We start from the raw sequence: 72,089 nt of genomic DNA on the forward strand, positions 1-72,089 counted from the left end.
TAAACTGCTGATGTTCACAATAGTCTGTCGAGGGGTCTAGGAAGAGCAAAGATTTTGGCCATTAGCACTCAAAGCATTGCAGGGAGCGTGTTTGTTTTTTACTTGAACCCATTACCCTTTTCTTGCTTTGAGCATTCTTAGCTACCGCACAAGCATGGGGGAGAGGCCGCCTCCGCCTGCAAGGCCTAATACCCGATATAAAGCCTCTGTGCGCACACCCATCTCAAAACCAACAGCTATCGATAAAATGTTATGGCAGGCGATTTGGGCTTTCTCTAATGAGATAGAACGCACAGAGCGCCGGTTCTCCTTGACACCAATAATTCCATGCTCTCCCATGGTTTTGGAAACAGGAGTTTCTGACTTGCCCCAGATAGTAAATCTGTCGAATGCTCCTGATCTAATGCCAGTTTTGGAAAGGGTATCTCCTGTAACTGTTGATAAACCTGACACGGGGGGGGACAACTAGGAAAGGAGGTCAAAGGAAACAAAAAGTACACAAGGGGGGGAAGCAAGTGAACTCTTCCTCTCCCTCAGACTGAGGGCAATATACCTGGTGGAAGTAGTCCACTAGCATTGGAGCCCTCCTTATGGGCAACAGATATGGCAAGAGAAATTAAAACCCATATGGAAACCTATATTTATAGTGAGCTAGAAGTTCGTAAGAAACATTTAGAGAAGCTCACATTGCTGGTTGATTCATGGGGGAGCAAAATAGACATCCTTTCTAATACTTTGGTCAATTCCAAAATTCCAGAACAAGCTCCTACCCATCATAGCAACCGAGCGACCATATCTGCCCACACTGCCCTCATAGAGTCTAATGCTGTAACGGGGCCTCTCTCCCTAGTTAATCAATCCACAGACCCGGGTGGGTCACAACCTGGGGCACCAAAAGAGGGGGTTGATGGCCAAGGCCTTTTGACAATGTGTACAACTTTGGGCCCACACGTGGAACGTAATCTTCCCAGTAACAGTAGAGGAGATTATGGAAACAATGGCCATTTCAATAGAGCCACACTTAAATCCAATTTGCAATGTATAGACCTACCTCCGGCCTCGACTCCCTATACTGTTATTTTAACTGGAGACCCGGAGCTAGAAACAGATAGAGGGGAGTCATATCCTGAATTAAAAAACAAAGTCATTTTCTGGTTAAATAAACATAAACCATTGCCCTCTTCAATCCAGAGCGAAATTCTCTTTACTAGGCGTGTTAGTTGGTTGGGACAGAGGAAGAAAGATATCCAGGGAGATTGCGTTTTGATTAATTTCAGGGACACCAGGGCGGTCCAACATATTCTAAATTGGGACTATGTAAGGTAGACGGATGTATGAAGTTACAACACATATTTTCACAACGCATACCATCACAACGCAATTTTTACAACGCAAGATCCATTACAATGCATGCCATTAGAACGCATGCCATTACAACGCAGATGCTATTACATCGCATGCCATTACAAAGTAAGTATAGGTAAGTATATCATTTTATTAATAATAATTTAATTTTAATTTAATTACATTAACTTTATTAAAATAATTCAAGCGATGAAGACTCTGTTTGGTCAATCCCTGAGTGTAATATATACCCAACAACGGGGCGGTCCCCCCTTGTTCCTCAGTTCACTTCACTTACACTCACTTATTCTCTTAGGGCCTGTGATAGTCGATTCCCTTCAGATAGCCCGGGAAACCCAACTTTTATTAAAATAGGACAAGCCTCTACAATTAGTTATATTTTGGTTGATGTTGGTTTTGGTTGATGTTGAGAATTAGTCCAAAGTCAGGGATTTCACTGTCCAACCACGATGTGAAAGTGATCATAACCCATTAATACTTGAGATGTCCTTCCCCCAACTTGGGAAAGACCAGGGCCAGCCAATGCAACCCCCCCCCCCAAATTTAATTGTATGAGAAGGTGGCAGAAGAGTTCACTGGGGCACATTAGCTGCATCAGATGAAAAAATGGGCTCCTTGTACACTGAGATCATCCCTTTTTTAGAGTTTGTTTTCTGTGCGACTGAAAATTAACAAGGCCAAGAATCTATGCAGTTGATAAAAAACAACCACTGGGATGTGTTTTTAAAGCTGGCAGCCTTTTTTTATAAACATGAAAATAATAATAAGCTTGACCCCAAACCGAAACACCCATGATTTAATAAGGCGTGCAGGGAAGCTAAAAGCGCACTGGTACACGGAGGTAAGAATAAGGATGTCCTAGGTACCAGAGCTAATTCACCACAAAACAATTCTGATTCTATTCAACAGAAAAGAGGATATTTAATTTCATAAGTGATGCATTCATTAAATGCTTTTATAATTCAAAGCATTAACCCCTTGCATGCTGATGACGGCCCCCATCCGTCATGCACTACGGCGCTCGTGTGCTGATGATGGCTGGGGGCCGTCATAAACCCGCCCACTCGTGATTTTGCCGCACAGGCGCGGAATAGCGGCAGCATGCAAGGGGTTAATATTACTCCATGTATCGACTTAGATATATTCATAGTGCATGTAATATTTACAGTGGTCACATTGTGATAGAGAAGAGGAAGGTATTTGGGTAAAGGGGGTGAGTAGATGAGCGAGGGACAGGGTAAAGGTATAGGTACATAGGCACAGTTGCATTCATATACATTAAAACCTTTACAGCCTAGTGTTGGTCCACAGTTCCCCTATATTCATAACACATAGGTACATATTAATCGGCTTATTCTATTACTATGGGTTTGAGGGTGTTTGTTAGTCTACATTTCGACCCCTGTTGGAAAGAGAGTGGTTTGTTCCTCAATGTGGGGTCTTCTTCAGGACAGGGTTGTGTAGGGAGCACCTGGAAATAACAGAAATGATTCAGTGCATGAAGTACAATGTAGTGAAAAAGTCAAGTAGGTAACCGTGTAGGAACCTACTTGTGGTAGGATGAAACAATGAATGAACGATCATAGTGAGCATTCACTAGCTCCTTGGCATCTGTAGTGGGATAAAAGGTCTCAGTGTTACAATGAGGTGGAGACAATCAGGGAACCTCATGTACTCTGTGTGTGGTTCAAAGACTCACTTTCATGAACAACAGTCATCCAGGGTAGTGAATCTCCCGATGTACATTGCAATTAGTCAACAGGACAGGGTCTGTGGAGAAGAGACAGGGGGTGTGGATCAGGGACAAAGTGCATCGGATTAAGGATAAATTATGGCTCAATGGGGGTGAGTCGGCACCTTCTACACGGCGCCATTTTGTGAGGTGGAGCGGGCGCCACTGAACGTTGAGAGTCTCCTCAATTTGCCGCCGGTCAGGGCGGCCCTATACTCAGTGCCTGATCTGCTAGTCTGAGCTGCATAGACACTCCTTAGTATCTTGCTGCCGGGATCGGTTGCAGCCTGTGGGGGCCTGGTGCAGAGGAGGCCCTGTGTTGGGGATGTTCGGTGACTGGGTGCCATACTGTGCAGCACTGGGAGCAGTGCCTGCGGCACGGTGAGTAGTGACTCGGAATATCGTCTCAACTCCCCTCCGACTCAACGTTTGGACATCGTGACTTTGAGACACTCTGGCTGAGCGCAGCTAGCGGAGGTACAACACTGAGGTTTCGCCATGGGCCGACCGGATAGAACGCAGCCTAAACTGACTTTTGATTCAAGTAAGAAACCCAAACCCCAAGACACCCCAGCCCGAGAGGAGGGCGCAGGAATCAAGAATGCGACGGGGGGGGGAACGTCTGAGCCGGATCTACGTAACATCTTACTAGCTATGGAGAAGAACTTGCAGGGCGGCATTGCATCTCTGGGGACCAAGATGGACGCCCTTACGTACCGCATGGACCGCATGGCAGAACGGCTCGATAAGCATGCCGAACTCCTGGACATGTCGGAGAGGTGTATTAGTGAAGTTGAGGAAGCACAGACATCCCTGGACACAGAGCACAAACAGCTAGGCAAGGTGATCCACCTTCTACAGGATAAGGCCAAGGATTTGGAGGCGAGGTCCCGTAGATGTAATGTACGCATTACAGGCCTTCCAGAAAGCACTCAAACTGGCAACATGGAGCTATTTGTGGAAGCCCTCTTAAAGAAACAGTTGGGGGAGACTACTTTCTCCGGGATGTTTGTTGTAGAGAGGGCACATCGCACGCTGGGCCCGAGGCCTAAGCCGGGAGCTTCCCCTCGTCCCATTGTGGCCTAGCTTCTGAATTACTGGGACCGTGGCATCGCTCTGAAGCTAGCCAGAGAGAAACAACCACTGCAATATGAGGGGAACACACTTTCCCTGTTCCCGGACTTCACAGCCAGAGTGCAAGAGGCACGTCACCAATTTGTCCCTATGAAGCATCATTTGAGAGAACTTGGGGTTGACTATGCAATGCTCTACCCTGCTAAGCTTTGGGTCAACAGACAGTGGAGGTCTACGATGTTTACGGACCCTAAAGCGTTACAGAAAGCCATGAAAGACTGGCAAAGGGACCGACACCGCCCTGCGAACGACGATCTATCCGAGGGGGCCTCGGGAGGGCCCATGGAGGAACAGGAATGACTCTGTGACATGCTATTGGTTATACTGCTGAATCACTGTGGAACTAATGTGAATTGAAATTCCACGTGTGGCGTCGGATAGTGCCACATTGCAGCTGGACTGCAGCTATGCTGTACTGATGTATCGTTGTGGATTACTGAGCTGTCGCAGGGTAACAGTGAGTCTGAAATGAGGTGGGGGCGGGGTGATTCTCTCCTTTGGGGGTACAGTTGTGATGTTGTTATGTTCCTGCTGTGGCCCCTATTGCACCAAATATCAGTTGCGTGTGACTCCGCTGTTGATAGGAAAAGGGGCACTGGTACTGTGTAAAATATACGAATGATGGCCCTCTATGACGTCTGTCTCGGAGAGGCACTAACAGTTTGCGATGACAGCTATGGCAAGCTGGGAGTATTCCCACTGGACATCGGGTACACATTGAACCTTACAGAGGGGTCCAATTGCTGTCTAATACTATATTGCCTGGACGGGGGTCGGGACGGGGCGGTGAGGTTTAATACCAAATCTTAACATAGACAACTTGTGGGCAGGCTACCTATGCCCCTGTGTGTGGAACACCTCCCCCGCCTTGCCATCTTGGCAAGGGGCTCTTTTTTTTTACTGTGTTTGAATTCTTGACTGCATTTGCTTTCGATGTGGGGATGCGGGTAGTAGGGTGGGAGACAGGGGGGGCTTAGCAGTTATCTTAGGGTGGGGGGAGGCGGGGAACTAGGGCGTGGCCATGTTGGGGCTGGGCAAGCGTGGGTTGGGGGATGGGCACAATTGCATGATTCTTTCTTGTTGTTGTTTATGCAAACGGCAGAATGCATTATTGTTACAGATGCGCTAGGGAACTTTGTTGGCAAGGACGTTGGCAGTTGTGCGTGTTGCTTATTGACATATGGGGATACACTTGCTGACACACACTCACAGTACCCCTGCAATGGCTCAACATTTACACGGCAGTGATGTATCCCAGTCATGCTCTACATCCCCTCACCTGACACAACAGACGCGGGACAATGACACTATAACTCTGATGACCTGGAACGTTAGGGGACTAAGTGACCAGAGGAAAGTCAGACGTGTACTCCAATACCTCTCAAGATACGCAATTGACATTGCCTTGTTACAGGAGACCCATCTGCGACCGGACAGTCCGACACTACGCTATAGAGGACTTCATAATCGTGTGCACGCTGCCGGCTTTACCTCGAGCGCCAGGGGAGTACTGATGTGGGTGAACCCGAGGTCCCCTCTGAAACTCACGCCGATTGAAACGGATGCTGAGGGACGTTATGTGATCACGAAGTGCACTGAGAAAGGTATGACATTCCACGTGATCAACGTATATGGCCCTAACTTTGACTGCCCCTCGTTCTATGTGACACTTGATAGTAAAATTAGAGATTTGGGAGAGGGACATGTCCTGTGGGGAGGCGACTTTAACTTGACACTACAGCCAGCTCTAGATCGGTCGGACGGTCCTAGCAGACGACCTTCGGCTTCATCTCAAAACCTGGATGCTGAGATGACCCGATTGGGATTACAGGATGTTTGGAGAACTAAACACCCAACACAAGGGGGGTACAAACACTACTCTTCACAATATGACATACACACGCGCATTGATTATTGGCTCCGTCCTCTCCTCGCATCTCCTCTCCTGGGTACAAGCGTGTGTGACCCTGCCACGCACTTACTCAGACCATTCCCCGGTGCTGATTACCCTTCGCGCCCTAACGCGTCGCCCCCCCCTTTTTCTTGGTGCCTGCCACCATACGTGCTGCTCGATGACGCTTTTCGCGAAGAACTGGCGACCGCCATTGAAGACTTTTTTAGCAGGAATGAGGGTACGGTGGAGTCCTTCCTTACCGTGTGGGAGTCCTTTAAGGCATATATTCGTGGTGTCATTATTTCTAAACATGCTGGAGTCCTCAAATCCATTTGGGATCTCCTGTCACTACTTGAGAATAGACTGAAGAGTATAGAGGCGCGTCTTGTGCGTGATCCAAATGTGGACCTGACACAGGAGCTAGCGCAAACAATCCGAGAATACCACGACGAGGCGGACGCTGAGGTTAAGCATCTTGGGAAGTATGCCATTGCCAGGTCGTATGGGAAGGGTGAGCGCCCAGGCGCAGTGTTGGCCAGGATGGCTAAACAACTCAGGCAAGCTGCGGCTATGCCTGCTTTGAGGTCTCCACACACTGGAAAAGAAATGACTGACGCTCAGGTTGCCGCCTATTTTCGCGAATATTATGCTGCTCTCTATGCCTCTAGAGGGCCGGTGTCCGAGGAACGTATCGTAGATTATCTCACGTATATTCAATTACCTTGGCTCACTAACACACACGGTGAGTTTCTTGTGCGGCCATTCGAGAGGGAGGAGATTGTCTGGGTGTTGTCATCTATGAGGTCAGGCAGTGCTCCAGGTGGTGACGGTTTCCCTGCCCATTTTATAAAACGTTTTCCGACCTGATGATCCCTAAGTTATTGAAGCTCGTTGAGCCGGTGGCGGAGAGTGGTGAGATGCCCCCAATGATGCGTGAAGCAATTATCATAGCTCTACTGAAGCCGGGTAAGCCTCCGGAGGACTGTGCCTCCTACCGTCTGCTGTCTCTTATTAATGTAGATGCGAAGATCTTCGCAAAAATTATTGCTAATCGCAGCAGCCCACTGATCCCGACAATTGTAGCCCCCCAACAGGCAGGCTTTGTCTCCAACTGCACTTTGACCTATAATTTGCGTACGATGTTTGCAGCATTCCAACACATCAGACAGGAAGTACCAGCTGTAGTGGTCTTTCTTAATATGGAAAAGGCGTTCGATTCTGTCGAATGGCCCTTCCTACGTGCGGTGTTGCAACGTATGGGTGTCGGGGATCTTTTTATACAACTGCTGAACACGCTTTGTGCATCCCCAACAGCACGCGTCCGTATAGGAGCGCTCACGACTGAACCCTTCCCTATAGGACGCAGAACTAGACAGGGCTGCCCCCTCTCCCCCCTCCTCTATGCCCTTGTCGCAGAGCCCCTTGCCTGCGCACTGCGGGAGTATCACGATCATCGTGATATCCGTTTCCCTGGGTACAATTTGATAGTGTCCACATACGCGGATGACACCTTGCTTTAGGTACGGGATCCGGAAGCCAATCTCTCGAGAGTGCTAAGAGAAGTGGTCCTGTTTAGCTCCCTTTCCGGTATCCATGTAAACTGGGGCAAAACCGTAATGTTCCCGCTCGCCACGGGTAGGGTCGACTCGGACTACCCTATACAATGGACCACTAACTTGATCCGATACCTGTGCATACGGCTTCACACGGATGCGGAGGTGGTCCTCATGGAAAATTATGGGTGGCTATCTCCAAACTGGAGGATGATGTGAAAAAATCGATTGGACTTCCCCTCTCCCTCATGGGTCGCATATCGTTGTTAAAAATGGTCGTACTCCCTCGTTTCTTATTTCTGTTTAGTAATATTCTGATGGTATTATCTAGCGTGTTTTTTAAACAATTGCATTCTCTGGTACTGCGACTGGTTTGGGCTGGTAAGCAGCCCAGAGTGGCATGCGATATCCTCATACGTCCTTATGAGGGCGGGGGCCTACAGGCTCCGGATCTGGAATTATACTATCGTGCTGCCCAGGGCGCCCAAGCGTATGGTTGGATGCATGGCCCGGTTACCGCCCGCACATACGTATTGAAAAGATAGTTGCCGACCTGACACCATTGCACTCTTGGCCCATCCCCCGATCGAAGAACGGGCCTCTTAGATTCGCTAAATGCTGATACACACGCCTGCCACCATCTTATGGACGCACAGGCCTGCTCGCTATTGTATGCCCGGGGGGGCAAGACTAGAATGGTGTTCGTGGCTTGGCCCATGCAAGGACCAGGGAGTCCTGTTGGCGCTTGCTAAGTTGAATTTTAAATACAATGGGAGATCTATTCCTTAATGGCACTGCTCGCCTGTGGGAGGAGGTAGACATAGGTGACGGACCGGGTGCTCCACCCCTCGCTCGCTTCCAGTTCCACAGGGTGAGACTCGCTCTCAGGGATTTGCTAGGCGAGGACATGGCAGAGCCCCCAACGGTATCAGCGTACGACTATGTAGTTACGGCTAAATTCCCTGCTCGTCTAATCTCGCGATTTTATCATGACACACTAGCGGAGAAAACAACGCATTATGCTAAACCTAGATTAGCGTGGCAGACAGACTTAGAGCTTGATCTTCCCGAGGAAAAGTGGAGATATTGTTGCGCCAACATCAGGAGGGTATCCCTTAACGGCCGGCACCGGTTATTGCATTTTAAATTCCTCAATAGGGTGTACTATTCCCCTGAGCGTCTGTACAGATACGATCTGCGCGAGTCTCCTAACTGTGAAAGGTGTTCGGCGCAATCTGCAGATTTTTTACACCTTGCCTGGCTCTTCCCTAAGATCGCGGATTTCTGGCACGCGGTATTCACGGAGGTGAAAAGGGTCACTGACTTATCGCTATCCCCCTCCCCGCTGCTTGCGCTGCTGAGATATTCCAAGAACATAGCACCTGATTTTCACAGGCTGGTGGATAGGGCTTTCCTTGTGGCCAAGCGCTGCGTAGCGCTCACCTGGATGAGAGGGCCAACCCCGACACTATCCAGATGGTCTCGTGATATGCTATACTGTTGCACACAGACGGGATTATACAGCGAGCTATTACCCCCCGTAATCGGCCAAAGAACTACTGGGCACTGTACCTGGAGAGGAGGTCTGTGGCAGACGACAGAGGCTCTGGGGACACACAGTCAAACTTGGAGACGGCACATGCACAACAGCATACCGGAGTAGATACATAGATTCATGTACATCTTGGATTGTCATTGATGATGAGTATGTATGTTTTGGGTCAAACATTTTTCTGCAATAATCATCATTCGTTGTTGTGCCTATATGTAGGTTGCGGATTGTATCTTCTGGACTGATGATTTCTATTCATGAAGCTGGATGGATGGATGGAAGTGGGCAGTGGTACGGGAGGAGTGCACACTGATTACGCTTATGTTGTCCTCTCTACGGAGACATGACGTGTTGGGGATTGCAGCGTCTGCTGGAAAGCAGATCTTGATGTTGATGCGAGTAATGCGCACATGCCAAAATGTTTTAGTGCTCTTATGCAGATATGGATGTCAGCGACTTTGCCATTTGATTGTAACTCTTTGATATGCCAATAAACAAAATAAAAATAAAAAAAACTTTGGGGCCACTGCCCATCTCACACCTCATTGGTGACTGAGAATACAGTTATTAGGCAACTGTTGTGTCTTCCAAAAAGTACGCCTTTAACTCCACTCATGATGGATTTGGGTTTCGGCCCCATTTCAGACCTAATTGCCTCTCATCCTTTCCTTTTCTGGCGTCGCATTTGGAGCATGCCAGAGTTAATCAATTATAGGGAGGAATTGCGGGATGTTATGTGCAAACTGGGGGCCATTAACCTACCATGGCTGTCCTATGTTAGTAGTGTCTGTTTTTCATTGGGGTGTGGTAACTTGTGGTTAAATCTGGAGGAGACCTGTTCCAGTACTTCCAAAAAGACTCTAGTTCTAGCTCTGAAGGAATTCAAATTTGCACAATTGATTAGAAGTACGATCTCTTACTCCTTGACATCAAGGTTTCTGGATATCAAGCAGCAGTACAAACTGGAATTGACCTTGGACAGTATTCAACCATTCATGGCAAAAAAATTGTTTCTACAATTTAGGCATGGTACACTTCCGTTACGTGCATTCACCAACAAATGGAAGGGTGCAGCCAAACTAGATTGTCCTGGCTGCTCCGCTTCAGAAGAAACAGAACTCCATGTAATGCTTTTCTGTCCTGCTTACCATAGGTCTAGATCGAAGTGGGTTCTCCAATTATGCAGAAATTTGGGGCTCAAAAACCATATCGAGGTTTTCAGGCTACTCAAATACGAAACACTCCCATTATTTGTAGTCGCTACCTCGATATTCCTCTTTGCAATGTGGTGCATACGTCGAGGAATCCTATAGGGGAAAGAGATGGGAAACAGTTAATGCTGCCCTCTATATGATATTTCTACTACCCTTTGCTGCTATATAGTGTCATCTAGAGAATTTGATGACAATAATTGATGTTTATTTTTTTGTGTAGGAATGTCATGTTTTTTTATTTATTTTTTTATTAAGAAGTTTAATCAAGTCTGAAATTGTATTGATACTGGTTTTTAATAGTTTTACAATCTTCAAGTAAGAGACCCGAGTTCTACTGACAATTTGCACTCCATTATCTTGGGGGTCGGGTAGTCATTTAATGACTGCTAAAGTTGTGGTAAATATGTAACTTACCTTTGTCTATGAAGGAATGGCTGTTTTGAATAACTACCCCTAATCGCCCTTTCAAGTGTGATATTCTATTTTATTTTATTGATTGTAAAATGTATTGTGCTTTTATGGCTGTATAGCCGAAATAAAGTATTTTTTGACTGACTGACTGACAGTAAATAGTATATTTTCTAGAAAGACAGCCAGCAACAAAATAACATTGGTATTTACAGGACAAGTTATACAGTAAGACACACAATAATAGATTAAGAGAAACAGTATGTAGTTATACGCATGTGCACACACAAATACCTAAAATGATACATTTCCTATATCTCTAATACCTATGTTTAAGAAAGGAAGATGGATAGACGGTTATGTGAGTGTACTGTAAGAAAGAGAGGAAAGAATAAAAGAACAGTATTTTTTGCATAAGTATTTACAAACTATAGAGTAGAACTACAGGGAAGCTTTGGACACAGAGCTGCGTTCACTAATACAATAACACACTCACTTGTGCATACAGTTACACACACTGGGAGGCATTGAGGCATACAGTTACACACTCATGGACACATTGATACACTCAGTGGCTCTGACATAGATAGTTATTTATTTAGACACTCAAAGACCCTGGGAGAGATTAATAAATACACAGAGGCAACCATGTACACAGTAATACACTCAGTGACTTGTTTATACACTAACTTATACACATAACTGCACACTCTGGGACATTGTAATACATACCCTGATACAGCAATGTATTCACTGATACACTCACACTGTCTCTTATACACACAGTTAGATACCCTGGGTATTTTGATATATACACTAGGACACCCATGTGCACCCTGATGCACTCCCTGACTTACTTATGTACTCAATGATACATATACCCAGACACTTTTGTAGACACTAATACATACACTGATACACTCAGAAACACGGTTATGCATTGAGTGACATAGTGACACGCTCACTTATACACACACTCAGACAACTTGAGAGAGCGATAGATGCAGTGAAACACTGACACACTCACTTATATAGACAGTGAGGTACTCTTTGACACACTGATACATACAATGAGACATTTGTGGATACAATGATGCAGTTACTGACTTAGTCACATACTCGTTGGTAAATACAGTGAGACATTCTGGGACAGAGTAATACATACAGTGACACACCCAAGGGCGCAATAATGCAGTCACTGAATCACTGACATACTCAGTTATACTTTGTGTATCTATAATACATATATCTAAAAGAGTTAAATGGATACAGAGTTATTTATATCTTTGTACTGTGGGAAGCAGAGTAAAAAATAAAAGGAAAGTATGCCATGTATAATTGATTATAAACCCTAGACTAAGGAATAACTTGTTAGTCACTAAATTAGTAGTAACATTATTTGTTGTAGATGTTAATGTATTGTTTTCTTTTTTACAGACATCTGATTTTATTTGAGAAGGAAGATTTACAATGCTTGAAAAAAGAAAAAGACGAAAAAAACAGAGAAAACACCAGTAATATGAACTGCAAACTCAGAGAGACAAACAAAGTAAGGGAGAGAATATCCAGAGGAGAAAAAGTTAACCTGGTAAGAGTACTAAGGAGTTTTTTTAAAACAATATGTTGTAGAACAGATTGTATTTCTACCTTGCAGACACAGGGAAGTGGAAAAGATATTATATTGATGCAACAATGATGCAGAGCTGACAGCTCAAAAATAGAAACTGAAATTATAAACTTCAATGCAGGACACATTTCAATTTATGGAAGAACGTACACAACACTGGCTATTATCTTTCATGAAGGACTTCGTAAAACTTCAGGACACTATACTCTTTATTTAAAAAAAAATCCTGGTGGATAGAATGCAACGGCAGCAAGCTCACTTTTAAACTAAAGCTTTCAAATGTATATCTCTTCTTTCTTCAACCAAAGTTCTAATGAAGAATAGCATTTAAAGAGTGGTATACAGTGATTGTTATTTAGGGATGATCATTGTGCAATATATAATTCGGCCTAGCAGGGGTGATATCTTTAAAATTGAGTCAGAAATTTGAAGACACGTTACATCTATTTCGAATAATAGACTATTTCAGTATCATATAATTTTTTGGGGTGAAAAATGTGTTTATATTAGTTGAGTACCTTTAGCTAGAATAATTTATTATGTGTTTGTCATGAGTGCGATGCATGGTACAACTTATTTGCAGTGAAATACGGTGCAGTTCTATTTTCTTCGACAATTTATATGATAGTTTTCCCCATTAAACAATGATTATTTATACAGTACACTGTGCACAATATACAAGTATAAAAGGTGAGAACAGTAGAACACAGAAAATTATATGTTTAAACAAATATATGTTTTTACAATGTTACAGTTGTGTACTGCTTTTATATTAACATAAATATTTTATTTCCAGAAATTTGAACTTTACTCAAACTTTTAAATATGTCATAGTAACAAGTAATTCTGCTTTCTCTCTTTTACAACAGATCAATTGATTCAATCGATAGAGTAACAGACACACTGGGACTCACTGATTTATACAGTAATATGCCTTTGGAAAAACTAATGCATTTACTCTCATCCTCACCCATTCACTTATACACACACTGACACACTCTGGGACTCCCTAATACATACACTAACACACCCATAGACACACTGATGCATTAACTGACAAACTCACTCACTCAGTGATACACGCTCTGACACACCCTAGGTTTTTACTAATATACACATCAACACACCAATGCATACACGAATGCATTCTCTGTCAAAATCACGGTCTAACTCATACTCACACTGCACTGAGACACTTTAGGACTAACTGATACATACACTGACATAACCATGGACTAACCACTCCATTCACTAACACATTCAAACAGTTGCTCATACACACCCTAACACACTCAAGGTCTAACTGATACATACACTGACACACTCATGGATTCACTAATGCATTCACTACCACACTCTCACACTTACCACACCCTGAGACAACATAGGACTCCCTAATACATACAATGACACACCCATGAACATACTAATGTATTAACTTATATACTCAATGACTCAGTCATACATATACCAACACACCCTAGGTATCACTAATAAATACACTGACTCATTCATGGACACACTGATGCATTAACTGACATTCACTCACTCAGTCATACACACAGTGACACACTCAACATCTCACTAATGCATAGACTGACACACCCATTGACACACTCATGTATTAACTGACATACTTACTCACTCAGTCCTACACATTCTTACATGACCTAAGTCTCACTAATACATACACTTCCCCACTCATGGACTCACTGATGCATTCTCTGACAAAATACCTAACTGATATACACACTGACATACCCATGGATTCATTAATGCATTCACTAACACACTCACACACTCTCTTCTACACACCCTGAGTCAACTAAAACTCCCTAATACATACACTAACACATCCATCAAAACACTAATACATTAATTAACATACTCACACACTCACTCATACACACTCTCACACATCCTAGGACAAACTGATACATGTACTGATACACCCATGGAGTCACTTATGCATTCAGTAACACACTCACACTCTTACTTCTACACACCCTGAGACCACTTGGCCTCTCTAATACATACACTGACACATACACTCACTGCGATAGTCACCCACTCATTCATTCACACATTGCGACACTGTGGAACTCACTCACACATACACTGACACATCCATGAACACACTGATACATTCACTGAGATACTCACGCACTCACTTACTCACACACTGATATACATTGACACTCTCTCATACATACACTAACACAACCTGGCTCACACTATTATATACAGTTACACACTCACATATGCACTATATTTGCAAGAAATGAATAAAAACAGAAACAGCTGTTTTTGCATGTTGTATGGTTCTAATTAGAACCTTTTTTATACTGTTCTTTATATTTTGTCAAATTATTAAACTAAAATACTGAAAAGAACATGGTACAAATCTCTAGTAAAAGAACTATAAAGAAAACAAACATGTTTTCAATCTTAAAGATTACACCCAAAAATTCGGGATGATGTGATAGTGCAAACAGTGGGTGGTCATATGACCAAAAGTAGGACAGTGAGCTTGCACTGTGGTTGTAACTCCATGTGCAGTTAATGTTGATGTCGAACCTTGAGCAGTAGCTTTCTTTTCATGCATCATTTGGTGGTATGCCTTCTCGTGAATTGTCTTCAAATGCTTTCACCTGGAAGATGTGCCATGATTGTATTTCTTTGATATTCCACATGATAGCTCCTAGCCGCAGATAGTACATGTTACTATATTTTCACACACATTCTTCTCAGCTGAAGGGATAGTGTAAAATCTCCAAACATCACTCTGCTTTTTAAATACTTCATCCTCCTCCAGAACAACAGAATCTTCCCCCCTCTGCACATGGTGTTGTTGCAGCCATTGGAACTGATTTCCAAATAATATAATGGAAGAACTCTAGAAACAGCAGTTACCAATCTGAATTTTCTTCTGCTGTAATCTTCTAATACAAATGATGTCTACTGGGTGAGGATTCACTCACAATAAAGTGTGGTCTCTAATTCACCAATGAAAGGAATACGTCTCACCATGTACAAGTGCTGCAATGCGGTGCAGATCGGCAGATTCAAGGTGCAATAAAGCAGCAATTCGAGTGAGTATGCATAAAAATAAATATGTTATGGTACGTTGTACACATCTAATATATATCTACCCCATATTGACTACATCAGAAATAGTGTTGTGTGTAGGAAGAATTTAATTTTTATAATTTTTGGGTGAATCCACAGTGCTGGCATTGTGGTTTAATTGTAAACACATGATTGGAGTACAGAATCTTGAAGTTGTGGCTGGCCAGCATGTCTTTAGGGAACCGCGAAAGTACTAAGAAGCTAAAAATAAAATAGAAAAGAGACCATCATATTTTCAATAACAAAAGAAATTACCAATTCTTTTGATTTGAAAAAACAGTTTAGAAATGTATTATAAGATATAAACGAGGTGAGCATGAGACATCCAGGTCCATTCATAACTCCTTACACGTTTTGGGCTACACACCCTTGATCACAGAAAATCTATGGAGTAATTCAACAAACATCGCAGTAACCATTTTATATTTCCAAATACACTCGCCCTCAGTGGGCGTTCTGCAAGTGCAAGGCATCATGGTATATATATACTACTGTAAACATTAGTCACAAGTGAGGTTTCTCATTACTCCAAAGCTCTAAAATGCCAGAAAAAACCACAGTGGGTGGATGAAAATGTCCCACTTCTCACAGCTCCACACATATCTGTCCTCCATCAGACCCCATTGTCCATAATTGGTGACTCTGAATCGGCATCACCATAGGTCTGCTACTCCTGCAGCGGTGCTTCCTCACGCTGGAACGGCCGTAAATATGAGAAGAAAAGGTTGCTCCCGGATCAACACACCAGTGGGTTTATATCCTTTAATGGAGGTTGTGGAGAGGTGAGCATGTGATATCCAGGTCCATTCATAACTCCTTATGCGTTTCTGGCTACACGCCGTTGATCACAGGAAAATTATGGAGTAATTCAACAAACATCGCAGTAACCATTTTATACTTCCAACTACACCAGCCCTCAGTGGGCGTTCCGCAAATGCACGGCATCATGGCATATATAGTACTGTAAACATCAGTCTCAAGTGAGATTTCTCATTATTCCAAAGTTCTAAAACGTCAGTAAAAACCACAGTGGGTTGATGAAAATGTCCCACTTCTCACAGCTCCACACATACCTGTCCTCCATCAGACCCCACCGTCCATAACTAGTGACTCCGCATCTGCGTCAGCATAGGTCCAATACTCCTGTGGTGGTGCTTCCCCACGGCTGGACCCTCCATAATATGGGAAGAAAAGGTTACCCCCTGATCGGAAAAGCACAAACCAGTGGGTTTATCATCCTTTAATGGAGGTTGTGGCGAGGTGAGTATGAGACATCCAGGTCCATTCATAACTCCTTACGCGTTTTGGGCTACACTCCCTTGATCACAGGAAATCTATTGAGTAATTTAACAAACATCGCAGTCACCTTTTTATATTTCCAAATACACCCGCCCTCAGTGGGCGTTCCGCAAGAGCAAGGCATCATGGTGTATATATAGTATTGTAAACAACATAAATGTTGATATATATATATATATACGACCAAGGTTCCCCCTCTAAGAAGAACGACACAGGCTGCCTTTGGATGCTTCAATTCGATTTATTTAGGGCACAGAATCGGCAGCTCCCCACCGACGCGTTTCGCCACTAAGGCTTGGTCACGGTTGACAACCGTGACCAAGCCTTAGTGGCGAAACGCGTCGGTGGGGAGCTGCCGATTCTGTGCCCTAAATAAATCGAATTGAAGCATCCAAAGGCAGCCTGTGTCGTTCTTCTTAGAGGGGGAACCTTGGTCGTGTACAATAGGGTGTCCGGCACCCACACAGGCTCGCCGTAATCAGAGACGAGGAATAGCCGGGAGCGGTGTTGGAATATATATATATATATATATATATATATATATATATATATATATATCCGCACTGCACTTTTCACTACGACTGTCTCCAATTACCGACTCCACACAGGAAAGAACAGGAAGACCCAAAATGCAGGTGAGTTTCTTTTATTCAACAGCACACCACGGCAGCATAACGTTTCGGCCTGCACAGAGGCCTTGGTCACATTCCGTTAAAGCCCCTGAAGAGAAGCAAATGGAGCTTCGAAACGTGTCGGGCAGATCCATTACAGAGCGGCATCTACAAGCGGATTCCAGTCCTCAACTACACATAAATTAAGTTGCTGCTCGTGTGCTACTCAAGAGGTGGACAATCTGGAGTGACAATTTACACGCTGCAGTCCAGCCGCGGAGTATGCACCACCCCGTTACCCTTGGGGGTCACGGAAGTGAAACAGCAGCCGTACATGGGATCGAGGACGGGCCAACTTGTGGGGTCCATACAGGACTTGATTGTGTGCTTTCCGCCCCACACTTCCCATAATGCACAGTCTCATCGGAGCCTCCCATCGGCGGGTGTGTCATATGGAAATTGGAGAAGGGTGTCAGCTGGAGCAATTCGAAAGGGCACACCACGATCCTCTGTCATCCGGCCTATTAGCCCTTGCACAGCTCCTCACCCACTCTCCATGTGTAACCTGATCCGACGCGTTTCTGGGCCATCTGCCCCTTAATCACAAGAGGCGTCAGAGCTCACCTTTGTAATCAATGCAGTTTTATTGATTTACTCCGCCCTAAGTGGGTGAGGCTAATTGTTCGTCAGACATATATATATACACACACAAAAGAAATCAAACAAGAAACAAAGTAGTTTACATTTATTAAAAGATAATAAATAATATTATTTATTTTTACAAATAAGCCATAAACGATGCAAGTATTAAAAAAATACAGTTGTAAGAATAATACCTTTAAAAACATCAAATTATTCTTGGAAAAACTGCTACTGCACTAGTACATAAAAGGTTTTAAAAAATCACAGAATATTGTAAATAATGTGAAAATTTAAAATAAAAACATTGAAATTCACTAGAAAAACAAAGGTTACAGGGATGTTAAAGTTAGGAAATAGAACTTAAAAACCTTAGACATTCACTGAAAAAAACAAAGGTTACAGTAACATTATAGGTAGGCTCACATTTCACTTGTACGAAACCAGAGCAATTAAGCAGTTGTAGTTAGCTGAGCTGAATATAAATTATGCCTCCACAATGCACTGATTATGAGCTTACATATTACATCACTAATGATATGGTCATTGACATCACTGTGGACATCTCCAAATGACATCACTGATGACATCATCTAGTGATTGTGACTCTTCACAAATAGTTTATTGGTGTTAAATATATATTCTAAGGCACTCCAAAAGTTAAATTAGTATAGTTTGTGTGTATTGAGTGATTAACAGTGTGCCTATGTGTATCTGTTTGTGAGTGTGTGTCTGAGTGGCTGCCTGTGTGTGTGTAGGTTTGTGAGTGACTGGATGGGTGAATAACTTGGTATGTAAGTGGCTGAGTGAGTAGGTATGTGAATGGCTCAATGAGTGAGTGAGTAGCTGTGTGAGTGGCAGTATGGATGGGTGAGTGGCTGTTTGAGTACCTGTATGGGTGTGTTAGTGGCTCTATGAGTGGGTGAGTGGCTGCGTAGATGACTGTATGAGTTAGTGAGTGTGTGTGTGACAGGCTGCATGGGTGAGTGAATATATGTGTGAGTAGCTATATCAGAGAGTGAGTGACTTTATCAGTGGTTGTATTGGTGAGTGAGTGGCTGTATGAGTGAGTGAGTGGGTGGGTTCGTGAGTGATTGCATAGGTTAGTGAGTGGCTGTGTGAATGTCTGTATATGAAAGGTTGTATAGGGATGCGCTTGAGGGTGTGAGTGCCTCTGTAGATTATTTTGTCAGTGATATCATCAGTGATGTCATTTGAGATGTTATCATTGATGTCAATTGAGATGTCATCAGTGATGTCTCTGACCATGTCATTAGGAGTGTAATATGTGAGGTCATAAGCAGTGCATTGTGGGAGCGCAAGTTATAGCGAGCTCAGTTAGCTAAAACCTCTGAATTTCTTTGGCTTTGTATGAGTGACATACAATAACAATAACAATAACATCCCTGTAACCTTTGTTTTTTCAGTGAATTTCTACGTTTTTTTAATTGTATTTCCTAACTATAACATCCCTGTATCCTTTGTTTTTTTTCAGTGAACTTATAAATATATGTATATATTACAAACATACATACACACTACACACATATATACTTACCTTTACTATACTTTCAAATCGTGGCAAAGGCATGCATGGTAAAAATTTGCATGGTAAATAATGCATGGTAAAGGCATTGCTTGGTAATGCCTTACTTGTAAAAGCTGTTTATAAATGTATATATTTACATATATGTATATATATTACCTACTGGCGGTCGCCAGTAGGTAGTTATAGTTAGGATCTACTTTCCATAGGAAATCCTCAACATTCTATTGGGAATAACTTTGGCGCCGGTGGACGAATCTTCGTGAATTTCTCAAAGTAGGTGGCCCGCTCCGCTCCTTCCCTGAAAATGTGGGGGGGATTCATCAAGCGGGGGCTGAGATAAAAGGGGGCTCCCAAAATGTGTTTTCTCCATGTTAATTTCCATAGGGCGGTCGAACTCACTTTTAGCCCGAACGGCTGAATGGATTTCCACCAAACTTGGCAAAATTGTAGGGACTGGTAGCCCAATGTGCCTTTGCTATGTCGCAAGATATATGCTCCAGTGGTTTTTACTAAAATTAGCTTTGAAAAAATATATATTGGGCTACATTGGGCTATATATATGTTAGAGCCCAAATGTAGCCCAAAGTAGTCCAATGTAGCCCAAAGATGGCCACCAGAGACAAAAACAAACAAATGTAGCCCAAATATCAGCCAGATGTAGCCCAACTATAGCCCAATGACAGAATGTCCCAGAGTGTTCTAAAGAACAACTAGAGCGCTAACAGTCTTACTTATGACAAAAGTATGGCACACCTGAAGTCATCATGATTGGAATAAAGTGTTAACACTTAAAACATTTAATTTGCAAAGGAACAAAATGATGGGGTTCATTTTGCCATAGAAATTATGATTAGTGCTGAAGAAAGAAAAATTAGGGCACATTTTGAGTGACTTCTCAAATCCTCTTATTTCTCATTAAAAAAATTCTGACAGTCATCTATTATACTTTATTTTCATTTCTTCTTCTTCTCTATTACAATGTATTTGCTACTGTTATTAGATATATTTACAGCTCTGTTTTTCAATTGTACTATTATTTATTTATATCCTAATAGATTTAGGCTTCCACACTTAGACTGATGACATTGTCTTCTTTCACATTATGTACATATAGCTTTCTTATCCTCTTATTTTGTTTTATATTGTATAGTATAGATATTGTCTGATTTGTCACGATCCATGGCCTCCTGACTTTCAATGCGATGTTTTTACTGATGGTGCTCTTCAGTTAATGAATGTCTGAATAACTTTATTTCATAATATATCATATGTAATATGTGACGTCATCAGCAATACATTGCAGGCGCACAAGTTACAGTGAGTCCAACTAACTATAACGTGGGAATTTCAATGGTTTTATGTCAGTAAAATTTCGAGCTAACTATAACTGGTGTGAAACCTATGGTTTTTTCAGTGAATATATATATATATGCAACACAACGTGAGGCCCAATACTGCTGACAGGTCTTTATTTCAGGTTTAAAAGCAGCACCGATTCCTTTCACCAACGTTTCGGCGCTCTGCCTTGATCACGGTAAGGAATCTATTGGAAGCAGGTGTGCCCTGGCGCGCTTTTAAAAAAAATGAGTACATCACATGACTGCTGTTACATTCCTACAGGTCCCATAGTGCACTGTGAAAAGTGTTTGCCTTTCTGCTGGAATTCCTCCGATTTTTTATCATCCAAGTGGAATTAATTTTCAACATCACAGGCACAGTTCATTAGAGGGCATTCCTGGAAAAGTCTGATGTATTGGAAGCAAAGTGAAATACTTAGCATTTTTTCACCAACTTGAACAAAAGTCCGTTCAGCAGCACGATCATTGCAGGAGGTCCCCTGCATAGAATCTCTTCCTCGCGCTTGCTTTTTTCACTCAGTGGCATTTCTTCATTAGGTTTGCAGCGCGAGTGGATCTGGCTCCTCAATTTAAACACACAAACAGTTCCCCGTTCTGGAGCTTGACCCTACAGAGTGGCCTCACAAAATAGGCACGGAGCAGCCCATTTTGGGCTGCTCCGTGCCTATTTTGTGAGGCCACTCTGTAGGGTCAAGCTCCAGAACGGGGAACTGTTTGTGTGTGTGTATATATATATATATATATATATATATATATATATATATATATATATATATATATATATATATATATATATATATCAAAATGTAACTGTTCGTTCGATGAAAATCGGGACACATTTGAATACGCAACTGTTTTTATATACACAATGTTGGATTCGGTTTGTCGAATATGTGCGTATTTTTAATCGAAAGCACAAAACAGACATAAAAATGTCAATGTGCGTTTGATAAAAATCTTAAATCTACTAAAGTTCTTCACCGATTGATTTGAAATTTTGACATAAAGTTGACTTCAAATAAGCGCATGTTTATATATACACAACGTTAGATTAGAATTTGCGCGTGTCAAATACGCGCGTGATTTTATTCTAAAGGACGAACAAGCCCTATTGATTGGGTTGCTGCACAACAACTACAATGGATGCATAGACAATAGTCTACATATATTAGGATGGACAGTTGTTGTCAGGTTGGCAGACTGGGAAGTGGGTGGAGGGAGGGGGGAGGGGTTGGTTCACTTTGCAACATTAGTACATGTTTATATATACACAACCTTGGTTTCGAATACGTGCGTGTCCAATACACGTGCGTTTTTAATCAAAAGGCCGAACAGACCCTATCGATTTGATAGCTGCGCGACAAATACAAGGGACGCATATAGACAATAGTCAACATATATTTGGATGGCAGTTGTTGTCAGGATGGCAGACCGGTAAGTGGGTGGAGGGAGGGGGGAGGAGTTGGTTTACTTTGCAACCTGAACAGACCCTATCGATTTGGTTGCTGCGCAACAAATACAAGGGATGCATATAGACAATAGTCTACATATATTTGGATGGACAGTTGGTGTCAGGATGGCAGACCGGGAAGTGGGTGGAGGGAGGGGGGAGGAGTTGGTTCACTTTGCAACATTAGCACATCAGACCGGGAAGTGGGTGGAGGGAGGGGGGAGGAGTTGGTTCACTGGCAACATTAAGAAAGGACGCATAGAGACAGTAGTCTATATATATTAGGATGGACAGTTGGTGTCAAGATGGCAGACAGGGAAGTGGATGGAGGGAGGGGGGAGGAGTTGGTTCACTTTGCAACATTAGCGCGTCAGACTGGGAAGTGGGTGGAGGAGGGGGAGGAGTTGGTTCACTGGCAACATTAAGAAAGGACGCATAGAGACAATAGTCTATATATATTAGGATGGACAGTTGGTGTCAGGGTGGCACACTGGGAAGTGGGTGGAGGGAGGGGGGATGAGTTGATTCACTTTGCAACATTAGTGCGTGTTTATATATACCACAACGTTGGATTTTACTACGCACGTGTCCAATACACGCATGTTTTTAATCGAAAGGCCGAACAGACCCTATCGATTTGGTTGCTGCGCAACATATACAAGGTACGCATATAGACAATATTCTACATATATTAGGATGGACAAAAACATATTGTATGCCCAAAAGCATTGTAAAATTAAAGATGTAAGAAACGTGCACTTACTCTTTTCTTTCGCTTCCATTTAACCAGACTGAGCCACAGCAACGCGAGGCCGGGTCCACCAAAGTGCCCTTTAGAATTGGAAGGGCACTCACAGAGCTTCGGGCAATTTGTTGATTTATATATATATATATATATATATATATATATATATATATATATATATATATATATATATATATATATATATGTATATATATATATACTATGTCATAGTGAGCAGAACCAAGCATGAATGCTTTAAAGCATTGCATTATTGCATTGTTTCAAGCAATTCATGATTAAATGTAAAAAGAAGTCTGACTAAAGTCTGCCCTATAGAGAGATGCATGTTGTTGATTCAACATACCAGTGATGAGAAAATATTGGGCAAATTCAAAATATGTGGCAAAAAAGACAAGCAAGAATTTTGAAAGAGTCTGTTCAAAAATTGTTCTTAGAGTTCAAAGTGCAGTGTTTGTGGTACATAAGTTGGATACATCTCTCTTGATGACTCAGGTGCTAATTTCAATAATCATCGGAGGACATGTTGATGCCTTTGGTTGCACACCTGGCATACAAGTGGTCATTAGAGAAACTGAATAATGCGTGTGTGTTGCCGTTAGCCCGCACTCTTGATGTACCAGCAATTGGTTGTACTTACAAGGCACTCAGAAAAATTCTCCTATGGAGGCTTGAACATTAAAAGTGAATCAAGTCACTCATTGAGTATTGCATCGAAAAGTGTCACTGGTGAGACTGGTCTATAATAATCAGCCTCCCGTGGAAGGGACAGTTTCATTGCTCGGCATTGTCTCTGGTGCTCTTGAAGAGATTGCAGCATTGCGTTCATATCAAAATAAGACACTAATGGCTGTTCCAAATGAAGGTCTAAAATTATTTCAATTAGACAGTTTATGCACCAGATTACAGGATTCACTCGTGTAGTATCCATTTTGCGAAAGGATAACATCCAGTTTTAGCTAAATTCCGGAAGCCAAGCATGTCTCAAAAACCATGTTAGAGTCCCTCTGCGTCTTTGTTTAGCTCGATACTGTGCACTTCATGGTATTGATTTCCTTGTTGGAAAATTAGGAAGATGAGAATACCACAGCCAATTAGTAGTAAGAGGGTTTGAAAATGTCCATAGAGTTTGGAGAACAAAGAATTGCAAAAGGATGCTATCTGTCCCAATACTGCTTTAAATCCAGTCAGAACCAATGTTCCTAAAAAGATGCACAACGCCAATTGTCAAAGATGAGTTGAATATAGTTTGTACAATATCAGCAAAATGCATTGGATATTGCATGTGTAACAGCCTTTGAATCTTTGAAGCAGTTCTGGCTGTTTAAGATTATATATTTCAGCCACAGATGTCAAAATGCCTTTTTTAAGCAAAACTGACAATAATGTGTTTAAGTCATCAAAACGCATGTCCTTCTTATTAATATTTCTAATTATGTTTTCAAGTGGTGAATACAAGGTCCCCCTGCAACACTGTATTGTTTTCAAAACTGTATGCACATATGGCTGGCTGGGTTCCAACCCACAACAAGTCACACTTGTTAGAAATAAATAGGAACCATTATTCAATGGTTCATGGTGTGTAAGGGTGCATGAAATGGGAGCTACTGATAAAACACAGCCTAACCCTGGCAACAAAACACCACACATTCCACGCACAGATATAGTATCAGATTGAAGGGAGTGTCCTTGGGGGTTTCTGCATTTTGCTGTACTAATATCTATTGGCTCATCCTCATTTTAATTTAAAAGCATGTAAGGAAAAGGAAACATATTGATTGGACCAATTGTGAATTGTGCATGGCTTCAAAACAGCCTACAGATTTATATTTTGGCAGTCTTGAAAATGAAACGTAATTGATAATTACATTATACAATGTATTAACCATGTCACTGGTGGTGTGCCACTATATGAAAATGCTGCTTCTTTCATGTGCTCAGTGCTCAATGGTGTGTATGTGGATTCTTTTTCTGCCATTGTTTTCTGTGTTAATGTTAAATGATATGGTTAAAAAATAACTGTTTTGTTTAAAAGTTGCCATTGCACAAAACCTGACATGAGTGTTTTTAATACCCAATGTAATTGTATGATAGCTTTTAACTGAGATTTTGTATGTTGTAGTAACCCCAAATCACATTTTACTAGGTCAAGGGCTGAGGACAGAATGTGATTTAATGAGAACATCCTTTTGGAAAGCGTGTGCATTCCATTGTTGCTAAATATTAAAACTGCTTGCAAATTCTCTTGATCTATTCACCTAATTCTTTATGCAGTTTCTTTTTCTGAGTATTTGTTCAGCGCATTGCAAATGGCATATACTGCTGTTGCCAAAAATCTTTTATTTCTAGTAGGACCTGGTCCTAGAAGAAAATCAGAAGCATCCATGTTTTCTTTAATTAAGGGAAAATGCTCTTTCACAGCTAAAAGACTCAAATGTTCTAAGCAACATTTGCATGTTTACCTACACTATGTGTTGCGACTATTGTGGGTGTTTGTGTGTTAGAACGTGGACAATTAGCTTTAGTTCCAGGAGTGTTGGGAAGAAAGCCTGCAGGTGTCAGAATCATACAGCCAAAAAGCCAAACCTTCAGTAGGGAAATGAGTAGAATTATAAGTTCCAATATGGATCATATAATGTAGGTTGGAGTCTGACATATTAATTTGGAAGTGCCAGTAATTCAACAGAGTCAAACCGACTTTCTGTATAGAGGGTTTCTTTTGGTCTTTCATAGCATCAAATCCAAGACAGGTAGTTTGCTGTATGTTTTTGTTAAGACAACTCATATCTTTAGGTAGTATGCTCATAATAAGGCTTCCATACCTTATATTTGCCAAAATGTGGCTTGACAAATACTTTTTATCAGTTTTGCTTCCCAATACTCATATCCTTGAATAGGCAGATTTTGACTAAACTCAGTGGTTTACAGTAGCTTGTTAGTGGTAGTTAAATGTTTCTGAAGCTGGTGTGGCCTCTGTGTAAAATAGAAAGCTGATGGATTTGATCTGTCATTACTCTGAAAAGAAGAACAATTCTTTGAGAAAATAAGGTGACTATTAGGAGGCCGATTCTTACCCTTTGTGTGTAGCTGTATAATTCCTTTTGGTAGATGGTTCTATGTATGTAAAGATGTTCATATTGATGATAGCAATACATTTCTTTGTAGTTTGATGAGTTCAAATCGGGATGTTCATTATTCAAAGTAGCATATGCCTGTAAATCAGACATTATTATTTTAACAGTCTTTATGTCCCAATCATCAGAAATAGAACCCGGAATAATAACGTAATTCATTGATAGCTTTAGAACATAAAGTAATTGCAATGTCTCAGTAGGTCCCATTATCTAGTTGGAACCTTTTTCCAAACTCTGACCTTGGGCACAGGATAAGCTGTGATGTCTGCAGTCCACAAACCAGAGGTGGCGCAATTACTTTTGCGGGGTCTAATTGTCCATTCAGGAGCAGTAGAACGATGATCATTGTGGATAACCACATGATGAAAAGGAAAATTCTCCAAAGCGATCCTGACATAGGACGAAGGTAGTATCAAATGCATATCATGAAACCAATGATAGGCGTGAAGCAACCTCTGGTGTGAAGTGACCGTAGAGTGTGTCGAAAAGTCCTCTGTACAATATCCAGAGTCATTTTCATAGGTACTTGGATCTTGAAAAGGCATCATCTCAAGTGATGTTGTCAGGTGGTAGTGATGGAGTGGAAGTTTGCGCCTAACGCAACCTGCTCTGCATATGAACCTCGAGTAAACCTATAACAGTACTAAACAACACTGTTCGTCATTAATATTTCCATTTTCCAGTACACGCGGGTGTCCTAGAGATGCTTGCCTATGTGTTTACTAATAGTAACACCGCTTGCATACTATAAAATGGCCGCTTCGCAGAAATTCAGTCTGCGCATGCGTCGGTCATACCCATGTGATGTGACGCACTCGCAGATTTGGAGGGAAAAGTCCGCTCATGCGCATTGTAGCTGACCTACCCGCTTTTTCTAACCATGCTCTGCGCTTGCTTAGGCTGCTTCGCATTTCTGGCTATTCTCGCACTAATCATTAATCGCTATAGTTATTATGAAGTAAGGGGTGCAGTGTAGATAATCATGGTGTACAGTGTGTTCTGTTTTGCTGTGTTATTAATTTGTTTTCGCTTACTTTTCATGTACCACGCATACATTGGCCTGGGTATGGGAGCCCGACTCCATCTTGTAACTCGTTCCAAACCTGTCACGTGATGAGGGAAAACCCACACTGCGCAGAAGCAAATCTCAGCCAGCTGGCTCCTGAAGCAAGATGCGCCTGAGAACCTACCTAGGTTCTTGTCAAAGATGCTGACAGTCACCTTGAACTGCGAAACATTGTATCAAACTGCTGTATACACCCATTGTTTTTTTCATATTCCTATGCCTGGGAACATGAACGCAGGGGGGGCGGGTATTAAAAATTAATATTAATCATGTGAACGTAGAATTTAGGAGGTAAAGGTGACCTAATCATTTCTCCTGACCAATCATAAGTTGGGACCCTGTAATTTGCAACATTTGTGGGTGGTCTGGGAACCCCAGAAGAGTATAACTAGCCTAGTCAGTTAGGGAGAAATTGTCCGACTTGTCCGAGTAGCAGACCTGTCACTGACCCCACAACTCTATAGGTGATTGATACAGAGAGCTGCGGAGCGCTCTGTCCGAATTTTCCACAAACTCCAAGGGGTGGAAATAGTCTTAAGTGCTGACGAAGCATTTTTTGCTAGGGATTCGAGAACCCAATCGGGGTTATTGGCGGATTCCGTGCAGTGAAGGGGTAACGTAGGCGTTGCATCCGAAGCTGTGGGGGTTGGTCGTGCCCTTTGATGAACCCAGTCCTGACCCAAAACCTGAGGGGTATCCTGTCCTGGTTTCCATGAGCTGCTACCTGCTCACCTACTGGTATCCTAAATCCTTGAGGGTCCTTGTCCTCGTCCTTCCCGAAACTGACCCGTGGCCAGGGTTAGTCTTCATCTTGCCTAGGTAAATATTACCTGTGGGTGTCCGTCATTCTATCCCTTTCCTTCTGCTCTTAATAAAGCCTCTATGCACATGATTTTAGCTCTGTTCTGTCCTCTGATGCATTTGCAAACTGTTTATTAGTATGTTCCAATTTTTCCCTTCCCTTAGGATGTATTTGAACTGTTTCTTTTGTATTATTATTGTGTGGTGAACTTTAGAAGTTGCAATAAGACTTTAGCTAGATAGAATAGGATTAGGGCTGAATTACATATAGGCTGTAGAATTCACTGACTGATGTGGTTTTGAACTTGCCGTCCCTAGTTTAAGTCTAAACTGAATAGCATGTTCCCTGTTACCCATACCCTTTAGAAAACTCTGTTTACCCTAAATGGTGTTAGCCTTCTTGCATAGCTACTTCATCTTTTTGATTCTGCTTATTGATGTCTTTATCAGCATCTGTCTCATAATCTTGTCACTTTAAATTGATATATAAAAAACCCTTAAAACGCCTCAGGTGTCTGTGGTCATTCTAAAAGGTATATCAAATATTGATTGAATAAATAAGTGGTGTATTTTGAAGTGTTATCACCTACCCTCGTGCTCCTGATCCATCAGGAGGAGTAAGAACCTGTGGTAAGTCCGGTACCATGACAAAAGTGTCACAGGAGACACACACGCAAAATACTGATAGTAGCGTGTAAAATCACCCGACTTGTAAATTGGGTTTTTCAAACGCATACATGGGCCCAAGTGCGTGATAATCTGGCAGTCTGTAGGGCCGGGTGACCTGCGCGCTCTATCAGTATTTCTGGTAGCAAGAGGATGGTTAGGACTAGATAGGATAGGTAGATAAGAGAGTTACTATTGAACCGTGTGAAATAAAATGTGCTGCTAAAAATTTATTATATGCTGCTATAAAAGATTGTTGGATTATATGAATGTCATAGAATAAGTTTGATATATTGCATGCATTTCTTAATATATTACTAACCAATTGGGAGTAAATGTTTTATGTTGTGGGGATCCCCGGGGAACAGAAATAGCAGGTGGTGAGCAGAATCCACTTGGCTGTAAGGTCACTGGCAAAGGGAGAGATTAGTGCATGGTTAGGCAGAACTGGAAGCGCTAATCAGGGTTTTCTTCTTTTTCAAAATTATCTGAAGTGTGTATGTTAGCTATCAGGACCGTGGTGAAACTCCCGTTGTGATATCATCTAGTAAGGGTCACGGACGGCAGGAGTAATAGGTTCTTGGAGCTTGAGTGGCAGCAAAGGAGAGCATTGGTGAAAAATTTGACTTAGTATATATCCCGGAAAGAAGTGGATTAGTCAAAAGAGTAGCAGGTTTTCTATTTGCTTGTGTAAAAAGGATAGGCGGAAGGGATCTATCCGTTGTGAATGAAAAGTAGACAGAAGTGGTTTACTTGCAGTAAAAGAAAGACTCTTTTCCTTTCTAAGACCCTTTGGCATAGTGGCAGTCGTTCTACCTTGTTAGCTAAAATCTGTACGCGCACTTTAGGAAAAATTCAAAGTTTCCGTTACCTTGTGAAGGAGGGAGTCGGTCGCAAGACTGCGCTGACGTCACTCCGTGCCGCGCTGGTATTGGAGGAGCCAGCGGGTGCAAGGCGAAGATAGAGTTGTAAGGGAGGGGTGAGCGCCGCAGAGTGAGACCGCGTTTCACAAAGGGGCCGCGCACCCATTGGTTGACAGATTTTGAAATCTCAGTGCTGATTGGTTGTCGGGAGTTGAACGACGTATTTGCATTGGAAGCACAAAAGTAAACAACATTTTCCGAACCGAGCTTGTAGGTTGTGTGGAGAGGTGTATGTGGTATCCTGAATTTTTGCCTGATCGCAGAAATTTAGGGTGTCATAGGGAATTGATGAGAAGAGGCAGACCTCACAATATGTACGGAGTTAAGAGAAAAATGTCCTTCGCTGAAAAGATAAGGAACTATTTTAAAAAAGATAAGCCCATTCGAACTAGGGAGGGAGTAATCATTCCACCTCCTAATACTCCCGCTTCATTCATGATGTTTGAAAAAGGGTACCATACCTGTGTGTGGTTAGAGAATTGGGTAAAATACACAGAAGAGGATGGAGTCCTAGCTTTTCCCCTCAACGGTACCTTCAATGGTAGGATCTTGTTTAATCTGAGAACCCGAATGGATGAATTACACCCCCGACCCAGACTAACACAGTATGAAGCTTTAGAGGAATGGGAGATTGAGGCTCTAGAGCGAGACAGGCCCCAAATGGAAAAAGGAGTGAGCAAATGGTATCCTAAGTTACACAAAGAGACTAAGGAACAAAAGATGAAATGGTGGAGACAGAATATGATGGTTGAAGGGCTGTTCCCGATGTTTGGGGTAACTGAGCAAACAGGTGGGAAAAAGACAGAGAAGAGTCGACCTTTAACAGCCATGGGGGACTCGGAGGATGAATATCTGGAGGATTTGCTGATGAAAAATCCACCTCCTTATGCTGAAGCTTCAGGAACTTTAAGTTCAAGAAATCCTTTTCTCCACCATGCTAGGAGTAGGAGGGCAAGCGAGACAGACCTAGCTGGTATCTGCAGTAAATCTAGCAATAGTGATGAATTTTGTAGACCTAGTACTGCAGTCCCAAATTACCGACCTTTTGGTGAGGATAGATCGGGGTCAGCCGTTCCCACCGCTCCGAATATTTACCTTCCTTTGGTGCCTCAAATATTGCATGGTAACTCATCAGAAAGGGTCTTGCAAGAAAAAGAGAGAGATGCCCTGATTAAACAAAGAAATGAATTGATTCAAACTATAGCTCAGATACATCCCAGCCCGGATGCTCTGAAAATACCTGTAACTATTGGTCCCGCTATACCCATTTATAGGGATAGGCAGACTAGTCCGAAAGCTCCAATCCTTACTCCAATGTCAGTTCCCCCACGAAAAGAACCACTTGTTATTGATGACCAGGCCAGCGAGTGTGAGTCTGTACTCTCTCTAATGCATCTGCCCATAAGAGAGCCCAGTACCGGTGGGTCTAGGTCAGGGAATCAGACCAAGGCCAAGGAAGTCCTCATAGAGACTACATCAGGAATCCGGAGTGCAACGGTGGTGACTCCAGAAGAACTGGATAGGTGGACTAAGGAAATGGATCGAGAACCTTCCTTGCCCAAACCTTTGGACATTTACAGATTAAGGATAGAGATAGAGGAGTTAATGGCAGGGAATGTCGGATTAGACAGGCTAAACACCCTTAGTGAAGAAGAGTTGCTGTTTATCAGTAAAAGCCTTACCCGAAATACTAGAGTACTCCATGAAAAACTAATGGATGCGGCTGCAGACATGGGAATTGATGTAAGTCAATCCAAAGTCCTGCAGAAACCGTACAGGGCAAAATTTTCAGACAAAGATTTAGAAAATATGAATGTGTCAGGAAAAAGAACCCAGATAAAAGAATTGTTGAGTGTGTTGCAGAAATGGGGAGATCTGGACAAGTGGAAAACTAGGTGGGCTAAGAAAAAGGAGGAGAGTAGGACCAAGCCCAAAGCTTCTGAGTTTGTGCTAAAAGAAGTAGGTCAAGCAGAAAAACTGTGTCCCATGAGGGAAGTGCCAGGGGGAAAATATGTACATGTCCCGTGGTCCCGGCATGACATTGTGTCATTTACCAATGAGTTCCCAAAATTAAGGGAGAAGCCCGTGGAGTGGTACAGGCAGGTAGAGCGATTTGTGAAGGTCCAGAAGTGCCTCTTGAAAGAGCTGGATGGGTTCTTTGACATTGTGGTTCCGGTAGACTTATGGACCGATTGCAAAATAGAGATTGATTGGCCAAGTGAAGAATTTCCAAGGGACCCACACACTGGAGCTCCTTCTTCAGAGGTGATGAGAAAGTATGACCAAGTCATACAATTTCTAAAGAAAAAGGTGCCAGCAAAAGAAACTGATTGGACCCGAATCGATAGAACCACCCAGGACCACAACAAAACAGTCCATTCATATTATGAGAGGCTATTGCAGGTATTCAAGACCTACAGTGGCATCGATAATATTGAAATGAAAGACATGACTCATTTTATTTATCGATTCGTGCTAGGGCTAAAACCAGAAATATCCCAGTGGATTAGAGATAATAAAATCTGTTGGCAGGGAAAGCCTATAGATGATTTTCTCAAGTACGCTAAGTACTGTGAGGATGAAATGGAAAACAAGAAAAAGGCCCTGAAGGAAAAGGTGATGTGGGCACACGTTAAATTGGCTGAGCAACAAGAAAAACAGTTGAGTAAAATGAATAGCAATGCTTCGAACAATGACTCGGGAGGGGGAGGGAAGCCTCGAGTTAAGATGAGCAAAGAAGAGGCTAAGAAAAAGTTCCCCTGTCACAGGTGTGGGCAGATAGGGCATTGGAGAGACGAGTGTCCTCATTTGCAAGCTGGTAACGCCCCCATAAATGGTTTAAATCCACAGGTGCAGAAAGAGGGGCCACGAAAGAATCAGCAACAGGTAAATCTACCTCCATTACCTAGAGCTCCTAGACCTAATTATAAGAATCAGGCCCCACAGAATGAGAGGGTTGAAGTGTGGGAAGGACAGAATGAGCGAAATCAGGCAACCTCGCAGTTCCTATTAAATGATACATTCCTCTGTGATGAACCAAACTGACGGGGCCTGAGGGGGGAGGAAGGGGAGTGCGTGCTTGGCGCATCCCTACCGGTAGACCAGTCAGGGCCATACATTGAAGGAAAGGTTGAAGGAAATGATGTCACCTTTCTGTTGGACACTGGTGCTACCCGTTCAACTGTGAGAACAGCGGACGTTCCTAACCTACCCCTCTCGGGAGAAGCAATCCAAGTAGTGGGCGTATCAAACCAGATAATTAGCACTCCTGTAACTGAACCCATGGAGATTTCTATAGGGAATTTCAAAGAAATGCACAGATTTGTGGTTTGCGATTCCAGTCCTGTAAATTTACTGGGACGTGATTTGTTATGCAAAATGAACTGTACCATCTTTTGCACGCCAAGAGGGGTTGAAATTCAGACCCCAGATGAAGATGGCCTGTACAAGCTAATGCTGTTAAGGCCTGATACCGAAGCCAAGCCCATAACAATTCTTGATTTGCCTGAAGAACTCCAGCAAAAGGTGATACCAGAAGTATGGGATTTTACCGGGAAAGATGTAGGATTAATGGCAAATGTGGACCCAGTCAGAATAGCCATCAAACCTAATGCTACCTACCCAAAAACAAAACAGTATAAAATGAGTGCAGAAGTGAAAGCTGGAGTCGCACTTGAGATAAACAGATTATTGGAGGCAGACATAATTCAAGAGGTGTTGAGCAGTCCCTGTAACTCGCCCATAATTGGAATTAAAAAGCCTAGTGTAAAGTACAGGGTAGTGCAGGACTTGCGAAAGGTAAACCAGATTGTTGTACCTTGTTGTCCCATTGTGCCAAACCCTGCTGTGATCTTGTATCAAATTCCCTGGAATGCGGAGTGGTTCACTGTCATAGACTTGTGTCATGTATTCTTTTCCATCCCATTGCATCCAGAAAGCAAATTTCTTTTCTCTTTTGAGTTTGACAGTCATGTCTATGTCTGGAATCGTGTCCCCCAGGGGTACACAGAAAGCCCCTCCATCTTTAATCAGATCTTAAAAAGATGTCTTGAATCTTTAGTTCTACCCAAGAAGTCTGTCCTGGTCCAGTACATAGACGACCTTTTGGTGGCGTCTAAAAGTCAAAGCGACTGTGTTACTGATACCATTGCTCTGCTGAATCACCTGGGCAGGGGTGGACACAAAGTATCTCCTGACAAATTGCAGTTTTGTAAGAATTCAGTAAGATATCTAGGGCACCAGATCGAGAAAGGTATCAGAAGAGTCACCTCAGAGAGAATCAGAATAATTCGGGATATGGAACTGCCCAGAACTCAGGAGGACGTTAGAATGTTCCTCGGAGTTGTAGGATATTGCAGACAGTGGATTGTGGGATTTGCAGTACTTGCCAAACCTCTGTTAAAAATGACAAAGAAAGGGGCAGACGATCCAGTCATCTGGGATGATAAAAGCATGACAGCTTGGATAAAATTGCGAAACAGTCTATGCTCTGCTCCTGCATTAGGAATGCCTGATTATTCAAAGAACTTTGAGTGATTCTGTGATACACGAGACAATTGTGCCCTATCAGTCCTGACCCAGGAGCATGGGTTGACTAGACGTCCTGTGGCCTACTTTTTAGCCACACTGGACCCAGTTGCTGCTGGGCTTCCGGGGTGTCTGAAAGCAGTGGCTGCCACATGCACAAGTCTGGAACAGAGTGAGAACATTGTCATGGGACATCCTGTAACGGTTTATGTTCCACATTCAGTTGTGATCCTGCTAACCCGAACCAAAACTCAATATCTCACTCCTAGTCGGCTGACTAAATATGAGAGAATTCTTATTGGTGCAGAAAATGTAATAATTTCCAGATGCAACATCCTGAACCCGGCAACGTTATTGCCCATTGCCCAAGATACAGGAGTGGAAGGTGAATTTGAACATAATTGCATTGATCTGACTGCGTTTAGTACTAAACCTCATCCTGACATAAAAGAAATGGCTCTTATCAATGCTTACATAGTGATGTTTGTGAATGGCTCTTGTCTGAGGCATGAGGATGGTGGACTGAGTGCTGCCTATGCTGTAGTCACTCTGGAAACCACCCTAGAAGCATCATATTTGAGTGAAGTCAAATCTGCCCAAGTGGCCGAGCTCATAGCATTGGCCAGAGCTTGCAAACATGGGAAGGGCAAACGAGTAACCGTATATACTGACAGTCAATATGGTTATGGGGTTGTTCATGACTTCAGCCAACTATGGCTAGAAAGAGAATTCATGACTTCCTCAGGTACCCCCATCAGAAATGGAAAGGTGGTGCAAAACCTATTGGAAGCAATCCAATTGCCCAAAGAATTAGCAGTGGTCAAATGTGCTGCTCACCAATCCGGAAAGGATCAAGTGGAAGCCGGAAACAGGTATGCTGACCAAATTGCTCAGTACTGTGCACGATACAAAATGTCCCTAAAAATCCAATTATGGGGGGGAAACAGCTGCCAACTTATGGTGTTTGAGAATGTATCTTCCTGGAAGGAACTGAGAGAGTTGCAACAGGCAGCAACCGAGGGGGAAAAACTAAGATGGGAGACTGAGGAATGTCAACTTAGAAAAAGGGATGGTATCATGGTGAATAAAGATGGTATGCCTGTGTTGCCAGACTGTATTGCTGACCCAATGGTTTGGATGATTCATGGAGACACTCATGTTGGAAGGGATGCAATGTGCCGTGTGTTCAATAAAGTGTTCTACAATTCAAAGTTCAGGAACATCGCGGATGTGTTCTGCCGGAGGTGCCTGGTGTGTCAACAGTTCAATGCAGGAAAGAGGACTGTGGTAGAGCAAAGCACCATTGGAAGGGCAGAAGGCCCTTTTACCAGATTGCAGGCAGATTTCATACACTTGCCCATGTGCAGAGGATACAGATATGTCTTAGTAATAGTTTGCCTATTCTCAAGGTGGGTGGAAGCTTACCCGGCCAAAAAGAATGATGCCATTACAGTGGCAAAATTGTTACTCAGATAGCTGATCCCTAGATTCGGTTTTCCAGAAGATGACCGGATTCTTGATCCAATAAGAACCAGAAAATATTTCTACTTAGATAGAGAGTGGGATAGTGAGGGTGAGACAGGACTAGAAGAGGAAGGTCAGGTTAACGAGAATCACATCAGACCTGATCAGGAAATAGGCCAAGTAGGGACAAACCAAGTCATCGACACTCCTCCAGAGACTCCAGAAACTGGAAAGGGACAGATAGTGGTCAAAGTTGAAGTTCATGCGAAAGAAAATCAAGGGGTCGAAGTGCATGAACAGGAACAGATAGAAACAGAAGAACGCGTTCAGGAACCAGAGTCCAAGCTGGTTGAAAATCAAGATCAAATACAGACCATACCTGAACAAGGCCAGCTTAGAAACCAGGCAGAAGAAACTGACGAAAGATCTGGACCTAGTCAGACAGGAGAGGGAAAAGACGGTGCCAGTACAATAGTGCCACACCAAAGTAAAAACAGGGGGATTCACGAGGACGGCCAAGTATCCTCGACCACTAAGAGGCCTAGAAAACAGGAGAGACCAAGATATATAAAGAGACTGAAACTAAGACTGAAAACTGTAGAAGAAAAATTAGAAGACAGAAAAAGAGCTGCAAGTGAAAGACAAAGAGACGAGGCTCAGCAAAATAGACTCAGATTTAAGAAAGCAAACGAGAACTATCGAAGTCCTGAATGGACCTTTTTGGTGTTGGAAGAAATTGACGACCCTGAAGAAAGTGACCGCAGTGATCACGATTCCGTTGTGGATCAAAGCTCTGAGGTAGAAGACCCACCCTGAAAGGTGAAACTGCGTTAGCCTCTTGAAACGAAATAAAGAGGGGTTAAAAGGTCCCAGAAACAAAAATGTCTGATTCAAATGTAAATGGAAGACCAAAAGGGAATTGTTGCAAAACTTGCTGTAAAATATGCTTATGCAGTATAGCAATAGTTATAGTAATATGGATAGGACTAACAGTCTTTATACCTTTCATGATAAGTAAAGATCCTAACCTGTACTCTACTAAACCAATGAACCCAGATCCAGTAGTTGTACATACTGAAGAAACACCACAAAGTGTAGAAAGACATGACAACTCAGTTAGCCTAAGACAAACACGACATGACTTAGAAGCACCAGATGAGGATGGACTACATTTTCACCACATGAGAAATCGATCACATTTAAATGTCTTTGCAAATCTTTTAGTGCATTACGTAGAAGCTATGGAAATAGAAGATTGTTATGTCTGCATGACGCTACCTACTTCTGTAGCTGAAGGCGTGACTTATCACCATTTGCCCCTGACTTATGGGATTTCCTGTAGTATATTAGCAAGCTTATTTTATAGAAGCACATTACAGTACTGCTATTCAAACACTGACGTGATTTTTTCTGAACTACCTGTTCGGGGGAACCTGAATATTGTGCATGTCAGAAGCGAGGTAACTAGATACATGGGAGAATACTTACTGACTATAGGTGACATAGACTTACATGAAGCTCGAAGAGATAATTTGACTTGCTCATTACATGAGCAAGAAAATATGTTTTTGAAAATGGCAGAAAAGAGAAGGGAGAGTTTCCAAAGAAAGGCTAATGATAAGAAACAGCAAACTCCTAAATGGGCTGAGAACATGGAAGGCACCTCAAATGGCAATGCAAGTCCTGCGCTGTTGTTGGATTTTGAACGAAAGGGGAAACTTTGTCTTCATAGAGAAAAGACTAGTTATTATAACAATGTATTCATCAGTTCCAGCGAATGTGACCATAATTACGAGGTAATTGGAGGTTGGGGTTTCAAAAATGGGTCAGAACCTGTGTTTCCCGGAATTTATTATATATTGGAAACAAGGCTTATTTCAAATTGCCGGATCACTGGTATGGAAGCTGCTATTTTGGCATTGTCTTCCCGAAAATATACCATGTGAATAACGCTGCTGGAAGCAATGAAGACACTAATGGCTTAGTGCGTAGTAAGCGTGAGAGTGTAGGAGAAATTATAGGTGATATTTTTAGTGCACTGATACCTGGAATGGGGGTAGTTCTGAATACTCACCGTATCTGCAAATTGTCTACGGTAGTGGATCGGTTATCAACTGACACTGCTGCTGGATTCCTGTTGGTCAATACTGAAATGGTTGCGATCAGATCAATGGTTTTGCAAAATCGCCTTGCTCTTGATACCTTACTGGCAAAAGAGGGCGGGGTCTGTAGAATGCTGAAGGCGCAACATTCCAGATAAAAGCATAGAAATTAAGAAATATGTGCAAAATATAACTAATTTGGAAAGAGAACTTAAACCATTGGAGGTTGACAGTGCCTGGAAGAGACTGACTGATGGTCTCTCTTCTGTAGGTAGTTGGTTCACTAATATAGGCCGTAGTCTAGTAGGTAAAATACTGATGCCAATAGCTGGAATAAGTCTGATTGTGTTTATTATAATAATTTGCTGCAAATGCCAAAAATGCAGAAAGAAGTACACTGTAAATAGGAGGGGAGTGAAACGGAATGTGGATGAACTCGAATTAGAAGAATTAAGGAGCCAGATCTATAAAAAAGCTAGAGAATCCCACCCAAATAAAGCTGCAGACAAACAGCATAATAATAAATTTGTGGAAATTGAAATGAGTGAGATGTAAGAAAAATTAAAGTTGGCGTCAGTTTCCATTAGTAGTGATGATAGTAAATATCATCAAAGAGGGGATTGATGGAGTGGAAGTTTGCGCCTAACGCAACCTGCTCTGCATATGAACCTCGAGTAAACCTATAAAAGTACTAAACAACACTGTTCGTCATTAATATTTCCCTTTTCCAGTACACGCGGGTGTCCTAGAGATGCTTGCCTATGTGTTCACTAATAGTAACACCGCTTGCATACTATAAAATGGCCGCTTCGCAGAAATTCAGTCTGCGCATGCGTCGGTCATACCCATGTGATGTGACGCACTCGCAGATTTGGAGGGAAAAGTCCGCTCATGCGCATTGTAGCTGACCTACCCGCTTGTTCTAACCATGCTCTGCGCTTGGTTAGGCTGCTTCGCATTTCTGGCTATTCTCGCACTAATCATTAATCGCTATAGTTATTATGAAGTAAGGGGTGCAGTGTAGGTAATCATGGTGTACAGTGTGTTCTGTTTTGCTGTGTTATTAATTTGTTTTCGCTTACTTTTCATGTACCACGCATACATTGGCCTGGGTATGGGAGCCCGACTCCATCTTGTAACTCGTTCCGACCCTGTCACGTGATGAGGGAAAACCCACACTGCGCAGAAGCAAATCTCAGCCAGCTGGCTCTTGAAGCAAGATGCGCCTGAGAACCTACCTAGGTACTTGTCAAAGATGCTGACAGTCACCTTGAACTGCGAAACATTGTATCAAACTGCTGTATACACCCATAGTTTTTTTCATATTCCTATGCCTGGGAACATGAACGCAGGGGGGCGGGTATTAAAAATTAATATTAATCATGTGAACGTAGAATTTAGGAGGTAAAGGTGACCTAATCATTTCTCCTGACCAATCATAAGTTGGGACCCTGTCATTTGCAACATTTGTGGGTGGTCTGGGAACCCCAGAAGAGTATACCCAGCCTAGTCAGTTAGGGAGAAATTGTCTGACTTGTCCAAGTAGCAGACCTGTCACTGACCCCACGACTCTATAGGTGATTGATACAGAGAGCTGCGGAGCGCTCTGTCCGAATTTTCCACAAACTCCAAGGGGTGGAAATAGTCTTAAGTGCTGACGAAGCATTTTTTGCTGGGGATTCGAGAACCCAATCGGGGTTATTGGCGGATTCCGTGCAGTGAAGGGGTAACGCAGGCGTTGCATCTGAAGCTGTGGGGGTTGGTTGTGCCCTTTGATGAACCCAGTCCTGACCCAAAACCTGAGGGGTATCCTGTCCTGGTTTCCGTGAGCTGCTACCTGCTCACCTACTGGTATCCTAAATCCTTGAGGGTCCTTGTCCTCGTCCTTCCCGAAACTGACCCGTGGCCAGGGTTAGTCTTCATTCTTGCCTAGGTAAATATTACCTGTGGGTGTCCGTCATTCTATCCCTTTCCTTCTGCTCTTAATAAAGCCTCTATGCACATGATTTTAGCTCTGTTCTGTCCTCTGATGCATTTGCAAACTGTTTATTAGTATGTTCCAATTTTTCCCTTCCCTTAGGATGTATTTGAACTGTTTCTTTTGTATTATTAATGTGTGGTGAACTTTAGAAGTTGCAATAAGACTTTAGCTAGATAGAATAGGATTAGGGCTGAATTACATATAGGCTGTAGAATTCACTGACTGATGTGGTTTTGAACTTGCCGTCCCTAGTTTAAGTCTAAACTGAATAGCATGTTCCCTGTTACCCATACCCTTTAGAAAACTCCGTTTACCCTAAATGGTGTTAGCCTTCTTGCATAGCTACTTCATCTTTTTGATTCTGCTTATTGATGTCTTTATCAGCATCTGTCTCATAATCTTGTCACTTTAAATTGATATATAAAAAACCCTTAAAAAGCCTCAGGTGTCTGTGGTCATTCTAAGAGGTATATCAAATATTGATTGAATAAATAAGTGGTGTATTTTGAAGTTTTATCACCTACCCTCGTGCTCCTGATCCATCAGGAGGAGTAAGTACCTGTGGTAAGTCCGGTACCATGACAAAAGTGTCACAGGAGACACACACACAAAATACTGATAGTAGCGTGTAAAATCACCCGACTTGTAAATTGGGTTTTTCAAACGCATACATGGGCCCAAGTGCGTGATAATCTGGCAGTCTGTAGGGCCGGGTGACCTGCGCGCTCTATCAGTAGTTCATAGTAAACCATGGAGTTGTGTTGAACAGTAGCACTATAGTGATGGCAGCATCAGATTTGTCTCTTGCACTTAATGCTCTGTATAGAATTGGAGAATTAGTGTGCTCTAACATCCCTGGCTGGGAACCCAATCTAGTAACGTAATTGGTGTGTTCAAGGGATTATTCTTTCAGAGGAGGGAGAGGCTGTGAGATTCAACTCTGAATATTTCTTGGTGTCTGTAAAGGTCTGTTGTGGAGGATCAGCCACATAATGCTTTTTCTCATGGTTGATGGACACATCTTTGATTCTCCATGAAAATGGACAAAGGAGGCAGGATGACAGTCCTTTTGTTGCCTTTTACCCCAGTAACTGAAATTGGTGATCTGTATGATGGGTTAAAAGCTTGTTTGTCAAGATGTTGTCATGAACGAGGTCGCCAACATTGGGAACCCACCTGTCAGCAGCAGTTATATCCTCATTACAGGTGACCTCGTCAGAGAGGTTCACATTATACAGTAAGTCTCTGAGTTCTTGGACACTCTGTAAAATATTCAAAGGTTTCTCCAAGTTAAATTTATCTTCATCCTCCACCTTCCCAGGATTCTCCAAGTTAGCACATATATAGGAACTCCAAGGAGAACCTCAAATCAAGTGCAGCTCCCCAATCCCTATCAAGGCAAGTTATTTAATGCTCTTTGGACTCCATACAGATTATGGTACCCAGTAAACCTAGCACTCTATCAGTGAAGGTGTATTTCATCATGCCATTAGCACGTTCAACTAAACCATTGGACTTGGCCCTAAATGGTTTGCTGAATTGCAGACAAACTTTGAGAGCAGACATTGAATCCCTGTCAGCCTTGGGATAGTTATCTGAAAGAAATGAATGAATTGCCCCCATCACTACCAGACACTGCAAATCCTTTATGACTGCTGAAGGATTAGCATTTGTCTGTGGCAACTCAACACCTATAGATATAGGAAACATGAATTGATTGTCACCAACATATATTTATATCGATTAAGAGAATGTTTTGGGACGATGAGGGTCTCTTGACAGTCGAAGGCTTAATGTGTTGACAAATGTCTAGTCTGTTTACATAAACCGAGCCACCAGTAGAGTTGCTATAGCATTGCTATTGTTGCATTGACTCCAGCTTGGGAAGATTCTAATCCCTCATGAGCTTCTTTGATTAAATCTAAACTAGCCAGCTTCTTAGGTAATATTCAGTCTCCCAATCTTGGTAGTGTGGCTATAGGAGTATGATCAGAATTAAGGGTGTAAGAGTGTTTGGGAGGAAAGCATGTGGGAGGCTTTCTACCTTGCTTGGTTGTCTCTCTTGCTGTTAAGATTCCTGTGTAAATCTTTGTTTGAGATCTGGTCAGGACTGCTAATCTAACATCCTGAATTGCAGCCTTCAGAAAAGTTCTCTGTGGGTTGAATGCCATCATGCTGATGGCCTAAAGTGGGCCTCACATGGGCCAGTGGAAGCTTGTCTTAGAAGACAGCTATCCTTCTCCAAAGTTGTTTATTCTTTACAGATTTTCCCTTTGAATCCTAGAATCCATGCAAATTGCAATGTAGTATGTCAAAATTGTAACTTTGCACACAGATGCACGAGTCAGACACAATGAGTGTGGGAACTGACAAGTCAGTATTTTGTGATGTAAGTAACACGGCATGAATTTGTGCATGCTGCACTGTGCTATCAGATTTTAGTATGGGTGCACTGCGGTTGGAATTCACAATCTTTCACTGCACCTTGCACCTCCATGCAGGCTGCGGAGTGCTTTAAATGTTGTTCCTACTGCTGGTTTTGCAGAGTCATCCCTATAGAATATGCTGTGATAAGACTCAATGGGCAAGATAGTCGAAGTTGGAGCAATGTTGTTCATATTGGAGAAAAGCTTGAGTATGAAGAGTGGGATCATACTGAAAGTTGACATCCACTGCACTCAAAGAAACAGAGTTAATCAAGCCATTCAAGGGCTTTACTTGCTCAATGTAGATTGTAAGTATGTGCAAAGTTGAGAAATGCCAGAAGGGATTGCAACTTCTTCAGTGTGCCAGAAGTCTGCAAGGTAGCACACTTTTGAAAGAAATCAGGAGCTAAACCCTTGCCCTCGCGTGATAGTTCATATCTAAGAAATGTCACTGTCAGGTAGGCAATCGTCGATTTTGTTTATAGTTAATCTCATAACCATGTGATGTTAATATGGTCACAATTCTGTCCACCCTAGGCAGGTGTATACCCAAATCATCATCTGTAAAATAGATATCCTTAAGGCATGGCAACACCTTGGGTTCTGGTTATAAGATCTCAGTAATTTGTTATGAGAATAAGCCAGAACTATCCTTATAGCCAATAGACAAATGTCGAAATGAGAACTGCACCAGGGCGATACTAAAGGAGGTTAGATATTCACTTTCACTTCCTATGTTTTGACTGAAGAATCCATCGGAAATGTTCAGGGTCGTTTTATATTTTTTCTGGACCAGGTTAGACATTAAACTTGTGCTATGAGCATTTTACACCAAGTAGGTCTCTCTATGTGTATTTTCATTTGTGACGTCTAACTGTATCCTGTAGGATCCTTCTGGTTTAGAGACAGGAAAAAGGGGCATGTTCATAGGTGACAGAGTAGGTGCTAATATGCCCTGATGAACCCTGCGTGAGCAGGTACCAATCCCTCATGACCTTCCTTGATCGAATCTAATCTGACCAGTTTATTAGATATTATTTTGTCTCCCACTCCAGGTGGTGTGATCACAGAATTATAATCTGAATGAAGGATATAAGAGTATTTGTGAGGAAGCCTTCTGGAGGCTTTCTACCTTGCTTGGTTGTGTAAATGACTGATACTGCAATTGATCTAATACTGCTTGTATATCACATTTTGCTCTGGCCTTTAAGGGTTTTGAGCCTGTGCTTGTGGTTCACTATGCAAAGAAATGATGTGTGGAATATGGTTTTTATCCCACCAGCTTGGTTTCTGCATGGAGCCGTTGCCTGTTTTACAGCCCATTCCCTAGGACAGATTTCCTTGATGTCTTCAGGTACTATGGGAGAAAAAGATACCTTCATAGCTTCCCCCCCTTGGGGGTCTTACTTAATAAATACTGGATGTCAGTTCTTTTCAGTTATGATGATGTCGTAGTGATAGGACAATTGTGACCAAAAGACTGCTTTAATGATACGTGGTGTATCCCCTTCAATTTGTATATTCAAATAATAAACTCCATCAGGAGAATCCACATGTTTATCTGGAGTCAGGATGTATATATAGTCATCAGTTAGATCCACAGCCAGAAACCTTTGAAGCATCTGATGCACTATTGTGACTTCTGCTGCGCTGTCTAGAAACATTCTTGCCAAGTCTTGTTTCATAGGAGGACACATTGGGGGGATATTCTGAAGAACGTGCGATAATCATCACCAAAATAGGTTAAAGCAATTCTTCATATCGCCGTCTATTGCGGGAAAATAACTCTGTGTTAACGTCCTATCCACAACACGGCAGTCACATCCGATAGTCTCCCAATAAGGCGTCAAATGTCTGCGGTAAAATGACCGTGAAAGCAATAAGAAGCCAAACGTGAAAAAAGTGGGCATGGGCCCAACGGTGATAAAAAAAATCAGCGATAAGCTGCACCAGGCCTGCAATTCACACATGTCAGGCAGGAAAAATCACATTAAAAATATAAAAATAAAAAATAAATAATAATAAATAACTGCGAAGCACAATGGAGGTATCCAGAGAAAGTACAGAGGACAACCAGAACCTCACAAGCCCCACGGAAGATCAGCCTGGGACCTCGGAGTCAGGGAAGGGTAAGGAGCAGAAGAAGCCGAAGACGCAGTTCAGTCCGCAGGAAAACAGGATCCTGATAACGGAGGCGATAGAACACCATCAACTACTGTTCGTCACCTCCACTGTGTTCTTGGCAAAAGAAATTGAATATGGCAGTCCATTGTGGACAAGGTGAATGCAGTCGGAGTTCTGCGGAGGATAATGGTAGAGGTCAAGAGACGCTGGAATGATGTGAAGCGCAAAACCAAGGAGAAACTCCGCAAGTACCAGAAAGCAGCAACGTAGACTGGAGGTGGGAGTCCAGCGCCACAGGAAGTGCTGGATTAAATTGAGGAAATGGTGTCCACAGTCATGAGTGGGGAGATGGTGCCAGGAGTTGGGGGACCTGACACTGCTCAACCTGACCTGACACAACAGCAACAGGGTGAGTAACGACCAGGGACTAGGGGACGGGGGAAATGGGCACAACTGCACACATGCACAATTATCTATAGCACAGTGCACACCCACAATGACTCTGGATCATGTCCCTGATGCCCTTGGCACACTGCAGCACACCTAGAAACAGCAAGTAGGCCCCCGCCGTTGACTATGTGCCCAGGAGGGGCCCTTCACACACACCACCAATCTCACAACCGACCAATGCACATGTGCCAAACACAGCAAAGTGGCGTGTCTGTGAACCACACTGACAATACAAGTGACACTGCATAACGAATAGCATGGCTGCAGTCAATATATCATGACATGTTGCACGCCACGACACTGAGGTGGCTGAGTGTGGACCACACCCGTAAAGGCGCAGGTCACACTCTGACACATCCACTTGCACAAACAACCCCTGATGTCAACAACACATCTGCGGACAAACAATGCCCCAGAGTCACAACTCACACCAAGAGCCCAATTTTCCCAAGTACGCAACAGCTCAGCACTGTATAAGCACAGAAGTCAAAGGCACTCAACCTGAAAGGGATAAGTGCCATCAAAACCAGGGCTGCAGGGCTGACACTCCCAAAATGCAGCACCCACACATAACATTCAGAGCACATCAACATTGACAACAATGTGCTACAAACTGTAACACGTTCACAACAGAATAAAGGACACAACCGCTGCCGCTTGTGTGTAGAAACTGGCCAATCACATTTGGCATAGCAGGGAAAGATGATAATGTACAAGTACAAACACACATCTGTGATCTTGTCAACATGTCCACTGTCCTGCATTTAATAGGCAGCTACTCCCAAACAGTCACAATGTACATTGTCATGCAGTCTGTATGTAAACTTGTACAACACGTCAACATACATGTGAACACAATGTTAAACTGCATCTCCCCTTCACATTGCAGAGGGAGAATCAACAACTCCTGCAGAGCAGACCGTATATCTCTTCACTGATGACAAAGAGGACTTCCACACCTTCGACAACGAAGCCCTCCAAGAGCTTATGGACAGCTTTGGCACATCGAGGAGACCCCATCCCTGCACAGACGACACAGCAGGAGGCTTCCACCACAATGGCTGCCTCCCAGGACCCCCCAGAACTACACATGGGCCTTCCAACGCCGTGTGTTGGGGTGCTAAGAAAAGTTGGCTGATCAGGTGTGGATGGGGTTCGACCTCAAGGCAGCCAAACTAGATGACATACTAGGGTGTTTAAGTCCCATCAGGGACCACTTACAGTCCCTAACGGACACCTACAGTCCGCTCCATGCTCTCCAATGATCCATGGCTGACATCGCTGGAGTCCTGACTCGGAGACAAGAACAACTGTCTAGTCAGAGTGGCTCCAGCGATGTCAACGGGGAATTGGGGCACATGCAGAGGATCATGGAGAACAATGAGCTGATGCAGGCGGAGAGAATGGCTGCCACATGTTGCACACCAGCGAGATGTAGCTGGGGTCTACCAAGCCCTGAATATCCTCATCACGGCATTGCTGCCATAAGGCATGGTGCAGATGATTGCTGCTGCTACTACTCCATCCACAATCTCCGTCCCCTGATGTGTCAGTGCCTCACAGTGCGGCAGCCATTCCTCCTCCGGCTCCTGATGTGTCACTCCCGCACAGTGGTGCAGCCCAAACACCTCCACCCACATGTGAGGCACATGATACATCAGAGGACGAAGATGCAGAAGATTCTGCCTCAGTGGTAAGAAGCACGCAGTAGAATTCCTCTCTGCCATATGGCCTGTTCCTGCTTGGTTCTGCCCTCTGCATCATCACCTTCCACTGTCCCCCGATACACTCTGTGACACTCACCTTAGACCTCGACAGGGACTGCCATATTCTGGATTGTTACCAAAGACACAGCAATCAGACTGTAGACTGAACTCTTCCTCTTCCTCTTCTTGTCAATCCCTAAAGGACTCTGGCTGGCCCTCCATAGAGCAACGATGTAAAGTGGGTTTTGCATGGCCCTGTACTGCTCCAGCTTCAACACTCCACCGAATGTGAATATAGCATTCTAATTCACACAAATGTATCATGTCTATGATCATTCAAGTGTGAAAGTATGGATGAATGTAGGGTCAGTGATTCCCCCTAACGTTCATGTTGCTCTTGTTGTGTGACTTGAGTCACAGGGTGCAATATTGCTGATTGTGGTCCGGGTGGCGCTGACACTACAAAAGAAACACACGGATTAGTCACTTCCTTGACCAGCCGAGAACTGAACCACGCCCAGAGCCCTGGGCTCATTGTTCACACCCCTACGATGGACTAGCATACGCCAGCGCAGCCCAGCCCACTCCGCTTACGCCTACACGGGGGACAACAAAGCTACATGTCCCAGGTCTTCCCTGTAGTGATCTACTGATCACTTTTCTAGTTGTTAACATGCCACAGCCACTCCTTGAGGGCTGGTTTACACCCACACCACACCCATCCAGCACAGGCGTTACAGGACATGTGACCCTGTCAATAAAAGGGGCCTACCACATCACATTCCCCACTGCCCGAGGTGACATGGTGGGGTCTGCACCATGGGACTCAATCATAATGGATCGATGACTTGCGTTGCACAGAGTTGGTGGCACCTGTTGCACAGTGGCCAGCACTGGCCCACCGCCATGGGATGATGACTTACGGTGCACAGAGTTGGTGGCACCCGTTGCACTGTGGCCGGCACATGCCTACCGCCATGGAATAATGACTTGCGGTGCACAGAGTCGGTGGCACCTATTGCATTGCGGCTGGAAGGGGCCTACCGCCACGGGACAGTGACTTGCGGTGGTTGGAGCACCTGAAGGGCTGAGCGGGTGTGCAGCCTGCGATGATGCTTTGGCCTCGGCATGTGATGGACCCTCTTGGAGGCACGCCAGTGGCAGGAGGTGAACATTGAGGCCTGTCATCACTGGGCAGCAGACGGGTCTGGGGACCAGGGCGGGGGTGTTTGTGAAAGATGTAGGAATCATGCACACTGCCTGGGAAGTTTGCAACAACATTGGTGAGCAGGTCACGGTGGTCCACTTTTGCCTGCACATTGATGGGATGTGTGTGGTTTCTGTTGCGGTTATTGTGTGCAGTGCCGGCAGGGTGCACAAGTAGTACATGTGTGCATTCAATAACCTCCAACATGTGTGGGAAGCCAGCATTGGTGTAGTTCCCTTGCTCGGTCTCCAGCTGTTCCTGCGCAGTGTGGGGAAAGTGAAGGTGCAGGGGTATCAAGATGATACAAACCGTGATGCTTACAGGTATGATAAATCCTGCCTAATGTGACCGTAACAGAAGTTCATGTGGTCGTAACCTTCCTTTTCTTTCCTACGAAGGTTATGACCACACAAACTTCTGTTATGGTCTTTTTGTGCAGGATTAATCATACCTGTAAGCATTCCAGTTTGTCCAAGTGCAATATACTGTATCAGATTACGTTTGTGACTATACGGACGCTTGACCATTGTCACCATTTATCCAACAGGTTTCTGAATACGGACTTTCGGATTATGGAATTGTATTGGGGAGTTTCCAGATCATATGCAGTTAATTGGATCCACAAGTTGCCCTGATGAAGTTCCCCGTTGGGAATGGAACACGTTGGCTGATATTTTCGTGTTGTTAATTTATGTTTTTGTAATAAAGAACTATTTTTACACTACGGCTGACTACCGGACTTCATTAACTGGCGCACACCCATTTCAGAAACTACAATCATGGGTCTGGAGAACAGAAGTGCCAAGCAACGGCTGGGTTTGGGGTTAGTTGTGCAGGAACACTACGAATTGGGACTAGCATATGGTGCGGATACAGGAGCCCGCCTTTTGTGGACGTGCATCTAAGACATGTGTAAGGAAGTTTGATAGGGCAGGTTGTGAGACTCCTCCAGCTCTGACTGTTGTTGATTGGAAGGTACCAGAGGCTAACAGGTGCAGGACCGCCAGCAGCTTTGTCTGCGGAGGGATGTTTGTAGTCCGCTGTGTAGGTACTTTCAGCCTGTGGGCAATGCCGTCAGGAAGCGGAGGATGCTTGTACTTTTGAGTCTTTAGCAAGCAATGGCATCCTCTGGCATTGATTCCCTGAGGTTAATTGTAGAATTGAAGAAAGACACTTCAATGTAGGTTGCAATGCTGGTTTAATCCTTAACAAGCAGGTGCACAGCTGACAGCGTAGTCAGTCAGCGTCAACTGGATAAAAGTAGAACACAAAGAGGAAAGTAGAACACAGTACACGCAATTCCAAAGAATGTGGAATGTGCCAGGTTAAAGTTACATTATGTTATGTTATGTTAATAACTTTTATTCGGCGCACAGCTGCCCCAGCGAAGGGGCGTCCTGGCGCCTGATCGAGTACCACAACACAACAGATCAATGCTGGAAAGAAAGGGAATCAGTCAGCGGAGGCAAACAGGTGAGTTTTTATAGCGCGTCTGAAGAGAGTCAAGCTATTTAGGGCACGAATATGGACAGGGAGGGAGTTCCATAATCCAGCCGCCAAAACACGAAAGGAGCGGCCTCCCATCCTATTCAGTCTGAACCTAGGCTTAATCGCCAGATGACGAGATTCCGACCTGAGAGACCGCGTGGGGACATAGGAAGAGACAAGGCCCGCAAGGGCAGGAGGAGAGGAGAGCTTCAGGATCTTAAATGTCAGACAGAGAGCCTTAAATTTGATTCTCTGTCTGACCGGCAGCCAGTGAAGGGAAGTCAGGACTGCAGAGACAGAACAACGTCTCGGGAGGCCAACAATGGCCCGTGCAGCGGCATTCTGCACCCTCTGCAGCCTAGTGGCCTCAGCCTGATTAACTCCCAGAAGCAGTGCACTCCCGTAGTCCAGCCGAGAGAGGATGGAGGCCTGGACCACCAGTTGCCGAGTAGGAGGGTCGAAGAATTTGAGGATTGGTCTCAGTCCTCGCAGAATACCATAACAGGTAGCTGCAATCTTCTTAGTGTGGCTGGTAAAAGAGAGGTTAGGATCCAGCCAGACCCCCAAGTTCTTAACTTCGGCCGCTGGGATGGGGGACACCCCCAACTCAGGAGGCCACCACTGATCTCCCCAAAGTTCCGCCTGCTTCCCTAGAATCAGGACCTTGGTTTTCTTGGCATTTAGCTGTAAGCAATTGCTACGCATCCAATTTGCCACAGCTTTAAGTCCTGCACGGAATCTGGGCGCAGTCACCTCAGGGTCCCCACTGAGTGTCACCGCCAGCTGCGTGTCGTCGGCATACGATGTCATAGTTAAGCCACATTGCCTGACGACGGCAGCCAGCGGTTTCACATATAAGTTGAACAAAGTGGGGCTCAACGCAGAGCCCTGAGGGACTCCCAGTCCCAAAGGATAGAAAGAGGACTGACCAGGTGGAATGGCAACTTTGAAAAACCGGTCCGAGAGGAAAGAGCGGAACCATTGAAGAGCCTTCCCCTCAATACCCACTTCCTCCAAGCGCCGCATCAAAATGTCATGAGACACCGTGTCAAACGCGGCGCTCAGGTCTAACAAGAGGAGCGCCGCTGTCTGCCCCGCATCCAGCACTGAACGCAAGTGCTCGGTCATAAAGAGCAAAGCAGTTTCAACCACTCTCGTCAAGAATATTATTACAAGAGAGGTGGGCAGACAAGATGGAGTTCATGTGTGCCTCAGTGACCTTGGCGGTCCAGGGCAGGAGGGAGATGGGCCGGTAATTCTCAGGGAGCAGGGGGTCAAGGTTGGGCTTCTTCAAAATGGGGCTGACCACTGCTTGCTTCCAGGAGGAAGGAACCACGCCCTCACTGAGCGAGAGATTAATCAGGTCTAGTATGGGCTCACGGCAGAGGGGCGGGAGAAGAGTGATAAGCTCCGGCTTCAGCGGATCTAAGGGAGAGCCAGATTTAATTTTGAGGCTCAGAGTGTCAAAAACCTCAACAGACATGGCAGGCAAGAAGGGCAGAGTTTCGGAAACCGAAGCCTTCACGTCACTAGGTTCATCCCCGGGTATAGATGGCATAAAACCTCGGTAGATTGCCTGCACCTTCTCCACGAAAAAGGATGCCAAACTTTCACAGTGAGAGTCCGTGCAGATTTCTAGCGAGGTGGCCCGTTTCCCCATCAGATCTTTGAGCACCTTAAAGATTAACTTGGATGGGTTAGGGCTGTTGGAAAACTCAGAGGCATAATATGCAGCCCGGGTTTGACAGATAGCTCTGTGGTAGGTCTTAAGCTGGGCAAAATACAGCGATTTTAACGTGGGGTCAAAGGATTTCCTCCAAGCCCTCTCAGCTTGCCGGCATGTTCTCTTGAGCTCGGCAAGAGCCTCATTATACCATGGGCGGCGCATTTTGGCGTGACATTTTGACCAGCGCATAGGTATGAGAGAGTCGAGGGCAGTAAGGACCCAGTTACAAAACTGTTCGTAACCCTGTTCCAAATTCGGCAGATTGCCTAGGGGCTGCGCCTCCAAGATCTTGACAAACTCCTCCAGTTTGAGCTTACGCCAATTTCTTTTAAGGATCAGTCTATCCACAGGTTTAAATTGTGGCTCATCTAAGGGGCATGACACTTTAACCAACAGATGGTCAGTCCATCCTACCACCATCGGGTCAGATGTCCTAGCCCGAAACAAGGTGGTGAAGAAGGGATCAAGTATGTGACCTCCTATGTGGGTAGGGGAGGTAACTAGTTGGTTCAGTTGCATGGCTTCAAGGTTCGCTAACAGGGAGCTGATGGGTAGAGATGACGTCTGATCAAGATGTATATTAAGATCACCTACGATGTTAAAGTTAGCACATCTAGGAGCTAGCGAGCTAACCACATCAGCAAGGGCGGCCTTGAAGACAGTGTCGTTCCCTGGTGGGCGATAGATAAGCAAGCCGCTAAGGGTGAATTGATGACTGACAGTAACCTTAAAAGAGGCGCTCTCGCACATCGGCAGATCAAGAGCTTTCCAGTCAACCGGAAAGCAGGATTTTGTCGCCATGGCTATGCCACCTCCCCTAGACGAGCGGTTCAAAGTAAACACCGTATAGGTGGAAGGGAAAGCCAGATTTATTATGGCAGTCCTGCAACCAGGTCTCGGTGAGAAAAATAATATCAGGAGAGTCCTTATCTATCATGTCCCGGAGGGACTGATGGTGCTTGACCAATGATCTAACATTCAAGCTCCATATGCTGAGTACTCGCTCAGTGCAGTCCATATGAGTACTTCGGGCAGTCCTTTCAATAGAGGGCACCCCAATGGGGGAAGCCAAAGAAAAACTGCCACAAACACAATCATAAGGTCCCGAAAGAGGAGGTAACGGATCATGACAACACGCCAAAAGACTGTCTCTAATAGAAAAGAGATCGGCGCGATTGTACCTGAACGTCGCTGTATTACACATGGTGGTATGATGGCTGGAAGCCAGAGTCCATAGCCCGCATCCGCTACCTCAACGCGGACGAGCGCAGACGGGCAGGACTCTGGCAGGACTCCGGCTAAGCGACGGCGTCCCACTGCGCGTTCCCGCTGCGCGGGAGAGGACGACTTTAAATAGGCGTCTCCCTGAGCAACTCGAGCATTGGGACGCTCCAAGATGGCGCCCGTGAAAGATCACACTCACCCAAACTAAGATGGCGCCCACAGGAATCCAGCCCCGGGACCCGGACCCGCCAAATGGCGGTGCGTGTTCCTCAAATTAAATGCAAGTATAGGGACAGAAGCCCAGACAGAGCGGTAGGTTAAAAACAGGGGAGAAGTAAAATAATGAAAACCAAAATACAGTAAAGGCAAGTTAAAAAGTCACAGCCCGCTGGCAGCGCGACCTGCGCTAGTGCAGCACTGATCAGAACGAAGAAACGCACGAGTCCGCCTTAAATAGGGGTCTCCCTGAGCAACTCGAGCGTTGGGACGCTCCAAGATGGCGCCCGCGAAAGATCACACTCACCCAAACTAAGATGGCGCCCACAGGAATCCAGCCCCGGGACCCGGACCCGCCAAATGGTGGTGCGTGTTCCTCAAATTAAATGCAAGTATAGGGACAGAAGCCCAGACAGAGCGGTAGGTTAAAAACAGGGGATTACATAATATACAACATAACACATCCCCTTCGGAACCCAAAAACAAAAAAACAATAAAATAGTTATGACAAGCATCATCCCTTTTCTTGAAAACTAAAAAAAAAATACATTATAAATAAGAGAAAGTGTATAAACATACATTTATGTCTACCTTTATAATGGAAAACTTTCAGAAATATAATCAGCTAACCAAACTGGAGGCTTTTTTTCACGCCTGGAATTCCTGTTGGTGTTGGACGCTTCCTGACTGGCACAACTCGAAACAGGAACACTGGGAACAGTCAAACTTGTCAAAACATCTTGATTAGCTAAACCTGATACACTAGGAGCACCTAAATTAGAGCTAACAACAACCTGATTAGAGACATTTACATTAGAAGACTCAGATGAAGTCGAGCACATCAAATCCTCCAAGTCAAATAAATTAGAGGATTTGCTAACAGGCTGCAAAGAAACAGAATCAAACAGATCAGAAGATTTTTTTTTGTTAAGGGAATCCAAAGGATCACAACATTTAGCTATCCTTTTAAGGTTCCACTCCCGTCCATCAGCAAGACGAACAGCATTATTCATGATCTTCACAACTTGCATAGGCTCAAAAAAGTGACTTTCTTCCTTTGGAGATTTGTTAGGTTTTTTAACTCTTACCCATTGACTGACAGCAATGTCAACATCTTTAACATTATGCTTAGAATCATATCAAACTTTACTCTTGAGGTGAGAAGCCTGACTTTTTTCTTTTACAAAATCTTCAGACCAATTAACAAAATTAGATTTGAACAACCACCCAGGAGTGAATTTTGTTCGAGGATTTCTACCACGCATAAGAACAAAAGGAGGAAACCCCGTGGCATCACAAATAGAAGTTCTGTAGGACCAAACCATTTTTAATACCTGAGTTTCCCAATCCTTGCTACTAGCAGACATCTGAATGGTGTTTTTTATGACTCGGTTGAAGCGCTCAACCATGCCGTTACTGTTTGGATTATACAAAGCAGTGGTTTTGTGCTTAATACCTAATCTATCAAAGTACTCTTTTGCCTTACAAGACATAAACTGAACGCCATTGTCACTTAATAGAACAGAGGGAATGCCTTCCAAAGTGAAAGAATTATCTAAAAATTGTAAAACAGCATCAGTATCTGCTCTATTAACAATCTTTACAAAAGGCCATCTTGAGAAAAGAATAAGATCCATCAACACCAAAATATACTTCTGGTCACTACCAATGGGACCCATAATGTCAATAGCTGTGTGCTCCCATGGAGAATTAGGTTCCACCATAGTGCCCATAGGAGGCTTACACATGACTAAAGATTTATCAGCAACTTGACATGATTTACAATTCCTCATAAATTTGTCAATATCTGCGTCCATTCCAGGCCACCAAAATGAAGTTTTAACAGTGCGTTTGGAACGAACAATACCAAAATGTCCTTCATGACATAAAGCCATAATAGATGAACGCAATGTTTTGGGAGGAATGACCCTTTCACCAAACCAGATATTCCCTTCTCTGATACTTAGATCAAACCTGCCCTCCCAAAAAGACTTTAAAGGATGTTTGCTATCCACTTTTTTAGGCCAGGAACCAGCTAGATGTGATTTCACCAAAACTAAATCATTATCATTAAGATATTCTTCGTCCCACTTCTCTTTCATAATGCCAGTACCTTCCAGGTCTTTCACATACGCAACTTGGAAAGAATTCCACAAATCATCTTCACATTCTACAAGCTGTTTTGGCATTCTAGACAAAAAATCATCTATGCAATTCTCTTTCCCAGGTACAAATTCCATCTTATAACAAAAATCTTGCAATTTGATGGCAAGTCTGGCTACTCTTACAGAAGTATTTATGGTTCCTTCAGTAGTTAAAACTCTGAGTAAAGGCTTGTGATCACAACGCAAAATAAATTTTGTACCCCACACAAAAGCTCTGAAATGATTCACAGCCCACACACATGCTAAGGTTTCTTTTTCAATAGTCGAATACTTTTCCTCAGTAGGTGATAAAGACCTAGACGCATAAGCCACTATTTGTTCTTTTCCATTCACCCCAACTTGAGATAAAACTGAACCTAGTCCCTTGATACTAGCACCGGTAGTAATAATGGTTTGTGCTTCAGGATTAAAACTCTTTAAAGAAGCAATGTTTGTGATGCAGCTTTTTATGTCCTCAAAATCTTGTTCACACTCCACAGACCATACAAACTTAGTTTTGTTTTTTAAAAGTTGTCTGATATTGTACGTTCTGGTTGCAAAATTAGGAATGTATTTAGAACAAAATTCAGCTAAACCAATGAAAGATCTAACATCATCTTTCCCTTTAGGAGAGGGAGCGCATTTGATAGCGTCAATGAGGTTAGGTTTAGGTTTGATCCCTTCACAATCAATAACATGACCTAAATAGGTAACATGATCACTGGCAAAGGTACATTTTGAAAACTCAATTGTCAGACCCTTTTCCTCTAAATTGCTCAATACTTTTTCTAGAGTTTTATCATGCTCCTCCTTTTGTTTCCCAAAAATGAGGATGTCATCCTGGAAAAACTTTGTGTGTTTAACGGTGGAAAACAACCTGTGCATTAAGCGCTGAAAAACAGCAGCTACTGAAGCTAAGCCGAAAGGCATTCTCTTGAACTGAAAACAACCTAGCGGAGTTATAAAAGCACTGTATTGCTTACTGTCTTTAAATAAAGGAATCTGGTGGTATGCAGCAGATAAATCAATTGTGGTGAACCACTTAGCACCATCAAGCAAAGCTAGCATCTCATTTATTTTTGGTAAAGGAAACTGATCCACCACAATATTGTCATTCAAATGGCGCAAATCTACACAGAGTCTCAATTTACCGTTAGCACGTTTCACTACAACCAAGGGAGAAACCCAAGAAGATGTCTCAATTGGCTCTATTATGTCAGAGGAGACTAATCTATCAAGCTCAGACGCAACGTCTTGTCTTAAGGAAATAGGGATGCTTCTGACCTTATGAATTTTTGGAACCGCATCATCCTTTAAGATTATCTTATGTTCAAAATCCTTTAATTTGCCAATTTTCTTCTGAAAAACAGAAGGTAATTTCCATAGCAGTACATCACCGGTCTTGGTCCCTTCATCCATAACCAGAACCTTTTCAACTGAATTGGGATCAAGAATTATATGTAATTCACCCTGATCTTTCCATCCTAAAACCGATGGTCCCTTTTTCGAAATGTATTACTTACTAAAAGATTTGCGATTCTTGAATTCTAATTTTAACCAATGAAAACCAATAATATCAATCTTCCCACCATTATAACCTTCAGGGTCAATATCAGGAGAAGATAAATTTGAACCAATTCGGTCGACAAAATTGCTATGCCAAACATCCTCATTGATAATAGTGTAAGGCGAGCCAGAATCTGCATAAACTTTCACAAGCACACCTCCAATGTACATCCAACATTCAGGCTTATTGTCAACCAATAGACATCCATCTCGAATATTGAGAAGGAGTTTCTTTTTTAGGACTACTGAACATTCAGAGGCTTGATCATCACCACTGGAACTATTATCAGATTCTATATCCTCTTGAATGCTTTTGACAGTCTTAGTCCTCCTTCTACATGCTTTGGTATAATGGCCATATAAACACAAAACACCACATTTGCTCTTCTTAGCCGGACACGACTTATCAAAAGCCAAATGCTCAGAACTCCCATACCTGTAACATTTAGGAGTCTCACCAGTCATTTTAGGTTTTGCCCATGTTTCATTCTTTTGTTTGAAATTGCTGAATTTTTTATAATTGGAGCTAACTTTAGCAACAATATCTTTAGAAGTGCTATCGGATTTCAAGGCACTAGCACATCTGCTAGAAGTTTCAGCTTTTACGGACTAAGACTAAGATGTCATCTAGACAAGCGTCGCCATTCATCCATAAACGTTCCTGAATAGCAGGATTGTTTGCATGCATTACAACTTGATCACGGATCAAATCATCCAGTAACACACCAAACGCACAATCATTCCCCATCTTTTTTAACTCACCCACATAGTCATCAACACTTTCATTCTTGGATTGCTCCCTCTGAAAATATTTATACCGCGTAATACCAATACAAACCTTGGGAGCAAAATACTTATCTAAATTTGACAGAGCAATAGTAAAAACGTTACTGTCACCAGCCCCAACAATAGGTTTGTTCATCTGATTATAGCACTTAAGACCTTGTGGACCTAAAGAGTGCAAAAGGATGAGTTTCTTCTGTTCTGCAGACATTTTGCCATCAGAGTCCACAGTCTCCATGTAATTCAGAAAGTAGTCCTTCCACTCTAACTATTTTAAGTCTGGTGAAGAACCTTTGGACCAAAAGTCTTGCGGATTACTCAAAGAGAAAGTTTGTTGACTCATTTCCAAATAATATTTTTAAAAAAATGTGATGAAATCTGATGGAATTGTTCAGTGAAAAAGAAAAATAATTAAAAAGAATCACTTGAGATGTTAGAGATAGTCTTCCCTTCACTGTCCTTTCTTCACCACCAGTGAATTTAAAATCCAGGAAATGTCAAAGTGAGTAAAAGTAAGAGAAATGCCAAAAATGCAAAATCGTAGAATTTCTTAAATAATATTATAAATGGATGAAAATACCTTTAAAATGCTTTAAATAGTCACTATCCTGTGTGACAGAAACAGCTGAATTCACTCGCGTCAGTTAAATGATTTTCCGATTGTGAGTAGGCTAGACCAATCCAAAATGGCCACCGCGTATGACGCACACGTTCACATTGAACGTCTGACGTAGGAGTAAAGACGCTGGAGATGGCCAGGGAACTTGCGAGCGTGCAGATGAAAACAGCATCAGAGGCAGTCACGGCCGAAGGCTCCAATTGGCATTATTCAAAATGCAACGGTAAGAGCTCCGAATTTCAATGCGAGTTAGCTCTGGAAAGTGTAATTTCGCAATAAAATAAATATTTAGCGATCCACACAACACAGGAAAAGTGCTCACCGCCCAACAACTCGAAGTCCTTTGAAAATTTTTTAAAAGCGCCTCCAGATACTCCGTAACGTCGTCTTTGCTTGTCGATTACAAAGGACTAAATTAATTTTTATATAAAAAAAAAATACGTAGAATATCCCGATCATCGCCACTTGTAGAATTGAAGAAAGACACTTCAATGTAGGTTGCAATGCTGGTTTAATCCTTAACAAGCAGGTACACAGCTGACAGCGTAGTCAGTCAGCGTCAACTGGATAAAAGTAGAACACAAAGAGGAAAGTAGAACACAGTACACACAATTCCAAAGAATGTGGAATGTGCCAGGTTAAAGGTACATTACATAATATACAACATAACACTAATGCATTTTTGGACCGTCCGCTGTCTTGTTCTGGGCTGCCTAGGTGGTAGTCTGGGGGTGGGGGTGGTCGGGGGGTTTGATCCTGGGGTTGATGGCAGTGGGTGTTGTGGCCCTCTTGGGTCTCCAAGCTGCATGATCATTGGCTCCATGGCATCCGTTGGTCTTCAGATTTGGCTCTGGGCTGGGCTGGGCTGGGCTCCCTTTCATAATGCAGGTTGTCGTCCCGCTTAACAACAGTAAAAGGCAGTTGTTAAATCCCTGCTGCTAACGAGCCTTATCATCTGTTTTTGGATCACATCACAGATCTGGTCATTGAGAATATCACGAAGTGACGTTATTGTGAGTTTTTTGCAAGGGAACGCCTACACTGCCTCTCATTAGCGTTAGTTGTCGCTCTCATACATGGTGATGTTTTTTGCGGCAGCTATCCCTGGAAAACTGGCGATATCGGCAGTTTGCACCAGCTTGAGAATAGGTCCATAAATCCATCACAACTTTTGCGGCGCTAAAGTGCCGATAAGTCCTTGAGAATATGCCCCATAGTTGTATCAGCATGTTTCTTAAAATGTCATTGTAGTTTCAGAGTCCAATCCTTTCTCCCCCCTTTACGCTGACGTCAGCCTCACATCCTGCTTCACTTTTCCTTTCCATACTCCTCCTTTTTTCAGTATTCAGATCAACTCCTTTTCTCTATTCTTTTAACACCAGTGTCCTGAAAAGAACGTGAATAGCAGCCTACAGAATACTGACATTATTCAGGCTTTTTATTTTATCGTGGTCTCTTCAGTTGCAACTGCCCCCATCAGATTACTGAGATGTGGGTGATCCAGTCCGTCTTTTCTATTCCTCTCTCTGTTTCTTCTTCCCGTCCATTGCAGATTTCTCTTAACAGAGCCCTCATTATGATTCTCAGGTTTTAAATGTGGCTTAATGGGTCGTGTACCTAGGATATTATGTCCCACAGAAGTATATACTTCCACAAATATTTTCTGTAGTTTTCTTTCATGATCTGGAACCTGAACCACTTCTGTTCTCTGAACCGAAGCTTCTTCCTTAATGTTGCCGAGGATAGTAGAAGAAACTGTTCAGAGGTTCCCCAGTAACTTCTTTTCTAAGTCAAGAACTTGTGTAGCTCAATGCTCATTTTGTACCTATTTAAGCATGCAGGGAGAACTGCCAGTGAAGGTGTGCTATGCCTACTGGTGTAAATGCAGGTAAACATGCTTGCTCAGGTCTTACACTCCTCTACAAGGACACTATCTCTAGAGAAAGACACATAGGCAGTATTCCATGTTTGTCTTGGGGTGTATTGTATGGCTACATTGCTTTTAACCGGTTTGCCTTACAAACAACTCAGAATGCTATTTCATCAAGCTCTTCCCAAGATAGTACTAATAGTCTGTGGACTAATAGTTTGCACTTGAGTCAGAGTGACTGGCCCCACTTCGAGAGCAGGTCTAGAGCTCAGTGTACATTGAGGAAATTATACAAGCCTCCTCAGACTGGATAATTTAAAATTCATATCACCTCTACAGGTGCTAGGTTGTGAAGGTGAGGTACTGGTGTGTAGCCAGCCAAGACTGTCCACGTAGCCCCTTCATTGCTCAGGGGCCCCAAGAGGACATTTCGGGGCGCATGTGACAATTGACCAATTCTGGTGTTACTAGTAAGTCAAATGGATTTGCAGATCTTGGAAATCCCTATGATGTACAGGCTGTGGCATTGCTTTGTTAGCTGGAAACTGCCCTGAAGCAGAATCAAGAGGCTCAAATTTCACAGATGAATAGAACGTCTCAAAGGCAGATACGGCATGTGCAGCTATTGCAAATGTAACTGCCTTCCGCATCAGGGACACCTCATATTTTGATATACTGAATGACCGCTTTCCTGTAATTGGCTCCTATCACAATACGTGCCACCATGAAGATTGTATTCAATTGAAAATGGAATCAAAGAATTAGAAAACCCACGCAATGGGGAATAACCCTTTATGAGTCAATGTTGACAAAACTATGGACATTGGTGCTCCCTTATCCCCAGTAGAAGGTAACAAGAAGGACTATGAATGTCTCTATAATGGCATAATAATGGTTCAAGTGTGTGTGAATAGTAAAATAAACTGCTCAAGCGTAACTGTAAAATATGAGCCCCACTTTGGGGGCCACCTGCTGTGTTAACTACAACTCTGGAGTAGTTCTACAAGGTTTGCTTTCCCAACCTCGGGTGACACTTCTGAACTAGGGTCAATGCACAAACGCTCAATGTGAAAGACAGGTTATTGTAGCCCAGCGGAACCCCAATCATTACATTGTTGAAGTGGAATCATTGCTTTTGGGTTACTAACAATCCCTAAACCGAGATCTGGGGCACCGTGGTACCCAAAATAAACCTGTTTCACTCTTTATATTATCACGCACACAAATTGCACTAAGAAGAATAGACACTTTTAACTAAAAGCATCAATTACAACAGGGTAATCCTGTTTGTCAGCACGTCTAAAATAACCACACAGGATAATATTACAGGCATTGGTAAAGCCAATAGGACTTGCCTTTGCGAGAGGTTCTCTAGTTATTTTCTCTATTCTACAGTAGTTGGGTGGGTAGTAAGTGTAGATTGTTTGTGTTAATAAATAGTTTGTAATGTTTTGCATGTTGGATGTTTTGTCTTTCACAGTAGACTTATTGGTTTTGCAAATGTTTTTTGTCGATGTTAGCCAGCTGAAGAATTAATGCCCTGCACTACTTCAATGGCATTGGAAACCATTACTGTAGATTACATAAGCTCTCTTTGTCATGTGTTCAGCGAACTATAGAACATGCTTTTGTTTTCAGACAGTAAGAAGTCCCTAAAAATGGTGCAGATGTAAATACAGATTCTTCTTTAATAAGCTGGCCATGCACTCCTTACTAAAGATTAGTGTAAAGACCGGACCTGCTCACCTTTAAACCCCCATGCTCTCAGTTGATTGACAGCAATTAAATAATAAAGAAGCTGTTTGTCTCATGTCTCACTTCTTACTTTTTCTCTCATTCTCTATCTTATCCTTCTCTCTTCATTCCTCTCTCTCTTATATCTGTCCATTTACGTACCGCTCCTGTCTATTCCCATGCTGTCTTCTTCTCCTAAGTCTACCTCACTCATAGCTCTAACTCACATCCTTATAGTGGTTAACACACACTCATTTAGGTCTCCCAAAAGGCCACCCACCAGCCTCTTGGGCAGACTGCCTGCTGACAGGTGACAGATAAGTGCAGCACAACAGACACCGTGCATCAAAGCAAATTTACCATGGAAAACATGACTTCATGCTAGAGTTGATGTTTATTCAGTGCTTCAAATGAGAACAAAGATATCTAACATAGCAAAGCCAGTGTGCTGTAATTACAGAGCTTCGGAAATGCTCAGAAAAATAAAATAATTTAGTATTTAGGTACAAAAATGGCAGCCTACTGCCTGAAGTGATTGTTGGCATTACATGAGACCACATCTTGAAATCTCATTTGCCAAACGGCTGTAAAAGAGTGAATGGTGCACCTCACCTCTCTCTTAATCCATCTGTATCCCACCTTGTTCTTCTTCTTGCACTAACTTTCCTCTCTCTCTGAATATGTCTGCCTCTCTAAATCCTCTCACTCAGAAACTCTCTCTCTCTTTATCAGCTCTATTTCTCCATTTCACTGCTGCTTTCAGTTCAGATCTGAGCTATAAAGATTGAAAACTGGTATTAATCTGTGCCATATTTATAACAAGGTGATGGCGCGCGGGATTACCAGCTCAATTAATCATACTCACCTGGCCCATAAACATTCGCACATTTGAACCAGTAATCCTTCTTCTACTTACTGCCTATCAGAATTTTTTCAGGACTTATACCTGTACACCATGACTTACTAATCCTTTGTCACCTATGCTATAAGTCCTAGGGATCGAAAAGGGAGTTAGCATAATAGCTCTAGTGGGCACCTTGCACCAGTCTAATCAACCCATATTGATGGTGGTTGTAAAGTCAACCTTATAGAAAGCTATCCTAGTGGTAGCATGAACCAGCAGTCTTCAGGCTAAGACTTCAGAGAGCGTATTAAGCAAGTTGTTTTACAAATTATAATCCCTTGAGCACCAAATGAAAGCACACCACACAAGGTATATATCAAATATATATGTATTCATTCTAAACACAACCCTTTTGCACTCTTTATGAGGTCAGAGGTAAAAGTACAATACAAGTTACTTAATTAGCATACGATAAGCTGAACAGTATACATTTTTCCCTAGGGCCTCACGAACCATATAATAAAATAGTGGTATAAGAACCACGTGAGAATTAGAAAGCAGGCCTGGGGCCTGTGGAATCGCTGGGGCTACTCTAAACAACCAAAGGTTAGGAAGTAGGAGGCCCACGGGAGACGCGTGCAGTGTCTAAACACAGCCGCAGGTTACCATTGACTTTCTATGGGAAATGAACAAGTTACAATTTTACAGTTTAAGGATACTTCCGAATAGACTACGATGAAACCCTTTTACACTTAGACACTAGGAGGGCAAATACCCTAGAGACTACCAGAGTACTTGTGTTACCTCACCCACGGAAGCCCCCTGTGTATAGGTGTCTTTTGGTGTCTGGTTTCGTCGTCGATTTCAATGGAGAGCTGCAAAGAAGTGCTGCAGGCGACCAGAGGAAAAGTGTCAGGGTGGATCGAAGATCTGAAGAACCTGAAAGCAGAAGGGACAGAGTATGGGTCACTTGCCAGTGACCAGGATGGCGATGGAAAGCTGTCAGCCAATGTTGGGTGATTTCAGGTGTAAAGGTGAAGTTTGTCTCTTCAGCCACGAGGACCAGGAGGCATTGACAACAACCAGGAGCTGGATTCAAACTGTCCCACAAAGGATCAAGTTGACTGCGGTGTCGGTGTCTGGATTGGACCCACCAAGCCTTGGCAAAGGTAACCCATGCAGGATGTCAAGATTGGCTTCAGTGAAGACCAGGAAAGTCTGTGGCACTTCTCCTTTGTAGAAAAGCTGGAGCTAGTCTGGAGCAACCAGGAAAGCAAATTAGATTCAAAATGGAGTCTTCCGGGGACTCACTAGCTACTGGACTAGGAACCGGGAAGGTGTGTCAAGCTGAAATGCAAAAGCAGGGCCCACGGGACACTCGTGGAGTGGGGGCCTCTGTGCTTTGGTGCAATTGATGGTCGGGTCTGGGACTTCAAGTACCCCAATGCATGACTTTGAGTTTTCTCGTGAAGTGAGTGCAGCTTGCAAAATGCAGGATGTCCAGGAGTTCTGGCCCCACGTCTCTCGTGTCTGCAACGGGTCTCAGCTTTGCTGTGAGTAAAGGTCAGGGTCAGATATGTCTGGAAGGTTGTGTCTTGTGTCACAGATTCTTCGGGATCCGGCAGGAGCCTTAAAAATGCAGACTGGCAAAGTTGTGGTTGGTGCCTGTTTGAACAGGGTGGTCACTCCTTGACCACAAGGGAGATGTCTTCCATCTTCCAGTCGAAATGGAATATCGAAGGTCCAGGATATATGTTTCAGAGTTTAGTCCAGGGTAATCTAAAGTCCTAGGGACTGGGTTCCTATACTTATGCTACGTTTAGGGGCTGGACTATCTTTAAGGTCCCTCCTATGGGTTGACCTGAGAAGGGGGTGGTTACACTCCTTTCCCTTTGTCCAGTTTCACACCAGAGCTGGTGCAGAGTGCCCCAGCAACTGGTTTGACGCAAGTAATCTCACAAACTCTAGAGAATTTTGGAAAATAATTAATGATCTTAATAGATCTAACAAACACGTTCTAGCCTCACCAATAACGGAAGAGGATTGGGTAAGATTCCTTAAAAAGACCCTATTTGCTGAATCAGAATTCAGCCCCAAGGAGAACAATCAAATACTGAAGACCGAAAGAGGGCAAGAAATGGATCTGGTAAAAGTCTTCTTAGAAATCGAAGTAGCCAATCTAATAAAGAAACAAAAGGATGGAGCACCGGGACCCAACGGAATACCATTTGCACTTTATAAGGAGGACCCGGCTCTATGGGCTACTTACCTGACAAAGGTGTTTAATGAAGTTGTCGAAACAAGGCAAATACCGGAATCCTGGAGAGGATCATTAATATCTCCCGTTTACAAGAAGGGTAATTGGCAACTACCAGAAAATTATCGCTTGATCACACTCCAAGACACGGATGCAAAGCTATTTGCGGGTCTTCTACTAGCAACTCTGTTAGATTGGGTTAAAGAAAAGCTAATATTACCCCCAAACCAAACCGGATTCATTAAAGGTTTAGGTACTGCAACAAATATTTTAATTCTATCAGTTTTAACGGATAAGGCACTTTTATGTAAACAGTCCCTCTATTTTTGTTTCATCGATTTTAAATCGGCATTTGATCTTGTAAACAGGTCTCTTCTATGGAAAAAACTTGAAGATTATGGAATCCCGGGCTCACTACTGAACCTTATTCAATTACTGTATTCCGAAAACTGGGTCAGGGTGAGGATCGGTGATGGGCGAACCTTATCCAGTAAAATATTGGTGACGCGTGGCCTTAAGCAGGGTTGCGTCCTTGCTCCATTACTTTTTACCTTATTTTTAGCTGACCTCACCAATGCACTAAACGAAGTGAACTCACATCCACCAAGGCTGGCAGGAACACAATTATCAAATTTGTTGTATGCAGATGACGTGGTGTTGTTGAGTCAGACAAAAGTAGGACTGCAAAGACTAATTAATCGAACACTTAGTTATGCAAAGGATAATCAAATGGTAATAAATGAGGCAAAGACAAAAGTAATGGTGGTTACAAGGAATAGAAGACAAAAAAACAAATGGATGCTGGGACAAACTCAGCTAGAGCAAGTTGATAACTACCGATATCTCGGCGTTCTATTTAATGAGAATGGAAGTTTTCTCCCCCAGAGGAAAGATATCACTAGAAAAGCAAATAGCTTGATTGCGGCTTTTAGAACCATACAAAAGAAACTAACTGCCTTGACATACGGTCCTTTACTAAAAATCATAACTGCTAAACTATTACCGACCTTAACATACGGTGCTGAAGCCCTAAATGGTAAGGATGCGGACTTAATTAACAACGCAGTGGCAAAAACATACAAAATACTATTCCAGCTACCATGCAATGCCTCACAGGCACAAGTAAGGCTCGAGTTTGGGATAAACAATCAACAATACGCCCGTCAAGGGCAAATTTTGAAAGTCTGGAACCGTGTAAAAAATGACCAGGATAATCAATTGTCCCGAGCCTTATGGCAAGAAGTAAGAGACAATCGTAAACTTCAAGCCTGGGCTTATCTAAATAAAGCAAAAGAAGAATTTGGAATAACAGCAATTTGGGAAAATGCAATCACCCAGGAAAGCTTTAAAAAAACAATTAATAAGCTGGTTACGCACTTATCGCTGCTAAAAGATAAAGAATTATTGGTAAAAAGGAAGCATGCATGGCCAATTATAAATGAATATAAAAAAAAGCAAGTCCAAAAATACCTTGAAACTCCATGGTCCCATCAAAGTAAGCGATCATTTATAAGTGTACGCTTTGGACTCTGACCAGGCTTGTGCCATCTTCCACCATGGAAGGCCATTGAGGGCAATAAGACATGTAGGCTATGTAAACTGGGACAAGAAGATATTCTGCACTTGGTATGTCTTTGTTCTGCAATGGATACAGAAAGGAAAGCAATCCTCAGGAGGTTATTTATTGCCCGAGGTATAAGGACTTGTAGACAAGCAGTAATGGCTTGTCTAAACCCGAAAGATCTACCAATGAACTCTGCTTTTGTAAAATTTTTATCGGTGATTGTGAAAAATCTTAAGGAAAATTTTAATTAGATTTTGTTTTTATGAAATGCATGACGTTTTTAAAAATCTGATTACTTAAAGATATTTTAAATATATATCTGTTTTGTAAGATTTTAATTAATCAAACAAATAAACATGAATTGAACTGGTTTGAACAGGGAAATTCATGGAGCACCTTGTGTGCCCCAGGCAGTGTCTGGGAAGCAATCACTGAATGCAGCCCTCCCTGCCCCAATACACAAAACCCTGTCTGGGGAGGTGCCTGAACCTCCCTGGACAGGAAACCTATTGTCCAGGCCTCCCCTGCCGGAGTTTTGTCCAACAGCAGGAGAGCAGACTCGTGTCTGTGGCAGCACCACCCATTTTGTGATGCGGAGGCTCTGTTTAACTTTAACTGGGTTTACCAGTAACTACATGTCTTCTCCCTCTAGAAGGGTGGAATGCTACCCCCGCTGCCAGAACTGGCAGGGTGAGTAGTATTCCAAAGTGTTTGACACCTTACACAACATGTTTTGATAAAGCCAAACCAAATTTAGCATTAACCGCGAGGATTATAATGCACTTAAGAGTATATGGTATGGGTATATCATAGAACAGCTATAAGGAGATGGTTCCGAAAGCTGCAGAGGGGCTCATCTCATGCTAGGGCACCCTCTCAATTCGGATCACTTCCATCTCCTTCCCCAAAGAACCACTGACAAAAAGTCAAGTTTGAAAATTTATTATAAAGCCAAAAGCAATTGTGTATATAAACACCTCAGTGAAAGGTTCAGCAAAAACACAGGTACTAATACAAACATAATCCTACGGAAAAGTCTCAAACGACTGAGAAACAGCACTAATATAATTTCCAAGACCACTAAGCTTGCAATAATTGCTATGATTTGAGTCTTGGTAGGCATGGAAGAAAGGATGAAATACACCAGGATAAGTCTATCCCTACACTATACTAAGTGTCATCCCTACAACCGGATCTTCCCTAACAAAAAGGTGTCAGACGTGGTGACTTCTAAAGAAGTTCACTCACTCTGTTCGGACTTAGCCTCTTGAGTTCATCTCGCAAGCAGCTCTCTGCCTACCCAGCATCTTTCTTCGCCCTTGTGCGCTTCTACTCTACTCTCCTCCCGGGGTGCTGTCCCTAATACGAAACCCACAGTTTGGTTGATACGCCCCAAGGGACGCCCCCCTCCGAGTGTTAGTTTTCAAAGGGTCTTCTCCTTGATGTCTTCATCCTTGTTCGTTGATAAATGGCCTTGGGTCCCACAATCGTCTCCGCTTGAAGTTGCTTCCCTAAAATTCCGCAGCCACTCCTCCGGGTCTGTAACTATCATTCTAACTCTCATATACAATGGGCCCTTCTCTACTATCTTTGGCTAACCTTGCACCTGCAAAGGAACGCACATAAATTGGTTCACGACAACATGCTACTTGCAATTAATTCTTTGAGGCAACCTTCTAGGAAAAAGGCAGTTCCATGATTTAAAGTTAGCAGACACATTCCTAACTCAGCCTAATCAATCCGTTATCCCCACCTGGGCCTCTGCACGTTTCGAGATGTCACCCCCTTACTTTTGGCAAACAGTTTTACTCGCTAGGCCTACATCATTATAGCAAAAGAAAAGAATACATTTCCCAACTAAACACTTCTATGTTGTTACATGAATACAATAATGAATTACTAAACATACATTGGAATACATGATGCTTCTTCAAACGCTCTTTTAACTGAACTAGCATTACTTTCACAAATACATTTCTAGATTACATGGCATTAATATTACAAAGACACGTTATGTGGCAGCTATGGAAAATTCTGATACATGAGTTCATAGCCTTGTGACACACTTAAACATGATTATAAGCCTCTATATATGCGAATGCGGATTACTTGTAAATATGATGCACCCCTACAAATTTCTAACACAGTTTTACGCTCTCTCAGTCCCCCCTTTGATGACCTGTGTCATCACCACCAACCCACATTCCTTAGGGTAGGGATCGATTTTAAACAGTACTTGTAGCAATATTTCCTCGCCTGAGCATTTCCAAAGCTCTTAAACTTCGGTATTGATTGTCCTGCAACTCCTCCATTCTCTGTGCCTGTCCCCTCACTGTTCTATCCAACCTATTGGACCTATAGCATTTGTACAATCTCAACAAACCCCATATTCCAATCACACAGGCTACTATGATGAGGAGAGGCTCCAAAATGTATTCAACAAAACTCCTACCCAGGTTTTCAAACCAATTTCCAACACCTCCAAGACCCTTGCCAACCTTCTCCCATCTGTTTTCTTGTGCCAAATCATTAATCTCATAGTGGATAGCAGTAATGTTGCGTATATATTTCTTCAGATCTTTAGAATTGTCCGGTATATACGTGCAACATTCCTGAACCTTCAAAAGTTTACAGACTCCGCCCTCTTTTGCTAAAAGGATGTCTATGGCAAGGCGGTTTTGTAAAATCATCGCTCGTATCGACAACATCTCACCATGAATCAACACCAATGATTTTGCCGTGCTCATCGACAATTCATCCACCACTGTTGCTAATCTTCGTATCTTTACATCATTTAAAATCACTCCCAGCATTGGTATGGCAGCTCCAAATACATCTCCCACTATTGCAGCAGCACTTTCTCCTCTTTTCACCCTTGTCAACTTGCCACCCTCAACTTGAGCAAAATCCTCAGTGTGATATATCTTGGGAAGATAATCGCCAGGTAACATGTCCCATACCATTTATCCGGCAATCTCACGTATGCATTTCTTCCACAAACGAAATACACTGTAGGAATCACTTGCACCACACTCTTCAGGAAATCTTTGGTGTAATATTCTAAATTGAAAGTGTGTTCACAAGTTGTCTCACCCACATACACATTTTCATAATATGTCTTTGGCCTATGCAAACACAATTTTCCCTTCTGTACAACGTCTAAGGCTATCGGACCATAACTTCCTTTTGACTTGTGTCCAAGCTCTTCATCCGTCCAATCTACCTTACCCTGACCTGACGTCTGTAACTGCTTCTGTTTTTGATATCTATCCTCGACCTGCTCCACAAACTTCTTCTCTACCTCTGTCAATGAGCAGGTCAAGTTGTGTCGATGTGCATATGAGGTATCTATGGTTTTCGTTGGAATGAAAAAATATCTAAGTCTATCCTCAGACTTATAATAATCCCACTTGTTCAAATGCTTATAGTTTGGGACTTCTGGTAACACAGCATCATAATTCGAAAAGAAATATTCAAAATGTGACCTCCCATAAAATATGCTAAGCAGCAAACTACATGAAATTCCATACGTTAATGGCAGGTGATGGTATCTAATACCCTCGTCTACTGAAGCTGGCAATTGCATACACACGTAACAATCTTTCGCATCCATTGTGTCAATATACTCATACAACAATTTAGCATAAGCGTTCTTCCCAAAGTTTCCTTTGGACAGATCAGCATGTAATCTACGGCTTTCTTCAGCTAGCAAAGCTTTCTTGGCTCCTATGTTTACCTCCTTGTGGCTAGGAGTGGTAGGTATAGGACACTCTTCTTCATCACTGCCACTCTCTGTCACCACTGCCACTCTCTGACTACTCATGCCACCCTCTGGCCCACCCATGCCACCCTCTGTTTCATCACCACACCCTCTGGTTGTCCAGTGTACATTATTTTCGGCAAAGCAAAGCACACCTTCCCTGCCTCAAGTGACCTGAATTAATTTGGGGCTGATTAATGTGTCACAGAATATTTTTTTAGCTGGCACCTGCTTCCTTAGTGCGCCCTGATTAGTGATCTTTTGCACTTGCTAAGTGCTTTCATTGTTGCAAAATTAGTTACAACACCTGCCCTGCCCCAACTGACAATAATGAATTAGGGGCTGATTAATGGATTTTAACTTCCAGCCTGGCTCCTGCTTGTCTCCCTTAGCTGTAATTCAGGACCTTTGTGGCATATGTGTAACTATTCTGAGGTTCAGAGAAGGGTCACATAATAGTTGCAACTGGCAACTGAACTCTGGAGGGGCCCCTCAGGAAGCACTACAGGAAATGGCTACTAATGATGAGCCTGAACTTTTGAACCTGGTAAGTAGTTTCAGTTTTGCTAAGATCGTATTTCTGCAATTTAGCACTTATTCGCGGGGCGCGAAGTTGTACTGGGAAGCCGCGAACTCACGCGAACAGTGCGAGCAGTGCGAGCAAAATCCGCTGCTCGCGGATTTGCGGATTTTGCGGGAGATTCGCGAATCTCGCGGATTGCGAATTTCCCGAAAATCCGCAAAATCCGCGAGCGAAACGGATTTTCCGCCCATGCTTACCCTTGACCCTCCTCAAATAGTTGTTTTCCCACCAACGGATGCCCCATCACAATGCTCTCACAACGCTCAATGCTGACACCTGTTGCAGCAACGGATTTGAGACATCCGGGCAACGCTGCAACTACTGGATCTAAAGTAGCCGAGAAATATGCAACTGGCCTACGGGCACCTCCGTGATCTTGGGTCAAAACTGCTAACGCGCAGCCCTCTCGCTCGCAGCAAAACAATGAAAACAATTTTGTGTAATCAGGCATTCCCAGGGCCGGAGCCTGACATAAGTCTTCTCTCAACATTAGGAAAGCCATCATGAAGTCTGTGTCCCATGGTACCACATCACTCACGTCCTTGAGCGTCAGTTTCTGTAAAGGCTTTGCTTTTAGGGAGAAGTTTGCAATCCACTGGCGACAGTAGCCAACCATTCCCAGGAACATTCTAGGTTCTCTTTGTGTGGTAGGCACCATCATTTTCATTATTGCCTCTATTCTGTCTGGGGACACTTTTCTTATTCCCTTCTCTATTCTGTGTCCCAAATACTGTACTTCTGGAAGACAGTATTGTAGCTTGCTGGGAGATACCTTATGACCATTTTCTGCCAGATGGTTCAACAAAGCCATGGTGTCTATTCTACAGGCATCTTCGGTCTCTGACGCAACAAGGAGGTCGTCTATGTACTGTACAAGAACCGAGTTCTGGGGCAGTACTAGACTTTCAAGATTCTTCTTCAATGATTGATAAAAGATCGATGGACTTTCTGTATACCCCTGTGGGATACGGCACCATGTTAATACACGGTTTTCCAGCTTAAAAGCGAAAAGAAATTGGCTCTCCTCATGTAACGGTATAGAGAAAAAGGCCTGACACAAATCAATCACGGTGAACCACTCAGCCTGTGCTGGAATCTGAAACAGTATCACTGATGGATTTGGTACCACTGGACAGCATGGAACAACAATGTCGTTTATTTTTCGTAAATCCTGCACAATCCTGAACTTCCCGCTAGGCTTTTGCAAGCCCATAATCGGAGAGTTACACGGACTGCCCATTATTTCTTTTAGGATTCCCTGCTTTATCATGGACTCAATCACAGGTTTTATTCCCATAATTGTTTCTGGGGTCAGCTTGTACTGGGGTGTTCTTGGAAATTCTGCATCTCGTCTTACTTGTATTCTGACTGGTTCTACGCCCTTGATTAGTCCAATCTCTTCTCCTGTGAAATCCCAAACCTCCTGTCTGACTGTTTCCCTTAAATCCCAGGGGAGTTCCTCCACTGTGAGTGCAGGATACAATTCTATACACAGGCGTGTGTTTGCAACCTTAAAGGCGGCATCATCGTCATTTGTCTCCAACTCTACTCCCTTTGGTGTACAATAGATGGTGCAGTTGAGTTTGCACAACAGGTCCCTTCCTAGCAGACACACAGGACTAGAATCACATACCACAAATTGATGGTTGTCTCTGGAGTTTCCTATTTTCACTGGAACTGGCTCGGTCAGTGGATTCGTCATTTTCCTATTCGCTACATCCACAACTTGAATGGTCTGTCCCGACAGAGGCAGGTTAGGGACCACTGCGGACCGTACAGTAGAACGAGTTGCACCCGTGTCCACCAGAAAGGTAGTGGGGTGTCCAGCTACCTCCGCATCCTCAAAGGGTCCTCTCT

This window comes from Lissotriton vulgaris, chromosome 11, assembly GCF_964263255.1.
Source record: "Lissotriton vulgaris chromosome 11, aLisVul1.2, whole genome shotgun sequence".
In the NCBI taxonomy this organism is placed as follows: domain Eukaryota; kingdom Metazoa; phylum Chordata; class Amphibia; order Caudata; family Salamandridae; genus Lissotriton; species Lissotriton vulgaris.